The sequence below is a fragment of the Pelophylax lessonae genome (genome assembly GCF_965119305.1).
Source record: "Pelophylax lessonae genome assembly, chromosome: 5".
In the NCBI taxonomy this organism is placed as follows: Eukaryota; Metazoa; Chordata; class Amphibia; order Anura; family Ranidae; genus Pelophylax; species Pelophylax lessonae.
This window is the reverse complement of record NC_138772.1, coordinates 105949530-106021618: the sequence shown is the minus strand read 5'-3', so window position 1 is coordinate 106021618 and position 72089 is coordinate 105949530. Positions and strand designations below refer to the sequence as shown.

Below are 72089 nucleotides of genomic sequence, written 5' to 3'. Positions count from 1 at the left end.
TTGCTTGGGACTCCATTAACAGAAGTCAATGCAAGTCACAATCAAGTCACCCCAAATTAGTGCAGGAATCTTTTTCTAAGTCGCTCTGATTAGAATGGTTCCATTCCAGTTAATGGGGTGTGACTTGTCATGCAACTTTGAACTCTCAAGTCGCATTAAAAGTCGTGGCAGTGTGAACTGAGACTTATACTTGAATATGCTGTGGCTAAGTTGTTCATATTGCACTGATGTCTTATGTTGCATAAAAACATTTAAAAGAGTAAGATTTTTCCCAAATGTGGCGCCACACACAACATCCATAAGCATTAAAGTAAAGCCTTTTTTTAACTTGTACCTATAGGTAAGCCTATAATAAGGCTTACTTGTAGGTATAGTGAATAATTCCTAAACTTGCACAGTCACTGATGGATACGCTCTTAAGGAATGGCATATCTGTGCTGTCCCTTCAGAGCTCTGTTCCGTGGCCGTGACTCCCTCGTGCATGTGTGGGATTGACATCATTGCAGCTTGGCCAATCAGATGCCCAGAGCTTGTGAACCCGGATGGAAGACCGGCTGAGGATAGAAGCCCTGTCAGCAGTGACAGTGCGCCCCTGGATAGCTTAGTTTTGAGGTAGGCATTTCATATTGTGCCAGTATGCAATTCACATTGGCTGTTTGCCCCGTTTGACAAACACATGAATGTGTCAGGGCGTTCAGTGAGTGTTCGCCCTACCGAACACCCTGCAATGCACTGCACACTGCACAGTACAATCTTAGCCCTGATTGAGCAAAGCTTTGCCCAATCAGGGCGCAGTAACAGCTGGTTGTTAGGAGCAGGGCTGGAAAGCCAGCCGTGTCATCCTTAACAACCGATGAGTCATTAGCTGTCAATGGGCTTCCCCGCTGACAGCTGAATTAAAAAAAAATATTTGCTGGTTAGAAAATTGTAAAAAAAAAAATTACATGGGAGGTTCCCCCCCCCCCCCCCCAGGTTTTAAGGTGAACCCCACACCAAAATTTATACCAAAATCGGAGTGGCATCCCCCCCAAAATTTATACCAGACCCTTATCCGAGCATGCAGCCTGGCAGGTCAGGAAAGGAAGAGGATGAGCGAGCGAGACTTCGCTGTTCAGGTTAAAAACTTTTTTCTGTTCGGGAGTTTTTTGTTTTTGCTGCTGTTTTCACCGCTTAAAGGGTTTATTTAGAGTAGTGGCAGGAACTGTCGCTCCTCTGAAAAGTGAATCTCTATTATATTGCTTTTTAGAGGCATTTGACAGGCAGTGAAGAGGAAATACGTCATCTCACTGCTTGTTTTAACCCCCTAAATTCCACACTACCATGCCACAAACTGCACATGGATGTGGGGCGCTGGAAGCATGATGCCATTCACTTGAGCCCTAACTGGCTGAGGCAAAAAAAAGGGAATGACCAATGTAGTCCTAAAATGACTACATCTATTAGCATACACAGCTTTACACACAGTTCAGCCTTTCTAACTAAGTAACTTCATGTCCCACTTCCACCACGAATCCAAAAATATGGTGTCCGTTCCTCATTTTAGAATAGAGTGCTGAGCCATGTAACTTATTCCTTTTTTGTCCCTGGGCCCACTGTCCATCTAGAACCACTGGTTTAAGGACCTTTACTTCATTTTAGGATAGTGACCATGCAAATCATTAATTTAGCACTTCAAACACTAACTGGAGCATTCAAAGGGTTTTGGAATGTGTCTCCAGTTTGAATTCGACACCAGGGCCCTATGACTATTAGGCCCCTTTCACACGTTCAGATCCCCATGTTAGTTTTTCAGGCGGATCTGAACGGATGCCCCATGCATCTCTTTGGGGCAGCGGATGTCAGCGGAGACATGTCCGCTGACATCCAATCTGATCCTGTTGGTCAAATCCGGAAGGATGGAAACCCTATTTTCCATCCATCTGGCAGGTCGGATTCCCATAGAGGACAGCGGGGATCTGACACCTCCGTCTCTGCACACAGAGCGGAGACTGGGCTGTCATCCGCCTGCTCAGAGAGGATCAGCGGATCAATCCCCGCTGAGAAAAACTGAGTCCGTCGGCGGAACGGACATGTGCGAAAGGGGACTTAGGCTGTAGGGCTGGTTTAGCATCTGTGTGAGAGCCCGACTGAGCACTACCAGTGTTATGTACTTCAGATGGCAATCAATGCGAATGGAGTGTAGCTGCTACCCCAGGAGGTACATCGAAGCTTGCACTCTGCATCAATAAGCCCTGCTCTGCTTGCTTTGGAGCTTAAAGGCTGCTAGGCTGCTCCTCTACATAAGCCTCTAGTTCCACTTTTCATCTTCACTCTAATGATATTAGGGAAATAACTAAAGAATACACAATTCCAACTGCACTTTTATACCAGCATCCCATTTAGTAGAGAGAGCATGTGATTTTAAGAGCATTAACCTGACATAAAAAAAACTGATAGCTAGTTCAAGAGATCAGCCCATCTAATGTTTGGCCAACTCAACACATAAATTAAAAAAAAACATGCATAATCTAAGCTAAGATAAGCGTTTACCCCTGAAGCGTTTGCTGCTCTGAAGTTTTCTATTACAGCCTTCCTCAGCCAATTCAACATCACCTGAGCAGACACACCCAGATTGCATGTTATTCACCTCACAGTTGACCTAATATAACCTCGGTGATATTTGTTAAACTCTTCCTTCTGCTGTAGAACAAGATCTAGGATGCCAGGAACGATAGATTTGCAGAAGCCGTTCCCAGAGTGTATTTCTTAGCATGTGAAACCGTATAGGCTTTAGGCTGGGTAACGTGTGCAGTGCAGTCATTTTGAATGGTTTACTTATGCCTCGTACACACGCAACGATTATCGGCCGACCGATCGGCCGACTTGTCCAGTGTTGTTGTGTTGGTTGAAATGTGCTCTAGACTGCACATGAATTTTCTCGGCCAACAAAAACCAACTTCAGAAGTGATGTCATGTGCTGGTTTACTTTCTGTGTGTTTTTTCTTCTCTGAGCATGCCCAGTCTTGCTCATCAGATTTTTGTCTGCCGAAATTTGTACTGACTGACGGAAAATCTGGCCAACAAAAATTTTATAGCATGCACACCAGATTTTATTTGCCCGAAAAGTCGCAGTCGGTTGTCGAAAGCATCATACTAACAAGCTGAAAATCGGCCGATCGGACGTTGGCCGAAAATTCACGGCCAACTATCGATGCATGTGTACGAGGCATAACTCACTTTATCCAGGTAAAAGCCACATCTGACCCTTTCTCCAGACTGCAACCCACTACCATACATTGCCATGTGTTATGGCACTGTATTGTGGATTGCCTTGGTGGACTTCGTTTAGATCAGCAGAGGATCTATCCGCCGATCCCACAAACAGACATTTAAACCTGCTGGTTCACCATGGGGTGAATAGACCATCCAATCAACTCAGCAAGAAAAAACTGACAGGCAAACCTGATCTGACCCTTTGTGGGGAAAAGGCCGTTAATGCATTGGGGTGCACAGCTTTCACAGTTTAGGGCGTAGTGGTTGAAAAGCTCAGACATGAAATATGAAAAAAGCATATCCTTCTATAGTGTGTACTTTTCTCAATCCAGAGCACTAAGTTCATTTCTGTCTGCTGCTCCATTCCTCTGCTATCAGCATGGGTCACTTCTGACAAGTTTTCTAAACACTTATGGGCCATACACACTATACAATTTTCTTTAGATTTTTTCCTTCAGACTTACCAAAACCATATAATATGAGGTCAAACCTAAACACTTTCAATTTGTATGCAATCAGGCAGGCCCTTGCACTACATAGAAAATGTAAATCTAAAGGAAATCTGACAACAAAAGTTGTATAGTGTGTATCCAGCTTAAGAGAAAAATGATGACAGGGAGGGACTTCCAGCTGATTGCCAGCCTCAGCTCTGTTCTTGTGTGTGGAGGGGGTTGTCTGTTCTGTGCTAATCTATGGCAGGCGACCCACCGCGTCTTGTCAGGCGACCAAGTTGCCTGACACGTCGCGCTAGTGTGAATGGTACAACATTTTTATTTATTTTTTTCACAATAGATCTTTATTAAAAGTAAGTAAAAGTATTACATTGTATATGGTAATATGTAACTTGTACAGCAAAAGTGTATACAATTGCAAATAATAATAATAACGTATATAAGCACAAGATATTTGTGATAGTGATGGTTAGAGTGCATGAGTTTTGATCGTGGACAGGGGAAAAAAAAAAAGGAAAAAAAATGTATGTAAAAAACGTAGGGTAAAATACATAAATAAAATCCAAACGAAATCAAATAAAATCAAAAATCATAAATGGCCTCATTTTTATGAGTTATAAATGACACATAGGTAAGGGACAATTTAATGTTGATAATATGATAATATCAATATATAAGGGAAATATGCTACTGGTGTTGGAGGCAGGGCCGGTGCTAGACTGTTTTACGCCCTAGGCAAGATCAGCTACTTGCGCCCCCCCCCCCCCCCCAAAAAAAATAAATAAAAAGGGAAGGGGTTAAAAACTGCTCTATGTCATATCCAGTGACCCTGATCTGATGGTTCCTCCATGTAATGCTGTCATACCCAGTGATCCCAATGTTCCTCTATGTCACATCAGGGGTCCCTGATGTTCCTCCATGTCATACCCGGAGAGCCTGATGTTTTTCTATGTCACACCTGGGGACCCTGATGTTCCTCCATGTCACACCTGAAGACCCTGATGTTCCTCCATGTCACACCTGGGGACCTCAATCCCCCATGGCACACCCAGGTTTTCCAATTTCTCATGGCACACCAGGTGACCCCCAAACCCCTGTTACACTTGTGACCCCTCTCCCCCATGTCACATCTGGTGACTCCGATTCGCCATGGCATACCTGGTGATCGCAATTCTCTTTCACACCAGGGATACTCCATGTCACACCCAGGGACCCTGATTCCCTGTTCTGGGGACACTTACTGGGCAGTATGAAGAGAGTGGCCTGCACTCTGCCCTCCTTCACCATGATCCTGCTTATTCCTTCTCCCAGGACGCTCCTCTACTGGACCACAGTGCTCACCACAGCTCCAACCGGCTCCTGGTGGAGGGAGAAGCAGCAGTCAGAGAGCTCCGCACCTCCTTCATCACCAACATCCTCAGACCATTCCGTTGCCCCGTCGCTTCTGCTCCAGTAAAGGTTCTGCCCTCCAGTGCCAAGCTCCAGCTCAGGTTCAGCTCTCCTCCACTCCCTGCTTAATACCGACCCAGGGAAATAAATGGCTGCCCACCAGCTCAGATTAGAGAGTCACTTCGCGCCCAGGGATTAGGCCACTCATCTCCAGACGAAGAGGATCATTATGCAGCTAGCACTCCGGTGGGCTCCTTTCCTGCCCCTTGGGGCTCCCCTAACAATGGTGGAAAGCCAGGGCCTGGTAGTTCTGCCACTGCCCCAGACACCTGGCATCTTCTTCTGTCCCTTCTTCCTCCAATACTGCCACCCCTTTCCTCAGCTCACAAGGATCATTCATGATGGAGCGTGAGTGCTGACTCGTGGCTGCGCCCCTAGGTGGCAATGCGCCCTAGGCGGCTGCCTAGTTTGCCTAGTGGAAGCACCGGCCCTGGTTGGAGGTATATGTTCTCTGTATACAAGTTCCTAAATGAGTGAGTCATCAATCCAAGAGAGGTGTAATGTGGAGAAGTGCGAGTGATGATACTCTAATGAGCCATGCAGCTCCTATTTTTTTATAGTTTCATATTTTTCAGACAAGGTGAACAAAACCAATCAATCCATATTTTGTGAAATCTGGTGGTTGACTCTTTTTGCATGGCAAAGATAAACAGTATATATTATATGGAAGAAACCCTGGCTATACAACATTTAGCAACTCAAATGGTTAAGGATTGAAAAGAGGCACATCATCTAAGTAAGCAGGCATCCGGGGTAAAGCTGTCCACATAGACCACCGTCAGTCTGCAGTTGTGATCGGGAAGACTACCCTGCAGTAGAATGATCTGAAAGCGACACTTGAAGCGTTCGTGGAGCGCAGTGTGGAAGGGATGACGTCAGTGGCCGTGCGGAGAATAGTCTATGTGGACAGATTTACCCCAGATGCCTGCAAACTTAGATGTGCCTCTTTTAATCATCAACCATGTGAGTTGCTAAATGTTGTACCTTCAATTAATGTAACCACATTGCTACACTTAGAGGCAACTGAAAGGAGAACACAGGCACCACTCTAAGTGCAGTATCTTGAGATTTATAAAATGAATCAAATGAAAAGGTACTCACAAAGACAAATGTAAGAAAAGCATCTCTTAACTTCTCTTCCCCGTTGTGCGCAAGTTTTTTAACACTACACTTAGAAGCACTTCTCTTCTCTTTTATACTCAGTTGTGACAAGACGCTACTTGTATATCAAGACATCGCTTGTTTATCAAGTCAAAATTTATAAAAAAAAAATGTTGCTCGTCTTGCAAAACGCTCTTAAACCAAGTTACTCTCAATCCAAGGATTTACTGTTTTGCTCTTGTAAGAGCTGGATCAATTTTCTCCTGATTTCCAGGTGTCATTTATCTAAAAATGAAGGGATTGTGTATTTTTGGGAGGCCGTGGTTACTTGAAGATGCTGCTGGTGAGGAAACACTGTGATGATCCAGAAGCAGCAGAAAGAGTGTTTCTGGAATGAGAACCCTGGAGGGAAAAGCTCCTTGCACTTTACAAACTCTAGATGTTGGTCTCACCCCTCATGCACCATACCAGGCCACATTCCTTCAACATGGAGGGGGGGGGTGCTGGCATGTTGATGGGGACAAGGGCCTCTTCCCGACAACCCTGGGCAGTGACTGTGGGGGTCTGCAGGCAGGGGGTTTACCAGAATCTGGAAGCCCCCTTTAAGAAAGGGGGCCCCTGACTCCCCCCAATGTGAATGAGTATGGTGTACACTGTACCCCTACCCATTCACCCAAAAAAGGCAATGTAGTGTTACAAAAAACAAGAGATGGATTTTGATAAGTCCTTTATTAAAACGGAAGAATGTAGCTCCAACATGTCTTCTTTCTCCAGTACCACCACCAATGTTTTCTGCCTCTGGTTCCACCACCAATGTCTTCTTCCTCTGGTCCTCTCCCTCCGGTGATGTCTTCTTCCTCTGGTCTTCTCCCTCCACTAATGTCTTCTTCCTCCAGTCTTCTCCATCCCATTACCTAATGTCTTCTTCCTCCGCCAACTGACTAAAAATAAAAAAATCGTCCTCCTCCAACACCGGCTCCCGCCGTTGTCAGCTCTGGTGTCTGCCAGTTCTTATAAAGCCATGGGACGTGACCATCTGGTGACGTCACCCAGAGGCCCTGCCCCTTGTGACGTCACGTGATCCTAATAGCACAAGTCAGATCAGTTAAGAGGTTGATCCGACTTGGATGCAACTTACATTCAAATCAATGGGCTAAAATCTTGACAAGGTCAGACCAAGGTAGTGTAGGAATCTTTTTCAAAGTCGCACTGACCCATGTCAGACCAGTTAAGACGTCTCTCATAGATTATTATAGATAGATTATTATAGATAAAACTATTGATTTTGACATGTCATGCGACTTGTGCTCTCGAAGTCGGAGTGCATGTCAGACCAGTGTGAATCAGCCCACACTGACCAGACTTTAGGTAAACATTATTCTGTGAAGGTGGAGAACATTAATAGGAATCATTTAAAGATTAAAAAAAGATTCAAATTACCTGAACTGTATTTCAGGATTTGCTTGTATTCAGCTGAGAGAACTTGCAATCATTTAGGACTTTACATAAAGTCTCAGAAATGTTTTATTAAGGTCTTCATGGTATATAGTTTGAATACCGTCATAGATATATTATTTATCATTGTAAAATAATATATTCCACACTTCTTTTTTTCAAATTTCTCTGGGAAAAAATGACTTTAAAAAAATAAAAATAAAAAACACGGGGAAAAAAATGTTTCCCCAATTTTTCCAGGCCTTCCCATCTCTACTCCTCACCACTGCAATCTGTGTGCTGGGCCTTAAATAACATGCTTCTAGCCACTATACTCTGTGTGATGGGTTTTATACAACATGCTCCTGACATCTGCACCCTGTACACTGGGCTGTATATGACATGCTCCTGACCACTGCACCCTGGGGCTCTATATGACATACTCCTGACTACTGAACCCTGTACATTAGGCTGTATATGACATACTCCTATCCACTTCACCCTGTCCACTAGGCTGTAGATGACATACTTCTGACCACTGCAAATCAAAATAAACAAACAGTAATTCCCAGTGCTGCCATAGCTTGTCTGGTAAGAAGTTACCAAACGGAATGTCCAGGATAGTAAAAAATAAAATAAGATAAAAAGTAGAAAATGAAGGTATGCACAAACATGCATCTATATATGAAACCATGTCTCTTATGTACTCCGTCTGGATAGGAAAATAATGAGAAATCATGGTGAAGTGTCTGCGGTGTCCATTGAAAACAGGCAGCCTATTCTGAGGTTAGGGAACCCACACTGAAACAGAAGAGGGGAAGGAGAGAAAGGTGCCAAGCGACCAATAGTGTAAAACCGTTTAATGAGTAAACATAAAAAACAAAATAACAGGTTCAACTCACAGAATTAACATGGAAGACTGTCAGTGCCAGGGTGGGCTATGTGTAGGATCCAGAACGGGATTGTGGGATGGTTCTTGCTGCTTCGGCGGCCCCATGGAGACAGGAGAGAGACGCTGAAGCCACGAGCTGCAGGGACCCGGATGACAACTGTCAAAACTCTGAGTGGAACTGAGCAATCGGTACGCGTTTCAGAGTCTAATCACAGCCCACCCTGGCACTGACAGTCTTCCATGTTAATGTTGTGAGTTGAACCTGTTATTTTGTTTTTTATGTTTACTCAATAAACGGTCCCCTCTCCTGACCACTGCACCCTGGGCTGTATATGACATACTCCTGACCACTGCACCCTGAGCTGTATATGACATGCTCCTGACCACTGCACCCTGGGCTGTATATGACCTGCTCCTAACCACTGCACCCTGGGCTGTATAGGACATACTCCTGAACACTGCACCCTGGGCTGTATATGACATGCTCCTGACCACTGCACCCTGGGCTGTATATGACATGCTCCTGACCACTGCACCCTGGGCTGTATATGACATGCTCCTGACCACTGCACCCTGGGCTGTATAGGACATACTCCTGAACACTGCATTCTGTACACTGTGCGGTATATGACATACTCCTGACCACTGCACCCTGGGCTGTATATAAAAAATGCTCCTTACCCTTGCAGTCTGTTTAGGGCTGCATATGACATACACTGAAGATCAAAATTAGAGAACAACCTACAATTTCCTAAACTTTACGGTCACTGCTTAGTCCTATTTGAAATGATCTAAAGAGGAGTAAAAGAGCAGTTTTTTTAAGAATATTTCATGAGTTGCATATATTTTGAAGCAGAGAATGAAAAACTTCAATGAGATAAGAAAAACTACATTGATCAAAATTAGAGAACACTTTCAGATACCTCCCCTTTTCTGGCACCTTGTGCTAATTTCTTTATTTATCTGACAAGCCCTATTTACCTGGCAGCCCAACTTTCCAGTTTTCACTGACTTTGCAAGATGGTGATCTATTCTTAAGCGACTGAAACCCTCTGGCAACAGGTTGTCCAGATGAAGGCCAAAGGGGTGTCCCTTTCAGCCATACCAAAAGAAGTTTGTCATTCCAAATCTGTGATTTCTAGAATATTACATCTTTACAATGTCACTAACTCTGTCAAGTCCCCCAAGAAGGCTGTTTGTCCACGAAAGACAAACGCAAGAAAGGACAGGATAATGTGGAGAATCTCAATGGGCAACTGGTTCAACACTGCAGCTGTGATTGCTCGCCAGTTCTTCGCTGAACAGAGTAAAGCCTCGTACACACGCACCTATTGTTGGCCGTAAATTTTCGGCCAACGTCCGATCGGCCGATTGTCGGCTTGTTAGTAGGATGCTTCTGACAACCGACTGCGACTTTTCGGCCGAACAAAATCTGGTGTGCATGCTATAAAATTTTTGTTGGCCGTCAACAGAACGGCCGATTGTTCGTCAGTCAGTACAGATTTCGGCCAACAAAAATCAGATGAGCAAGACTGGGCATGCTCAGAGAAGAAAAAACACACGGAAAGTAAACCATCACATGACATCACTTCTGAAGTTGGTTGTTGTTGGCCGAAAAAATTAGTGTGCAGTCTAGAGCACATTTCAACCAACACTGGACAAAAGTCGGCCGATCGGTGCGTGTGTACGAGGCTTAAGGATCTGTCTTGGTGTCTCGTCGTTTAAGAGAACTTGGACTAAAGCCTCGTACACACGCACCGATTGTTGGCCGACCGATCGGCCGACTTTTGTCCAGTGTTGTTGTGTTGGTTGAAATGTGCTCTAGACTGCACACAAATTTTTTCGGCCAACAACAACCAACTTCAGAAGTGATGTCACGTGATGGTTTACTTTCCGTGTGTTTTTTCTTCTCTGAGCATGCCCAGTCTTGCTCATCTGATTTTTGTCGGCCGAAATCTGTACTGACTGACGAACAATCGGCCGTTCTGTTGACGGCCAACAAAAATTTTATAGCATGCACACCAGATTTTGTTCGGCCGAAAAGTCGCAGTCGGTTGTCTGAAGCATCATACTAACAAGCCGACAATCGGCCGATCGGACGTTGGCCGAAAATTTACAGCCAACAATCGGTGCGTGTGTACGAAGGTCCACTCTGCAGTGACCAAACCTCTCATTAGCACAAGGATTAAAAAGGCTAGACCAGGGATCCTCAAACTACGGCCCTCCAACTGTTGTGGAACTACACATCCCATGAGGCATTGTAGAACTCTGACATTCACAGACATGACTAGGCATGATGGGAATTGTAGTTCCTGAACAACTGGAGGGCCATAGTTTGAAGACCCCTGGGCTAGACTAACCTTTGCTGAGGAACATGTGTGGACAGAGGAGAACTGGTGCAAAGTTCACTTTAGTGATGAAAGCAAGTTTCATTTATTTAGGTCTGATGGGAAACATTATGTTCATCGTCAAACTGGGGAAAGACTGAACCCAAAGTGTGTAAAGAAGTCAGTGAAAGGTGGAGGGGGAAGTGTCATGGTTTGGGAGATGTTTTCTGCAGCAGGAGTTGGGCCTCTTATACAGCTATATGGCAGAGTGAATGCAAATGTTTATCAGAGCCTTCCCTGCATTCATCACCCAATCAGCCAGCAGTTTTCATGCACGACAATGCCCCCTGTAACACAGCAAAAACAGTAAAGCAGTTCCCTAAAGCTGAAAACATTGAAAAAATTAAATGGCCAGCCCAGAGTCTTAAAGTAAACCCAATAAAAAAACCTTAGGAAAATCCTTGGTTATGGCCAAGAATCCCACTACAGTCACTGAACTGTGGAAAAGACTGGAGGAAGAGTGGAACAAAATCCCACCATTGCAGTGTTAGAGACTAAAGATGTCCTGTGGCCACAGATGTGCTAAAGTCATTCAAAGCAAGAGCCTGAACACTTCCTAATTGTTGATTGTTGTAACCTTCAGAAATATTAGTTGTAATCTTTCTCCATGCTACAGTCATTGCTGTTCTCTAATTCTGATCATTCTGTTTTCTACAAAATAAAGTTTTTAAGGTTGAAGTGCTCTTTTTATTTAAAAAAATCACTGTTCTATTAGCATGGTATAACCACAACAAAAATTCTATCATATGTTGGGCACTGAAGAACACATTCTTTCTGAAAAAATCAAGTGTGCATAAATTGTTCTCTAATTTTCATCTCCAGTGTACTCCTGGTCACTGCACTGTGTACACTGTGCTGTATATAATACACTCCTGACCCCTGCACTCTAAGTGAACTTTTGACCATTGCATAACATGAACTAGTGATCGGCCGATATCGTTTTTTCATTACCGATACCGATATTTTGGTCATCGCGTATCGGTATCGTACATTTTTTTTTTTTTTTTTTACTTTACAGGTACTCTTGTGGAGGGATATGGGGGTCTAAAAGACCCCAACCCCCTCCTCTGCACTTAAAAGCATTCAAAACGCCAAGTTTGGCTGTTTTGAATGCTGTCTTTTTTTTTAATCTTGCGCCAGTACCTGGAACTTCCGGAAGTGATGTCATGACATCACTTCTGGGTTTTTGCATAGAAACCCGATCAGAGCTGAATGCGGCTTTGATCAGGTCTTCGGGGGCCATGCAGGCTGGTTGCCCAGGTCTCCCCGGCGAGAGGGGGGGGGGGGAACGTCCCCTCTGGCTCTTTGTAATGACAGCCGAGTGGCTTCTCAGCTGCATCAGTTGTAATTACAAGACAGCCGACCGTCGGCTATGGACGCCGGTACCGGGGTGATGCCTCTAGTTGCAGGCATCACTCAGGTACAAGCACTTTCCCGAAATATCGGTAACCTCCGGGGCCAATTCCGATATATCGGGGAAAGCGCATATTGGCCCTCAATATATATCAGCATTGCCGATAATTGGTCGATCCCTAACATGAACTGAGCTGTATATTATTTACTCTTGTCCACTGCACCCTTGACTGTGAACACAGTCCTCACCACTGCACCCTGTACACTGGGCTGTATATAACATATCCCTAACCAGTGCAATGTGTGTACAAAAAAAATACATTCCCTACCACTATTCCTAAACTGGTCTTAAAAAAAAACCCTCCTGACCACTGCACAATGAGCAATATATGATATACTCCTGACCACATGGCTGTTTATAACATATCCCTATAACTTGTGCTTATAAAACACATTCCTGACCACTGCACCCTGGGCTGTATATGACATACTCCTGACCTCTGCACCTTATTAACTGGGCTATATATGACATACTCCTGACTACTGCACTCTGTACACTGGCCTGCATATAACATATCCCTAACCTGTGCTTATAAAACACATTCCTAACCACTGCACCCTGTACACTGGGCAGTATATGACATACTCCTGACCAATGCACCCTGTACACTGTGCCGTATATGAGGTACTACTGACCACTGCACCCTGTACACTGGGCAGTATGTGACATACTCCTGACCAATGCACCCTGTACACTGGGCCGTATATGAGGTACTACTGACCACTGCACCCTGGGCCATATAGGACGTACTCCTGACCAATGCACCCTGTGCCGTATATAAGGTACTACTGACCACTGCACCCTGTACACTGGGCAGTATATGACATACTCCTGACTACTGCACTCTGTACACTGGCCTGCATATAACATATCCCTAACCTGTGCTTATAAAACACATTCCTAACCACTGCACCCTGTACACTGGGCAGTATATGACATACTCCTGACCAATGCACCCTGTACACTGTGCTGTATATGAGGTACTACTGACCACTGCACCCTGTACACTGGGCAGTATGTGACATACTCCTGACCAATGCACCCTGTACACTGGGCCGTATATGAGGTACTACTGACCACTGCACCCTGGGCCATATAGGACGTACTCCTGACCAATGCACCCTGTGCCGTATATAAGGTACTACTGACCACTGCACCCTGTACACTGGGCAGTATATGACATACTCCTGACCACTGCACCCTGTAAACTGGGCAGTATATGACATACTCCCGACCACTGCACCCTGGGCAGTATATGACATACTCCTGACCACTGCACCCTGGGCTGTACAGTGGGGATCGAAAGTTTGGGCACCCCAGGTAAAAATTTGTATTAATGTGCATAAAGAAGCCAAGGAAAAATGGAAAAATCTCCAAAAGGCATCAAATTACAGATTAGACATTCTTATAATATGTCAACAAAAGTTTGATTTTATTTCCATCATTTACACTTTCAAAATAACAGAAAACCAAAAAAATGGCGTCTGCAAAAGTTTGGGCACCCTGCAGAGTTAATATCTTGTACTGCCCCCTTTGGCAAGTATCACAGCTTGTAAACGCTTTTTGTATCCAGCCAAGAGTCTTTCAATTCTTGTTTGAGGCATCTTTGCCCATTCTTCCTTACAAAAGTCTTCCAGTTCTTTGAGAATTCTGGGCTGTCTGTCACGCAATGCTCTTTTAAGGTCTATCCATAGATTTTCAATTATGTTGAGGTCAGGAGATTGTGAAGGCCATGGCAAAACCTTCAGTCTACGCCTCTTGATGTAATCCTCTGTGGATTTCGAGGGGTGTTTAGGATCATTATCCATTTGTAGAAGCCATCCTCTCTTTAACTTCAGCTTTTTCACAGATGGCATCAAGTTACCATCCAAAATTTGCTGAAATTTTATAGAATTCATTTTTCCTTCTACTCGTGAGATGTTCCCTGTGCCACTGGCTGCAATACAACCCCAAAGCACGATTGATCCACCCCCATGCTTAACAGTTGGACAGAGGTTCTTTTCATTAAATTCTGTGCCCCTTCTTCTCCAAACGTACCTTTGCTCATTGCGGCCAAAAAATTAAATTTTAACCTCATCGGTCCACAGAACTTGTTTCCAAAATGCATCAGGCTTGTCTATATGTTCATTTGCAAAGTTCAATCGCTGATTTTTGTGGTGAGGACGTAGAAGAGGTTTTCTTCTGATGACTCTTCTATGAAGACCATATTTGTACAAGTATCTCTTTATAGTGGAATAGTGTACCACAACTCCAGTGTCTGCCAGATCTTCCTGGAGGGATCGTGCAGTCAAACGTGGGTTTTGAATTGTTTTTCTCACAATCATGCGAGCTGTTCTGTCTGATATTTTTCTTGGTCTTCCAGATCTTGCTTTAACTTCCACTGTTCCTGATGACTGCCATTTCTTAATTACATTCCGAGCAGAGGATATTGACATCTGAAAACGCTTTTCTATCTTCTTATAGCCTTTTCCAGCTTTGTGAGCGTCAACTATTTTCAGTTTCAGTTTTCTAGACTACTGCTTAGAAGATCCCATGGTGCTGATTGTTGGGGCAAGGTCAGATGAGTCTGGGCATTTAAAACCTTTAAGATTGACATCACCTGGTCTTCCCAGATGATGATTGAGAACAATCCATGACATTGGCAGGTCTCAGCCTTGCAAAGGGGGCAGTGCATGCTATAAATTCTGCAGGGTGCCCAAACTTTTGCAGACGCCATTGTTTTGTTTTCTGTTATTTTGAAAGTGTAAATGATGGAAATAAAATCTAACTTTTGTTGACATATTATAAGAATGTCTAATCTGTAATTTGATGCCTTTTGGAGATTTTTCCATCTTTCCTTGGCTTCTTTATGCACATTAATACACATTTTTACCTGGGGTGCCCAAACTTTCGATCCCCACTGTATATGCAGACTACCAACCACTGCACCCTGTACATTGGGCTGTATATGACATACTCCTGACCACTGCACCCTGTACACTGGGCCGTATATGAGGTACTACTGATCACTACACCCCGTACACTGGGCCGTATATGAGGAACTACTGACCACTGCACCCTGGGCAGTATATGACGCACCCCCGACCACTGTACCCTGGGCTGTATATGACATACTCCTGACCACTGCACCCTGGGCAGTATATGACATACTCCTGACCACTGCACCCTGGGCTGTATATGACGTACCCCCGACCACTGTACCCTGGGCTGTATATGACGTACCCCCGACCACTGTACCCTGGGCTGTATATGACATACTCCTGACCACTGCACCCTGGGCTGTATAGGACATACTCCTGACCACTGCACCCTGGGCAGTATATGACATACTCCTGACCACTGCACCCTGGGCTGTATAGGACATACTCCTGACCACTGCACCACGTTACCATATACACAGCCCGGTGTCTGGTGTTTAAAGCCCCTCCCACTGTAAACCCAATCTGCCCAAGCTTGAACCCCCCCCCCCCCCAGCACTGATTGGAGACCAGGAAAGAAGTAGGGTTACCACCTCATCCCTTTAATCCAGGACACACAGTAATTACACAGCAGGATCTGTGGCTGATGAAGGTGATATATAATAAACTCACTCAGTGCCTGATGTGTATTATATTATCCTCACATCCTGTGTAATCATTATGTGTCCTGGATTAAAGGGGGCAACCCTACCTAGATGTCAGGTGTCCACCCCCCCATTGTAAACCTGCACAACCCCCCACTACTCCGCGCTGACTATACAGCCTATGATAGGGCTCCGGTGAGGCCCCTGTGGCCGGAATGACTGCTGTCTGGGGTCACTGCCCTACAGGGAAAAGCTCCCAGGATATGGCGGGAAACCCCTCATCCTCCAGCTGTTCCTCACGCTGCGCGCCCCCGACACACCCCGCGCGCCGCCGCCTCTTGTTTTGATTTTTTTTTTCTTCCCAGAGAAGGAAGGTGTGTGGTGTGTCTTCTACGTCATATGGGCAGCCCGCCGCTGATTGGCTGCTGGCGCCTCACCAGACACGCATGTTGTTTTGGGTCGGGGCCGGTGCGGCTCCCCCTCCTCCTCTGTCTGATTCACTGGGGGGGGAGGGAACGGGGCAGAGGAGGACACAGCGCACAGATCTACCTGGGGGCGGGAGGAGCCGCACTTCACCCCACTGGACCCATATTTATAGAAGAGCTCACAGGAGACACCGGAGGAGCTACGTGTACTACTCACCGCCTGGACACCGACCCACCTGTGCTGACCGGTGAGACATACTGTCATAGATGTGTATTAGTGTGCTGCCATAGGCATTGTACTGCTGTACATGGTGGGGTGCTGGGATGGTGGCTCTGTGTTGCCATGTGTCTGGTTGGTGATCTATCTGGGGGGGTGTACAGTCCTGTATCGGTGTCCTAGTTTGGGGGGGGGGTCATGTTACTGTTATGTTGGAATCTCATGCTGGGGGGGGGGGGGACATTTTACTGCTGTACATGGTGGGGTGCCATAGGGATGGAATGGGCACTGTACTGCTGTACATGGTGGGGTGCCATAGGGATGGAATGGGCACTGTACTGCTGTACATGGTGGGGTGCCATAGGGATGGAATGGGCATTGTACTGCTGTATATGGTGGGGTGCCATAGGGATGGAATGGGCACTGTACTGCTGTATATGGTGGTGTGACTGCTGGAATGGGCACTGTGCTGCCATATGTCTGTATAGTCATCTATCTGGAAAGGGGGGGGGGGTACTGATTTAACTGTTTGAGGCTATGAGGGGTCTCCTGCCCCATTGCTATCTATGGTGGGGTGCATTGCTTGGAATGGGCACTGTGCTGCCAAATGTTTACACTGTGATGTATCTGGAAAGAAGGTTTAGTGTCATAGCTGTACTGTTGCTATAGTGTAAGGGGTGGCATACTAGGCCCCAGTACTGGGTATGGTGGGGTGCAGTGCATTGCCATGTTGGGATGCTGCCATACGGCTGAGGGAATGTTCTATTTGGAAGGTGGTTGTTCTGTTATATAGCTGTAATTTTTTTTTTTTGGGGGGGGGGGGGGGGAGGGTTGCTGCCACATTGGAATGGTGGGGTACAGTATATTTGGCAGGGGGAGGGGGTGCTGCCACATTGGAATGGTGGGGTACAGTGCATTTGGCAGGGATGGGGGGGGGGGGGAGTTGTACTGTCGTATAACTGTACTGTAGGGGGGAGGGGTCATGTTAGTGTTGTGTTGGAACAATAACAATGTTGGGGGGCTTTGTACTGCCAGGTTGGCCTGGTGGCATTGCTGGTATGGGCTGTATGCTGCCATATGTGTGGAGGGTGATCCATTTGGCAGGGATTTTGGGGGGGGGGGGGGTTGGGGATTGTACTGTCGTATAACTGTACTGGTACTATGGGGGGGTCATGTTAGTGTTTTGTTGGAATAATGACAATGTGGGGGGCTTTGTACTGCCAGGTTGGCCTGGTGGCATTGCTGGTATGGGCTCTATGCTGCCATATGTGTGGAGGGTGATCCATTTGGCAGGGATTTTGGGGGGGGGGGGGTTGGGGATTGTACTGTCGTATAACTGTACTGGTACTATGGGGGGGTCATGTTAGTGTTGTGTTGGAATAATGACAATGTGGGGGGCTTTGTACTGCCAGGTTGGCCTGGTGGCATTGCTGGTATGGGCTCTATGCTGCCATATGTGTGGAGGGTGATCCATTTGGCAGGGATTTTGGGGGGGGGGGGGTTGGGGATTGTACTGTCGTATAACGGTACTGGTACTATACTGGGGGGGGAGTCATGTTAGTGTTGTGTTGTAATAATGACAAGGTGGGGGGCATTGTACTGCCAGGTTGGGCTGGTGGCATTGTTGGTATGGGCTCTATGCTGCCATATGGCTAGTCGGTGATATCACTGGGAATGATTGTATGGGACATTGTTGGACAAGTACAATACAGCTGGGCTGCTGCTATAGCCTGGGGGTAAGGGGTTGTTGTACCGCCATACTGTTGTATTATATACACTGCCATGCTGAGATCTGTACTTTTCATACACATATCAGAACCTGTAGAAGCCAATGATCTTTGTTGGCCCTGGCCTCCCCATTAGATGGGGGACTACAACTATCAGCCTTCCCTGACATCATCTGAGCAGTGATAGTTGCCTGACAGCGGGGGTCATTCTCTGGTCCATGGCCTACTTACCCCAAACTGAGATTAGCTGAGACCTAATTGGCTGCCCTGTGTGGCACACATCACTGCTTCAATAAGAAGTCACTCCCATGGTGGTTGATATGGCTGAAGGTAAAGCCGGCACTAAGTGGCTTATAGGCGGATGAGGGCAAAGCTTCATTCAGAACCGGCTTTGGGTCATGATTTATGACAAATCTGCAGCCAGTGAGGTCTACAACTGGCTGGCAGGTACAGGCATGTACCAGATAGAGGTTTCCCCTGATATCATTTGGGTTTACCCTGATTGGCGTAAAAAGGGACGCTGGAGCAAAAAGCTTACTATCAGTAATCCGGTGCTCAGTCTTTTCCTCCAGCATGTAGCGGGTGGATAATATACACTGCACTTTGCTTGATTTAAAGGAGACTGAGGAGGCGGAAAACCTCCATGGAACTCTATGCTTCCAGCAGGACAGTGTTAAGGTTTGGAGGGGGCTGGGTAAGGAATGACACATACCCCAGGACACAGTGTACAGCAGACTACAGGACTCCTTTGTTCCATGCCATAGAGACACAATACAGTCATTGCTGTACATACAGGGGGGGGGTTATTGTATAGTCACGGCCTGCACATATCAGAGTTTATAAAGCAATGATTTGAGTCCAGTGTCTGGGGAGAACAGTCAGCACACGGCTTCTTTAATCCTCCATTGATAGCAATGAATGGAGTTTGCTGTCACAGTGCAGAGATCCCAGTAATGGAAGCTATTGATTATCCAGTCTTCCGGAGATTCATATCACTGAATGACTTCACAAACTATGACGCGGGGGGAGGGGGGAGTTTGGTCATTCATGAATAGTCCGATGAAGACGTGGATATGACGAGCTATCCCAGGTTTGCTAAACATTTACCTTTTATAAGCATTTAGTCAGATCCTCATTAACCTTGACTAACCCATGTAATATAATCATAACAATTCTAGGCTAATAAACATAGAGGCCTGCTCTAATAATATTCGTTTGTAAAAGTTTGGGGTCCTCCAGAAGAAGTGGTGGAGTTGAAGGTCGTTTCCCGCACACACAGCACAGCGCTTGTCCTGTCTAGGTATCAAACCGAAATAAAAATGGCAGATACCTCTGTTCAAGTAATACTAAAGTCTCAGAAATGTTTATTACAGATGCATACCTGTTAATTATTGTTTATAACAAGACCAGCAAACACTCACATTTAATTCATTTAACTGACACAACTTCCAGCTTCCTCTGTGCTGCTTCCCTGAACTTCCAGTTGGGGAGCACACACTCTAAATGAAAAATGAGTCTTCTGATTCCCTCCCTCATGACTATATTATAAAGGGTTTGTGTAGCACCAGCCATTTGCATAATGCTTTACAGAATAGATTGAGACAATACAGTTCAATACAAGAGGAATCAGAGGGCCCTGCTCCTTAGAGTTTACTATCCAAAAGGAACGGTCAAGTGACTACATGTCCCATCATCCAGAGCACCATTGTGCATGTGTCCTTGTTTCTAATCCTCTGGGCTGCCTGCGTGTATCCAGCACAGATGGCAGCTGCAATATTCTCCATAGGACCCTACAGGCCAAGGAGCCATCCTACAACAAAAATTGGCACCAGCGATTGGGGGATCAGGTGATAAGAGAGAGTATCAAGTAACCATTTCAGATGAATCAGACATATTGTAAAGCCTCGTACACACGTACTGATCGTCGGCCGAACGATCGGCCGTCTTTTGTCCAGGGCTGTCGTGTCTGTTGAAAACTGCAAAAGACTGCACGTGAATTTTGTTGGCCAACAACAGCCGACTGCAGAAGTGATGTCATGTGATGGTTAACTTTCCGTGTCTTTTTTCTTCTCTGAGCATGCCCAGTCTTGCAAATCTGCTGTCTGTCGGCCGAAATCTGTACTGACTGGCGAACAATCGGCCGTTCTGGTGTTGGCCAAAAAAAATTTTAATGCCTGCACGACAGATTCTGTTCGGCCGAAAATGCGCTGTCGGCTGTCGGAAGCATCATACTAACAAGCCTACAATCGGCCGATCGATTACGGCCGACAATCGGTACGTGTGTACGGGGCATAAGGCCTATCTTCAACACCTTATCCTCTTTCTGTTCATGTAAGACGTGTGTGTGTGTGTAGAGGGGGGCCCTTAGGGTCCACATGCTGCACATATGCGTTCATGGGGTGGCTGAGGTTTCTGTGCTGCCAGCACTGACTGAGCTGTCAGATAACTCCTGGTTTCAGTTTGTGATCTGAAGCTGGTGGGACACACTCCTGATCATGTGACAACCAATAACAGATCAGGTGATCAGAAAGTTCTCCCTGCCTTCTTGCAATAAGATCTAGTTGATGGGCCAATGGGAGGGGCTGGGAAGAGGGTAAAGTGGTTGTAAACCCTCACCATTACCACCCCTGACACTACACCAGTAGTTGGGGTGGTAAAAACATGTCTCAAATATGGTGTTTACCGCCGCCTAAAGTGCAAATATAAATGAGCCCTTACTGTACCGAGGCCCCTATAAAGTTTCCATCCTGTGAGTTAAGGCCCGTACACGCGTACCGATTGTCGGCCGTAAATATTCGGCCAATGTCCGATCGGCCGATTGTCGGCTTGTTAGTATGATGCTTCTGACAGCCGACTGCGACTTTTCGGCCGAACAAAATCTGGTGTGCATGCTATAAAATTTTTGTAGGCCAACAAAGAACGGCCAATTGTTCGTCAGTCAGTACAGATTTCGGCCGACAAAAAGCAGATGAGCAAGACTGGGCATGCTCAGAGAAGAAAAAACACACGGAAAGTAGACCAGAACATGACATCACTTCTGAAGTTGGTTATTGTTGGCCGACAAAATTAGTGTGCAGTCTAGAGCACGTTTCAACCAACACGACAGCACTGGACAAAAGACGGCCAATCGTTCGGCCGACAATCTGTGCGTGTGTACGGGCATTAGCTGCACTTTGCCATACACTTTCTGAAAGCACACCAAATCTCCTGCATTCAGAAGTTTTGGTGCGCTTTCAGATAGCACACCAAACCCGAAGAGTAAAATAGAAGTGCGCATTCCTGGTTTGAGGTTGAGCGGCACAGGTAGAGCACCCCTGTGCTAGGGTTTCACTGCTGTCTGTGAGGACCACAGGATGTTGTTGGTGGAAGGAGGAATTTCTTTTTTGATTCTTGTTCTAATAAAACACCCCCAATGTTAAGGGAAATCGCTCAGAAAAGTTCCACTTTAACTTTATTTTAGGTGATCTAGAGCGTACATTTATATATTTTATTTTGCTTATATATTGTTTTTCTTTCTTCTTTCCAACAGCTACCTCTTAAACAAATGCCAAGACTCGAGGAGCACTGCTGGAGTTGCTCTTGCGCCAGAGGGAGAGACAAGAACGGCCCAAAGATAAGCATTTGGCTTGCCCGTAGAATTGGAGAAGTCATGTCCTCCCTAAACTCCCTTATTACTTTGGCCTACAGCACCTTAGCCAGCAACGAAGGGCGCAGTTTGATCCGGAGAAGTGTGGTCCTCTTTACTGTTGGCGTTTTTCTTGCCTTGGTGCTTAATCTCCTCCAGGTCCAGAGGAATGTGACACTATTTCCTGAAGAGGTCATCGCCACAATATTTTCCTCTGCATGGTGGGTGCCTCCTTGCTGTGGCACTGCAGCTGGTAAGTATTACATCAAAGTCACAGCTGGAGAGGCTGTAGTGTATTACTGGTGATACGATTGGTAGATAAAATTGTTTGTGTTCAGTGTTGGAGATCTTCCTACTAGGTTCTACAGGAGTAAGGGTCCTTTCGCACGGGCAGTCCGTATGTCTGTTTTTCATCCCATTTTTTTTTTTTTTTTTGCGGATGAAAAACTGACATAATGCATGTCAATGGGATTGCGGATGTCAGTGGATGACCATCCGCGGACATCCGATTTGCGTCCTTTCCTATCAGTTCCATTTTTTTTTTTTAACTGAAGAGAACCCTATTTTTCTTCCGTTTTAAAAAACGGAACAGATGCAAAAACGGATGTCAGCGGTGTCAACCGCTGACATCCGCAATCCCATTGACATACATTATCTCCGTTTATCGTCCGCAAACGGTTGGGATGATAAACGGACATTACGGACCGGTCGTCCATGTCCGTAAAAAAAAAAAAAAAAAAAAAAGTGCCGGAATAGATCAAAAAAACGGTCCGCCCCGTGTGAAAGTACCCTTAGAGCAACTCGCCAGGTAAATTGAGCTTGCTTGATAATAAAAATTGACTACACATTTACATGTAGAATTTTTTTTTTTTTTCGTCCTTATGTTTATTGACTTTTGACGCAAGGTGATTCTTCTGCAGTTCTGCAAGGAACGGGATTCTGTCCAATAGTATCTGAAAGCATTTTTAACCTAAGATCGGATTGTATGATGCTAGACTTGATTTATAAAGGCACGGAGACAGGAGAGCGGAGGTCCTGCCCATAGAAGCTAGATTTCAGCTGTCACTTTTCTAAGTTAAAGCAGAAGTAAACCCATCAATTTAACAGTTGTAACAGCAGTAACATTCCTGGAACATGCTGGGAATATAACTGTCACATTTACTTGTGTCCGTATTCCGTAACTAAACTGTCAAACCATCCAATGGCTGGTATCCTAGCTGATCACATGTGCAGCATTTATGACAGTTAAAGACTAAACAGAGGCCAAGATGGCAGCTCCCTTGGCTGAAAACAATAGGAGGGTTTACTTCCACTTCAAAGCAGTTCTTAGAAAACAAAAATAAATTAAAAGTTAGCAGCCACAAATACGGTAGCTGCTGGCTTAAAAAAAAAAAAAAGACACTTATCTTTCGAAGGATTCAATACTTTATTGTCCTCACCTGGGCCAGTTCTTTGCCAGTCTTCAAATCCCTGCTATGTTTACTAAGGGAAGCCGGCTGTGACTCCTTGCTCCTTGTGGCTTCACAGCAGGCTTCCTGCTATGCAAGCGCACGGTGTGCTTTGCAAAAGGGCCCCCAACCTTCTGATGTGTGGTGCATCCCAGAAGATTGCAAGGGGGCGATAGCCTCCACTCTGATCACCTAGGCAGTCAAAGCGGAAGTGGGTACCTGCTAAAACCAGGTACTCGCTCCCTAAAAAAGGGGGAAAAAAAAACTCAAAGTGCGAAAGGAGAGGGAGGGAGGAGATGACGCAGAACTTCCCTTTTTAGGGTGAGGTTCTGCTTTAAAAAGATTATATACAGCCCGATGGCAACACCAAATGCTCTGGATTTTGGGCATCTCTTGCAATGGTTTTACTGTTTCTGACTTCTTTATACTAGTGTAAAGAGAGAATTTTTTTCAACTTATTAGAAGATCTTTGTGCCAGTTGGGCTGATCAATAGAGAAAAGTACCAGAGGTGTGCTGCTACTGCAGGGCAAGAACCATGACAGGCTCTCTTGTCAAACTCTTGGTGGCTTGTCTAATGTTAGTCATACACAAGTAGATTTTCTCTCATTTAGCCCATAGCCTGAATAAGACAATCATTTGATGTTTTACAGCATGGACGGAGAAATCCCCACTGCCGTCTCTTGAATTCAGACAGTTGTGATGTATGTCAAACAGCAACTGCATGGCCAATCATTTTGCACCTGGCGAAGATTGATTTGCAGTCACTGTTTGGCTGAAAATTTTCCACCTGGCTCCTTCAATTTTTTTTTAAGTTTGTTTAGCTAGGTGGTGCCAGCATGGCCAACCCACTGCTCGAACTTTGCCCATTTTAGGGATCAACTGTACACCCACATCAGTCCCAGCCCTGAATGAGCTTACTGTCTAAAGTCCCTATCTCACCTGCATACATACAGTACATACACACACATACTAGGGCCAGTTTGGGGAAAAAAGCCAATTAACATTTCAGCATGTTTATGTAGTGTAAGAGGAAACCCACACAAGCACGGGAAGGATATGCAAACTACATAAGGATAGTGTCCTGACTGGGATTTTAACCGGGAACCCCAGTGTTGCAAGGCTACTGTGAGCCACTGTGTGCTGCCCCTGTTTTTAATGCAGTTTTGCCCTGTGTGCATCAGCCATGCTGTATGCATGTATAATGCCATTCCAAAATATACATCACTGATTGGTCCTAGAGTCAGCTATGTGGCTGTCCCTGGGATCATTGATCCCCCCTTTGAATAACACTGCATTCCATTCACATGCTCTGCACTAATAAGTGCCAAGTGAAAACATAATGAATACATTGTTTTCTCTGAAATTCTGGTGTGTATCAGATGCAAGTGGTCTCTGTAAGATCTGCATTGCTCAGTTTATGGACCGCTAACCTGCATTGTTGGTAACATGATTTTGTTACTTTGTACAGTCAGTGTAGTCTCAGTCATATATGTGTTTTTTTTATTAATAACAACTTGGTATGAAGCACCTGCATGAGAATCCTCAGATAGAAGCTGACATTTTCTTAACTTCCAGAATTCATGCTTGTAGTAGAACAGCCAAGTGTATTTTTTTTTTTTTTTAGGATATCACTACTATAAAGCAGCAGGTTTTTGCTTTAGGGCCCTTTCACACGGGCGGTCCGTATGTCCGTTTTTGCGGATGAAAAATGGACATAATGCATGTCAATGGGATTGCGGATGACCATCCGCTGACATCCGATTTGCGTCATTTCCTATCAGTTCGGTTTTTTGGAATGGAAGAGAACCCTATTTTTCTTCCGTTTTAAAAAAAAGGAACGAACGCAAAAACGGATGTCAGCGGTACCATCCGCTGACATTCACAATCCCATTGACTTACATTATCTCCGTTTTATCATCCGCAAATGGATGGGATGATAAACGGACATACGGACCAGATGACACAAGTGTCATCCGTGTCCATAAAAAAAAAAAAAGTGCCGGATCGGATCAAAAAACGGTCCGCCCCGTGTAAAGGACCCTTAGGAGTCTGAGGCTGCCAGATTCTGAGGCTCCTCACACAGAAATGTTGTCTTGTGACAGGTGCCCTTTATAATTGAGTCAGATTATATATTAGAGTGAGCAGGCCCTCTATAAAGCAGCTGTATCTGTACTAGTATGGTATTGCTCATTCACACCAGCCTGCGTAGAACATGTGTGCCGGTGTACGTTGTGAAGGGGTGCAATATTTATACTTTAAGTGTCACACACGGACAGATCTGTGCAGGTCGGCATAGATCAACAGACGCGGTGTCAACGAACCCGGATTAAATTTTTACAATTATAGCTTGTTGTCTCCAGTGATGACTTGTCATATTTGATTATTACAGTAACATTTTATTCCTTATATAATAATACATATCAATTGCTAAATCAAGAGTGATTCATTAAACATCCTTTTACCTTTTTTAATCTGTATTCAGCTTGCACCCTAGGGCAGTAATCAGGCTGAAACTCAATATAAGGATTAGAGCTGCTGCTCCTCTTGACTGCAGACGTCTGCTTGGCATACTTTAGATAGCACAGGAAATGTTGTAAGCTCTGAGCGCTGTGATTGGCCGTCCCCTGAACTGGTGAGCTGCATGCCTCAGACCTCATTGGCTTTTGCGTTTAACATGCCACTACTGGGAAAGTGAAAATAAGGAAGTGATCATAGAAGGAGAATTATTTGCCTGCCAGCACTGCCATAAATATCTCTAGAGACACCGAAAGTGAAAAATAAGATGTCTGAAAACTTTTTTTTTTTTTTTTTTCTATTTGCTTGCTTCATGTTTTAATGTGTTAAATAGAGTAAATAAAAGTATAGTATTAAAGTACATAAAACTATGAGTCTTATGAAAATTAGTTTCATATTGATTCATCTGTTTTATATGTAGATTCCATATTGAGGACAGAGATAATTAAATTTTAATTTAAACCTCTAAAATGTGAGGCTGAGGAAAGCATATGGCATGCAGATCAGCAGTTTAAATAAAATAACAGTCACTCTGAGGTTGGTTGCATTCAGATTTGTTTGTACTGGTCTCAATAAAGTAAAGCTGTCATCCAAAAAAAAAACAAAAAAAACTTTGAGGCGTGCCTGCCTGTCAATCATTCAAATGAGGCCATGTACCAGGCCAACCTCCTTTGTAGATGGAGGATATTATGATGCAGATTTTCTCAGTCACTTTCCGTGTAAAATATTATTGAGAGTGACAAAGAGATCCTATAAAGAGAATCTAGTTTGTTTTTTAAAAAAGTGCAATTTTGCTGCCTGTGGATATGAAGTGTGGGCAGCTGTAGGGGAGAAGGTAGAAGGGGGCATGCTCTCTCACAGCAAGGAGTTGCTTGAGTTTTACTAGAGCAAACTTTTTGGCGGCATTTGGGGAAGCAAGAATCCATTAAGGCTTAGTTTCCACTATTGGGACTTGTTGTGCGACTTGACACATGTCAAGTCGCACAGTAAGTCAAAAGGCATTCATTTCAATTTGGCCCGTTTTCACTGCCGCGACTTGAGTTCTTGCACTACTTTTGGGCCGACTTCAGTGCGACCTCCTTCTATAATGAGGGACAAGTCTCACTGAAAGCCGCAAACAACTTTCACTACGAAGTCGCACTAGAAGTAGCACGACTTCGTAGCCGCGATAGTGTAAACGGAGCCTAAACCAGCTACAGTTATGTGCACTCGCCTCTGAAATCTTTAATAGCAATCTCTTTTCTATAAAAGTAAACCCAGTCACTAAAAATGTTAATTCATTTTTTTTTAAAGTCCTTTTCAATCTTTTAAAATCTGCAACTTTTATTAAAATATTATCTGATGATTCTTCCATGAAGGTCCTCGTTCAGGTACATTTGCTCTCCCTCTTTGTCACCGTCACATGTTTCTCTGTTGTCACTGAGCAATGGCATCTAGCTACTACTGGAGTAAATGTACATAGACAGAAACCAGCTGCAGGAGATCATCAGCAATGAGATATGAATAAAATATGAAAAGTCCCATAAAAACAATTATATTTGGGGAATTCATCTTTTTTTTCTGAAACATATGTACATAAAAACATGTACATTTTGGACCCTAAAGACTTTTCTTAATTGTGTGTCTTCATGCCATTAACAGAAGTGATAATTAGAAAGTTCTGGAGCATATATTTAAGGTTTATTTTTTTCTTTTCCAGCTGTTGTTGGCCTTCTCTATCCTTGCATCGACAGCCGTCTTGGAGAACCACACAAGTTCAAGAGAGAATGGGCCAGCGTCATGAGATGTATAGCAGTCTTTGTCGGCATTAATCATGCTAGTGCAGTATCCTTTTACCTACGTTGAAAGTATGAACATTAAGCATGGTTTAAATGTTGGGAAGAGCTGGTTTGTATGTCTACATTTTATACACTCATGTTACAACATGGATGCATAGATTAGGACACTTATCAGGTTTTATGGTTACATAATTTGTGTTTGAAAAAAAAGTCCTTTTTATTCAACAAAAGGGGGGGGGGGGAGAATACATTGAAAACCTCCTATATACAGAACCCAACACCAACAGTTGATCCAGAGGCAGGCTTAAAAACTCTTTTATAATGTAAGGTCAAATTTGCTTCAACAGGGGGAAAGAAATCCTTCCTGATCCCCTAAATCAGGGGTGTCAAACTCCACTTCATCACGGGCTGCATCAGCAATATCGTTGTCCTCAAAGGGCTGGTTGTATTTGAAAAACTAAATGTCCAGTGCACCCCCCCCCCCCCACATAAGATGCCAAACCTCCCTTGCCCCCCACTTACCTGCTGCCTGTAAGAAGCTGGAGTAGGAGCTGGGAAGCAGGAGCAGGGCCTGGAGGAGAACCAGAGGGGGACGGGAGACCGCTGCCTGATTCTGCTGAATGCTGAGACCAGGGGAAGCAGAGACGAGAGGGTGCGGTGGCTGCACAAAGAGGCGCAAGATCTGTAGGAAGAGTTCTGTCCTCCTCTGCTTCCGATTGCTGAGACAAGGTGGGGGAGGACATGAAGGGGTTGCCCCAGCTGCAGGAGAAGTGCAAGTGCCACGTTCAGCACCTTTTTTATTTTAAATTTAGAATTCATAACTTTTATAAGTGTTCCTTCCCTAAATTGCACTAATATGGCCCAGTGATTAATCAGATTTCTATGGGTGCAATGCAATCCCTGTAGGCTCTTGGTGGAAGACCTAATAGCCCAGTATGAGTTTTTCTGCAGCAAGCATGCTCAGGTTAGACAATAGAAGCTTGATGTTTCTTGATCTGTCATCTGTTCGCTAAATATAGGAAATATTTTTGGTGTGGTTTTGTGATATTATTTATTTTTTAAATATGAAACAAAATGTGTCTAGAATTAATGTATAGTAATCTGATAGTGAGTCCTTTCCTTAACACTCTACTCCACCAGAAACTCGATTTTGCTAATAACGTTCAGCTGTCACTAACACTAGCAGCCTTGTCTCTGGGCCTTTGGTGGACCTTTGACCGCTCACGCAGTGGTCTTGGACTTGGAATCACAATAGCCTTTCTTGCAACACTCATAACACAGTTTCTTGTATACAACGGAGTGTACCAGTAAGTATCCTCTATATTGCAACTTTTATATCATTTTGGTGTGTTAAATCATGTTGGCACTGTTTTGCAATGGTGTGCATCTGTTCCAAAAAGAAAAAAAAGAAAAATCTCAGAGTATCCCAAACATAAAAGCACCCTTATACTGAATCTACCCTCTCATCCTGACGCTGTTTCTCATCAACCTCTGAAATCAGCCCTTAATTTTTAACAACCCAAACTACAATCCTGTGTTTATTGTTAATGGTGCAAATAAGGTAGCAGTAAAATGTTTGCTTTATTACAGCCCAGGCCTGCGTATTGTCGAATCCTGTGCAATTTGACTTTACTTACTTACAACATTTTCCTTGTGTGTTTTCAGGTATACCTCGCCAGACTTTCTGTACATCCGTTCCTGGCTACCTTGCATATTCTTCTCTGGAGGCGTGACTGTTGGAAATATAGGACGACAACTAGCAATGGTAAATACCATTTTTTTTTTTTTTTTTTTTCTTTAGTTCTTGCAAGTTTTGTAAAAGAAAAGAAAAGGTATGGCCAGAGCTCTTTTGGCCATACTTCTTCTGAGTCACGAGTACCCCCCTTTTTTTTCTGATGACCCAGATTCAGCCAACAATGGGCTAAAGTTTGCTGTAGGCTGACATTACAGTGTCGTTCCAGGCTCTACAGAGATCCTGAGCCAGATACCTGACCAACAGCTGACTCAGCCTCTCAGTATTCTGCTGAGACCCTGAGCCAACTGCTCCCGTCCCCTCCACAGCCCAGCGCTCCAGTAAGTACTGGAGCGGCAGAGCAAAGAGCAGTGACAAAGTCCTCGTTCAGAGGGGACCCAGGAACTGAGTAAAGGTCTTTGACCACTCATTTCTCAATGTAGATCCAGTGGGGGACAGCTGCAGCATCAATCCCATCTAGGTAAATACAGTATGTGTTTATTTTCTCTTCATTCATTGAAGGAAACACAGCTCCTGATCTTCTTAATCATTACGTTATACTGCCCCCTACAGGAGTAGAACACTTGGCAGAAAAGGTCTGGCTATGCCTATGGGCAGTCCCAGGGGGTGCTCAGTTTTATTTATTATTTTTTTTGTTCTGCCTAGTCTGGAATAAGGACCTAGTTTCCTGCTGTGATCTCTGGTCCTGGCAATTTTTTTCCTATTTAGATAGATTTTTTTTATGTTGTTTTTTTTTTTTCCCTGTGAGATCTACAATCAAATGGCATACTGGGCGACGGGCTGGGTATTCTAAATTCAGTGGTCACTCCAGTCTGGCCAGCAGGCGCGCGCGCGCAGGTCTGCCGCGACATAGCTCTACCAGATGGGGGCTGGCCTGCGAGTTGAACGCCTCGTGAGGTCGCATACGTCCAGGTCTCGAATCGCAACGTTCCTCCTGGCCAACAGCCCCCCCCCCATTTCGATGGAGAGGAGGTTCTCTCTGGAGTGGTGCCCACCTGGTTTCTGGTATGGTAAGTACCTGCCCCTCTCCCCCTGGAGGGTTTTGGGGTGGATGTGGGCCCCTCCTTCCCGTTAGGCACCACCCACCTCATCGGTCTGGTGGTCCCTGTGCACCATCTTGCCCCCCAACCCCCCCCTCCTTTACTTGCGCTGGAGCTGTGGGGTGACCTGGTCCACCTTCTGGGGTGGGGGCCAGGTGCTGTGCTGGCGATGGGGGTGGGGGGGTGCCCCTTAGCAGTGTTTTACACCTTTTTTTTGTGTGGTCCCCTTATTGACTCATGGAGCCTTTGGAGCACATTACCCCGCCTCATTCCCTCAGAGGCTGCGGGGCCCTCCGAGTCCCACCCATCCATTGATGCACTGACTGTAGTCCTGGAGTCCTTTGTGTCTCGGGTGGAGGTGTTTTTTTTTTTTTAGGCGACAGGCTAACAAAAAGCACCCCTGCCATCCCCTGCATCATCGGTTTCCTCAGATACTGAATCTAATTCGGCCGTGAGGATGATTCCTCCACTCCTGTAGCCGCTCACGAAAAGGCGCAGGTGGATTCACTGATTGTATTTGTGCATGAGACCTTGAAAATGGAGGATGCAGCTGAAGCTGCGATGGAGGCGTTGGTACCCTTTGGCACTCACAAGCTCACCAGAGCGGCAAAGGGGCTTCTTTTTCCTGCCTATATCTAAAGTGTGGGAACAGCCAAAACGTCCCCTTGTGGTCCCTTAGCAATTTGCTATGCAGTACCCCTATTAGGAATCCCTTTTAAATAAAGTGGACTGTTCCACCGGTGGTGGACCCTCCGGTCTCCAGACTGACCAAGGCAACCATGATTCCGGTTGAGGAGTCCCCAGCTTTTAAGGACTCGGCTGACAGGAAGGCAGAGGCTTTGGCCCGCAATATCTACATTGTGGCTATTTCGGCACTGAGGGCGGTATTCACCATTGCCCTGGTGTCGCAAACTCTGACCGAGTGGGCTAAACTTTTACATCGTGACCTGGCAGGGGGAGTAGCTCCCCCCTGCCTTTGCTGAGCTGACAAATTAGTTGGTTCAGGGGCTGCAGTTTATCTGTGATGCCTCTTTGGATGCGGCCTGGTCGCTAGGCTCTCTGTTTTAGCAGTGGTCCTTCTGCGTATTTTTTGGCTCAAATGCTGGTCTGCAGACCAGACTTCTAAAAGGGCATTGACTGATCTTCCCTTTCAAGGAGATCGGCTGTTTTTGGAATATCTTTTAAGGGTCTCGCGGAGGGGGGAGAGAGTACCTTTCTTTCGCAGGCTAGTAAGGGCAAGAATCCTCGTCGTAGACGTGGGCCATCTTTCTCGGCTCCTAAGAAGTTTTTTTTTCTTCCCTCAGGAGCGACTGACAAGGGATCAAAGCCTTTCAGGGCCTCCTCTGGATCCAAGCTAACTTGGACTGGCCAGTCGAGAGCAGGCTTCTCCAGACCTGCGGACAAGGCTCATTTAGTATGAAGGTGCGCCCTCACCCGTAATGGGGGTTGGGGGGAGTCTTCTCTGGATTAGAGACCTGTGGATTTCCCTGGTACAAGACGGGTAGGTCCGTGAAGTCATACGGTCCAGCTACAAGAGTTTCGCTCTTACACCCCGGCAAGGTTCTTTCTTTCCAACTTGCGCCTGTCCGCCCAGGGTCTGTTTGGGGCGGTGCAAGACCTGTTCCTTTAAGGGATGATTGTCCCGGTTCCGACATCGGAACATTTTTAAGGTTTTTACTCAAACCTGTTTACAGTTTCCAGGAAGAAAGGCAAGGTGCGCCCAATTCTGGACCGTAAGGCATTGACCTGCTTTGTGCGGGTGTAGACGTTCGAAATGGAGTCCATTTGCACGGTGGTGGCATCCCTGCATCAGGGGGATTTTCTTGCCTCTATCGACATCAAGGATGCTTACCTTCGCATTCCTATGTAGGCTGATCACCAGCGCTTCCTCCACTTTGCCAAGGGAGAGGAGCATTATCCGTTTGTGACGTTACCCTTCGGTCTCGCCTCTGCTCCTCCAGGTCTTCACAAAAGTGTTAGCCCTGGTGCTAGCATTGTTATTCCAACAGGGGATCGTGGTACTGGGCTACTTGGACTACCTCCTTTTGCAAGCGAAGTCTCCTACTGCTCTGGTGGAAAACCTGGAGCCGTAGGTTCCCGTGGCTCGGTCATGGGATCCATACGAACTCTGAGGGAGTTTGGCTGATTTCTGAATTTTTAGAAGTCTGCTATGATTCTGTCCACAAAGCTGGTCTATCTGGGTCTGACTCTGGACTCAGCCTTAGCCAAATTGCTCCTTCCTGTGGACAAACTGCAGGCTGCAATTCGTCTCCTACTATCCAGCAAATGGTCATCCCTCTGGACTTGCATGCGGCTGCTGGCCCTGATGGTGTCTACCTTCGAGGCAGTTCCGTTTACACAGTTCCATACGAGGTCCCTTCAAAGGGAGATTCTGGCCAAATGGGGCAGGAATCCATAGTCTCTGGACAATCAGATCCAGCTAAGCCAGGGAACGAAAGTCTCTGATATGGTGGCTTTGGTTGGGTAAATCCTTCTTCCCCTTGTATTGGACAGTGGTCACCATGGATGCCAGCCTGTCTGGCTGGGGAGGTGTCCTCGGCATAATTCTGCTTAGGGGATCTTGACGCTGGAAGAGTCCAGATTACCGATCAATGTCTTGGAGTGATCAGGCTGTGCCTGGAACATTGGACATCGTCTTCAGTGATGTCAAGTATGCATTCAATCGGACAATGCCATGGCCAGGGGTTTATTTGAATCACCAGGGGGGCACAAGAAGTGTCCTGGCGGTTCCGGAGGTAGCCGGCATTCTAAACTGGACAGTAAGGTTCATTCCAGCCCTCTCCGCTGTTTACATTTCCAAGGTGGAAACGGACAGGCGGATTACCTCAGTCGGCAGGCATTGAACCAAGGGAAGTTGTCCTTTCATCCAGAGGTGTTTTATCAGTTGTGTTTCCAGTAGGGCATCCCCGAGGTGGATCTGTTGGCGTCACAGAAAGGTGCAGAGGTTTGTGGCTCGGTCACAGGATCCTCTGGCGGACGCCCCAGATGCGCTGGTGGCCCCGTGGGGTCAGTATCATCTGATTTATGCTTTTCCCTGCTCTCAAGCTTCTGCCCAGACTTCTACACAGGATCGAGACAGAAGGGATTCTGGTCATCTTAAGGGCCCTGGACTCTCCCTGCCGGGCTCGGTACGCCGATCTGGTGTGGCTGGTCACCAACGTTCCTTGGAAGCTTCCTCTCAGGATGGATCTGCTGTCCCAAGGACCAATCTTCCATCCTGCTTTACAGTCACTGGCTTTGACAGCTTGGCTGTTGAATGCCAGGTGCTGATGGATAGAGGTTTGTCTAAGTCGGTGATTCCAACGCTGTTAAAAGCTAGGAAATCTATTTCTAGGAAGGTCTACCATTGTATGTGGAAGACGGATATTGCATGGTGTGATTCTCGAGTGTGAGCTCTTTTTTTCGGTGGCTCTGATCTTGACCTTCCTTCAAGGTGGGGGGGTTGAGCAAAAACGGCTTCGGTACTATCAAAAGTCAGGTGTCGGGCCTTAGCCGTCTTCTTTTAACAGCCCTTGGCAAAATACTCCTTGGTGCGTACTTTTCTTCAGGAAGTTAGGCACTTGATCCCCTCCAGTGCAGTCTCTGATGCCACCTTGAGATCTCACTTTGGTGGTCTCAGTCCTCCAGAAGCCTCCTTTTGAGAATCTTCAGGAGATTCCCCTTCTTGCGCTGTCCCAGTAGGTGGCCTTTTTGGGGGCTTTCACCTCTGAATCAGTCTTGATATCAGGTTTGGTGGGGTCCTGGACCAGGCTGTTAGGTCTAGCTGCAGGGAGGTTCAGGATCTGGCTATACTTTTATCTGGGATACCTGGATCTGAAGTCTTAATAGAAATGCATATTCATTAGCAAGTGAAACTATTTTTCCGTGCGTAGATTTTAGCTGTGTATTTAGCAGTTTGCTTGGAGTTTAGCTTTACGTAAATTGTTCTTACCTGTAGCAATGAGATCCAGCCTTTTTTAAAGAATATTTTATCATTTTAAAGCTATGTGCCACACCTAGCAATTTTTTCTCTTTAGGAAAGGTTCTAAAAAAAAAGCATAGATGCTGCCATTTTTACCTATTGTGGAAATGCTGTCATTGGGAATGAACATGCAGATATGTAGTTCAAACTTAATTTCCTGCCCACTTTTTCCAGGTCATCGAGTAAGATAACTCGAAGGCTGAGTTCACAACATATGTGAATTGGATGCAGGTTTCCCCGCATCTAATTCGCATGACAGGAGACTGTCATGTCACTGACTCAATGGAGCCGGTTCACAGAGCTCCAAGGCGGCCGTGGTCCGCACTTGAAAAGGGCCCTGTGTGTCTTTGGCTCCATTTCAGGTCCGAATTCAGGCAAAAAGTCAGACCTGGTTCGCACCTGAAACAGGAATGTACTGGACCCCCTGCTGCGAGCTGGGGCCGCAGCTAGTGTGAACCTGGCCTTAGACCGCAGGTTCAGAAAGATGACAACATGTGTATCACTTGGTGCAAATTTTCTTTACCTAAAAAGCAGCCTATTAACTAAATTGTTTTTTCATTGCAGGGCCCCACAGAAAAAGCACATGCCGATTAGCTGCATCTAAGAAAAGGCCATATTGTAGAAGAATCATGCTGATGTAAAAGCTTGCACTCTGTTACTGAGTAACAACCTGCGAACTTTCCACGTGCAAACACGTTTAAAAATGTGAAGCCTATTTTCTTCATCGTTTGATTACTACATTTTATGGTATGCAGGACTTTTTATTATTGCTCCATGGATTCTTACACCAGACCAGGACTTTGTTGGTGGAGCCAAAATGAGGAAAAAAGACTTCAGCGATGCATCTGCTCTTCCATGATTGATGCAGGTTTTGTTAATCTGTCACTTTAGAGGTAGATTTTCAAAGTGTTCTTTTGCATGGTGTAATAAGCTGTTTGCCAGCTTCAAGTACAACGTACCAGTATTATGAATTCATTCTAAGGTGATGAAATAGGACATGCCTATTACAAAGCTTTGCAACAACGTGTCCCATGAAAGCCTCACAAGTGCAAGGTGCTTAAATGGGAGAAGAAGATGAAGTGTAACTAAGTAGGAGTGTATTATTTATCTAAATGGTAAATAAGGCTGTGGGCAAAAAGTCAGAGATGCATCTAATGCCAGCCAGCCTCTGGGTCAACCTTAACTTAGCCAGGGATTGAAAAACTTTTTGTTCAAATTTTAAGATTGGCTAATGACAAACTATCCAAAATAAGAAGTATCCGACTTTGCCCTATAGCAAATAATTCAGATAACCTGATTATTCTCATCTTTTAAGCTGGTCTTGCAACCTTTTGGCTCTGTAGCTGCAGTGGACCTGCAAAACACAACATGCCTTCAATCCAAGGCCTTTTAGCAAAGTATCCGGAGTCTGTGTTAACTGTAGCAACCAATCAGATCCTTTCTTTCTCTGACAACAATTTATTTTGGGATGGAGGCTTTGAGAGTGATAGAAGGGCTGTAATGCAATTCCAGGAGAAAATGCTGCTCTGAGTGCTGATCACGTCTGAAGGCCTTGTTCAGATTACCAAGAATGAGCCTGTCTGAAAAGTTCTTAAGGCAGACTGTAGAAGCATTTTCTCCAGTATACATAAGTATTTTAGACCATTTATTTTACCTTTTTTTTTTTTTTTTTTTTTTTTTTTTTTTAAGCTAGTTTACTGGTCTTGTCTAGGTGAATAAGCAGGATCTGTTTGGATGTTGTATGATGCATAGACATACCCTCAGATACTATCTAAATGCCTGCTGATCGACTTCTAAGGCCCAGACACAAACCATTGTTTTGGAGCTGAATAGTTCAGTATCCATGAGGGCTCAATGAAGCACGCACTTTGCTGTGCCTCGCTAAAATGAACACTGGCTGCAGTTTCTGTTGATGATACTGTAACCCTTGTTCTTCCTTTTCAAATAGAACTGATGGTGTGTATGAAATGTAGTAGATGTTTCCAGGCCCTATACTTCTCCATGCCACATATGCACACCACTTTCTGTTGGCAGCAAAGATCGTTACAGAGAGAAGAGAAGACCCCCCTCTGACTTTTGTCTCACAGCCTTATTAATATTTGCAGTCTGTGATTGCCTTGTAAAGAGAAAAGTGCATTTGCCACTTCATTAAACATTTTTTGTTGTTTTGGATGTTCTATAGTATTTGTGAGCACAAGTTTTTTTTTTGCAATTATTTAATTTCATGCAGTTCAATTTCCGTACAATTATTAGCAAACCTTTTAACAATTCTAAGTGCAATGTGTTTTAAAATAACTTCAAGGGAATCTGTAGCCTGTTTTTTTTCTCATTATTATTTAAGGGACATTAATATACTACATTTGCTTTTGCATAGCTTTCCATACCTGGATCAAATCTGACTAGAAGGATGAGAAACCATCTGTGCCAACACAATAAATAGGGTTCCAGGTTACAACCAATTGTTTCTACTGTGTATTAAAATCAATGTCTGTGTCCCTTCTTTATGAGATGATCTTGATGAAAATCCTAGTTAAACATGAGGGGGGGGGGGGGGTTGCGGGTTACGGAACTAACAAACCTTTATGTCGGTGCAGGAAACTGGTCCCTTGTTTCAGGTCTAACTGAGTGAAACTGAAGCTGCTGATGGTTCCCTGCCTAATTAACAAAGGGGTGGCTGCAGTTTTCTCCCAAGAAAACTTTTTTGCAGATCTTCACCAGATTGGACCTGGTGTACGGAATGTGAAAAATCTGCTGTCCACTCACTTGTCTCTCTCTGCCCTTTCAGTGACAACACTGCAGAGGCTGCATATAGACAGGAAAGCTCATTTTTCTGCCTATGTGCCTGAATGTTAACTCTGACAAATGCAGAGATCACAGCCGTCATCCTCACTCTCAGCTGACCGGTAGGAGCAGGCAAAGGGAGCCAAAGCAAGCGGCTCCTGCTCCAGCATAGAAAATCGAGCAGCTTGCTCTTAATTAACAAGGATGCATGTGCTGCCCCCTTTGTTTAATTAGGAGCATTTTAGCTGACCACAGATGGTTCAAGATTCAAACCATATATGGACAAGCTGAATGTACTCAAGTTTAATAGATCAATCAACTTTTTTACAACCAACCTGCCAGATTTTACATTTGATTATTGCTAGTGGCTGTTATAGCCGCTGCAATCATCACTTATGTTCTCCTGGCGGGGATGGCTTCCCCTGCCTTCCCCCAACCCGTGGTTGCAGGAAAGATATTCACTCCATCTATGGCCGGTCTTTGTTAATTTCCCCCCTATGGTATGTGGTGGCCCAGAAATATCAAATCACAAAGCATTAGATTACAGTTGGGGTTGACAATGTGAGTTAACTTAAATTCTGAAGCTTTCAGACCGTAGGAGGAACATGATGGCTTTCTTATGTTCTATTTCACCCTTTAAAGCTTCATATTGGATAAAGTAGCATTATTTTCTGTTTTGCAAGAATACGGAAGTGTTTATTTTGAAGAGTACCAGTCTCCGATCCAAAAAAGGGGGGGGGGGCAATACATTTGTAAGCCTAGCCTGTATATGTAACCCTGCAGGCTGTCAGTTTCCTAAGAAGATCATTTCATCATGAACCCATGTCCCTATTTTCTAAGGATATGATGGAGTGAGAACCTTGTATCAGAAAATTGCTGTTTCTGGTGACAAGTACACTTCTTTTTTATTATCATAAACCTGTCTGTTGGGTGTATATCCTGCCTCTGCTAAAGAAAATAGAATTTTAATTGCAAGCAGATATGCACCTATTTGGACAATTGGTCCATCCCGAGCTGATATTTCAGCTACAGGTAGATGTTGATGCATTAATTCACCCACTTGGCTCTTACAACTCTTTGGGACTCCAGAAGCAATATCATTCCCGTGCATTACCCTACACCAGGGGACTTCAAACTATGGCCCTCCAGTTGTTTTGGAACTACAATTTCCATCATGCCTAGTTTTACAATGCTTCATGGGATGTGTAGTTCCGCAACAGCTGTAGGGCCGTAGTTTGAGGATTCCCTGCCCTACACCATAGATGGTTTACCCTCCCTGCAGGAAGTGGCAGCGGCTAAACCTTACCACTTCATTATTTTTTTTGTACCATAACTAAAAAAATAGAGGTGCTAAGACCACTTTGAAATAGATAAACTAGGTGTGTTCAGGTGGGAATTCACATGTAAGGACTGTCACAAGGGCCATACAGGTACAAGTAGCCAGTGCATGACCGAACACACTAGCGTCCACCTGTACCTGAAATCTAGGATTTTTGGTACTTTTGCCATTGATATTACTTGCATTCTAGTACCCAAGGTGGCCTGTAAAATAAATTAAAAAAATAAAAAAAAAAAAAAAGCACCATTCATTTTTTTTTTCAGCAAATAAGATTGCCTACATTTCATATGTGCTTGCAGTTAAAGATTACTAAGAAAATAGAAATGGCATTTAATTAGGGATTCTCCTTGTTAGGCCTGATTTCCACAGGCACAAAGTGAACAATGGAACCGTCATCTTGCCGTTATTTGCAGTATTTGGCATACTGGAGTCCAACCAGTAAAATAGAAATTCTCCGTCCAGAATTTTTGTGGTCAAACTGCAATACCAGACTTCACCAGAAGATGATGCTGCCAAAGGCCCCTGTAATTGCAGTGTTCCTCAGTCCTGAGGGAACTTGGAGGAAGCCTTTTGTGTATTTGCACAGGGTGTCCTGATCCAATGTGCTTTTCACATTTCTATAAGATTCCACATTAAAACCTCAAGCAGCTTTTTTGATTGACAGGCTTACAGTTCTACATGTCAGCAATAACTTCATTAGCTGTAATACTATTTTATGTCTTTCTGTAATGTTAAAGTTCAGTGTAAAGTACTCCATTTATTGTTTGTATATGTATTTTATTTTCTTTGTGAAGTTGCCTTTACCTATTTTACTTATGCAAGAAAATTCTTGCTTTTGGTTTCCATTCTTGCTGCAAGAGTGATGCAAAACTATTTACTCAACTTGCCAACAATTTTTTTATTTATTTTTTTTGAGCTTTTGATAAAAGGAAAAAAAACACATATCTATATATTAGTATTGTATCATTCACTTAGTACCTACAAGCACACAACTTGAAATAAACAACCGGAGTCTTAAAATGGCAACCAATGCCTTAAAGCTACAAAGAAATACACTATTAAGTTATTATAATATTTTAATACACCTAAAATTTTACAATGCAAGGTCATAAAAGTAAAGCATTAACTGTGACTCTACAAATCCTTACATTTTATAGTGTGTGCGTGTGTGTGCTGATAAGTTCAGTCTTGTTTTGTGACATATTTGAGACTCTTAACGCTTGATTTTCTAGAATATTTTTACCTAGCCCATCTTCCCTGCCCAGTGGGGTCCAACGGAAACATTTTTTTTTTCTCCCTCCCATTATGTTTTAAACCCAATTCCAGATTTGAAGCAGAAAAGAGATCAGGAAAGACATAACTGTTCTGATGGTGTCACATGTTTATTGTTTATACAACGTCTCACTACCACCCAGTGGAGATATTTGGTATTGCATGTAGACACCGAACTAAAATGGCCAAGTATTAGGATTCATACAGTAGCTGAAGAAGACTGGGCTACCCTACTGTGTGTTGCTGTCATGTTTATGATTTTCTTCTACACTTTTTTCCCTGATTCAGAAATATAGAGCCAAATAGTGTATATGGAGTTCAGATTTTATGTTGCCAACACTTGTAGCAAGTTTGTGAACCAAAGTCAGCCAAGTTGAAAAAGGTAATAAAAATATTGCACTATGCTGGATTTACAAAAATAAATATATATATTTTGATTCAGTTATGAGTTCCTCATGTGTAGGATTTCTGTGGTATGCTTTATAGATGTATATAACTTTTTTTTTCTTTTTTATTAAAGGTTGTGGATCATTTGACTTTTGCCTGTCTCTTTAATTGGATGGTTGCGTTGTTCTTAAATGTACTGTATTTTGTCAATAGATTTGTGTGTAGAGGTCTATTCTGTTACCTCACTTCCTCTTTCTCTTGTCCTTTAGCAAAGTACCGTATCTCATTCATCTGATGCCTTGCTATGGCGGAGGGAACAGGGTGTGAGGTAGTGACCACTGAGACTGTGGGACCCTGCTCCAGGGCCAATATTAGTACCTGGGGGATGGTGGGGGTGCTTTTTGTGTTTTCCCCCACTTTAACTCTTAGTTGATCAGAGGTCTTGATGCCCAGGTGAGAAGACCATAACTAATCCTCAGCACAAGGGGAACATTCTGAGAACCAATAATACGTAGTGAAAGCCAGTGCCAGTTGTTTAGTGTGGTTGGAGGTTTGCTCTGAGATTAATGAAGCAGTTTAGATTTTCTTGATGCCTTTTAATGCTAAATATTCAAAATTCTGTGCGTGTACACTATATGGCAAAAAGTTTGTGGGTGACTAACCATGAGCTTGTTGGGCATTCCATTGCAAAACGACTATGTGCATAAGCGGATGTCATTCCCCTCCTTTGAGACTATAATGGCCTCCCACCCTTCTGAGCTTTCAACCATATGTTGGAGCATGTATGTGAAAATGTGTAGAATCCAAACAGGGAAGACCGCTCTAGGTGAGGCTGGAATCAGGTGCTGGTTGGATCCGCAATCCAGGATGGCTTCAAACAAAAGGAATGACCGCACTTCCGATAAATTTCAAAGAAAGGAGTTTCTTTATTCCACATCAATTGGCAAATACAGATACACACTGTGAGTGCAGGACAATCGGTGGACGCGTTTCACGACTGGATGTGTCGCTTATTCATCACTTATTCTTGTTCATGAAAATGTGTGCCCATTCAGCCAAAAGTGAATTTGTGATGTCAGATATTGATGTTGGACAAGAAGACCTGGCTGCTCCAAATTATCCCTAAAGCCCCGTACACACGTACCGATTGTCGGCCGAACGATCAGCCATCTTTTGTCCAGTGTTGTTGTGTTGGTTGAAAAGTGCTCTAGACTGCACACAAATTTTGTCGGCCAACAACAACCAACTGCAGAAGTGATGTCATGTGATGGTTGACTTTCCGTGTGTTTTTTCTTCTCTGAGCATGCCCAGTCTTGCTCATCTGGCTTTTGTCGGCCGAAATCTGTACTGACTGACGAACAATCGGGCGTTCTGGTGTTGGCCAACAAAAAAATTTATAGCATGCAGACCAGATTCAGTTTGGCCGAAAAGTCGCAGACGGTTGTCGGAAGCATCATACTAACAAGCCGACAATCGGCCGATCGGACATTGGCCGAATATTTACGGCCGACAATCGGTACGTGTGTACGGGCCTTAAGGTGTTCCGTAGAGGTCAGGGCTCTGTGCAGGCCATTTGAGTTCACGCACCAGACTTCAAATCAAGTGTTTATGGACTTGTCTTCCCGCAGAGGATTGTATTCATGCAAGAACAGAAAAGGGTCTTTCACAAAGGTTTGAAGCGCACAGTTGTATAAAATGTACCGTGTGCTGCAAAACAGGTACCCTTCAATGGAAACATCTGAACTCGGTCATTTGGAGTAGTGGTGCACCTAAATGAAAATTCCGGTGCCAAAACCAAAAATTCAGGATGCACTTGGCCGAAAACCGAAACAGACAAGGGTTTTTTTTTTTTTTTTTTTTAATTTAATGTGGCTGGCGTTTTTGCAGTGGAGTCAATGGAACGCAATTTTACATTGAAGTAAAAGGGACACAGCCTGCCATTATCGGCACTTTTTATTTATTTTATTTTTTATCAGCAAAATGCAGATAACCCTATTTTCAGACGATAATTTTTGGCGGGCAATATATCGAATTTGGAGGAGTATCCACCTACTTGTGGCCACTATTTAACCAGTTCCCGACTGCCTTTTTACTGTGGCAGGGTGGCTCGTACAGGCAAAACTATGTAGACCTACGTCGCTCGTCTGAGATGAACTGGGGGGCGAGCACGCACCGCCAGCGGCGCTCTCCCGCCCCCGATTGTCAGCGGAGAATCCGATGCGTGTGTCGGGCCGCTCCGATTGCCACCTGAAACTCTCTAATGTTCCCCGCTGAGAAAGGAACTCACTTGGATGATTGCAGAGCTTATGTGATCCTGCTATATAGGATCACAGGTCTCTATGGTCACGCCCCCCCCCCCCCCACAGTTAGAATCACTCCCCTAAGGTCACATTTAACCCCTTGATCACCTATACTGTTAACCCCTTCCCTGCCAGTGTCATTATTACAGTAACCATGCATATTTTTAGCACTGATTACTGTAGTAATGTCACTGGTCCCCCCAAAAGTGTCAAAAATGTCAGCGGTCCGATCTGTCTGAGCAAAAAATCGCAGATCGCAAAATATGGCCTGGTCATTGAGGGGGCAAATCCTTCCGGTCCAGAAGTGGTTAAAAGAGAATTCTAGCTCAGTAAGATATTAAATAACTTTATTACCTAAGTTAATCCTTCAAAACTATTTCACAAATGAAAGAATAAAAAATGAAGAATCTTTGACTGGCAATTAACCTAGGAAGGGCAAGACTGGGTTAATATTAACCAAAGCTTTAGTTATGAAACAAAAATTGCAAAGTGCGCTGACAAAAGCTGGCCATACACTATATGAAAAATCATTCAAACTCATTTTCGAAAAACGAACACTCGGCCGTGAGGGCAAACGATCGTGCCATCATGTAATGACCAATAAATCATTCAATGGACATAAATTAATCAGTTTTTTCTTTGTTTTTTTCACATATTCCTAGTGCAAACAGTTTGGACAAGAAACACATTAACCTTTCAATTTATCGTTCGTTCTGCAGAAAATTTCCAAACTCATCCTTTGTTTTTTCAGCTCAAAAACGTCACAACCGATTCCTGATTCATGCCCATTAACTGGCCGAAAAACTAAAGAACTGTCCAAATGACCGAAATTCGGCCGATTTTTCGTATAGTGTATGGCCATGGCCAGCATAAGTATAGTGCGTGTGTTTTAAGGAAGACCATCTATGCTTATGGTTCTCAAAAAGATTCCCAGCTTGGGAGGACACCAAGGAAACTGTCACAATGGACACACTGTATATGGTCTGGATGCTACCTGCAATAGGCTATTACAGGTGCTATCTAGACCATACCCAAAGGCTATTTCAGGTGCCATCCAGACCATATACAGCTTATTACTATTATTATTATTATACAGGATTTATATAGCGCCGACAGTTTACACAGCACTTATAAGGGCAGACAGTACAATTTCAATACAGTTTAATACAGTAGCAATCGGAGAGCCCTGCTTGTTAGAGCTTACAATCTAAGAGGGAGGATCTAGAGCAGTGGTTCTCAATTCCGGTCCTCTGGACCCACTAACAGGCCAGATTTTAAGTATTACCTTGGGGGATGCAGACTAGAATACTGCAATCACTGAGCAGCAAATGAGATCACCTGTGATGTAATTTAGTTATCTTGCAAACCTGGCCTGTTGGTGGGTCCCGAGGACCGGAGTTGAGAACCACTGATCTAGAGATACAAAAGGTAATAACTGTGGGGATGGGCTGATAAAGAATATAAATGTACAGTTGTCAGGTGAGGGCCAGATAGGCCTCTCTGAAGAGCTGAGTTTTCAGGGATGGTCTGAAAGTAAAGTAGGATATAGTCAGACAGATTTGGGTAGGGAGTTCCACAGGATGGGTGCGGCTCTGGAGAAGTCCTAAAGGTGAGCATGGGATGAGGTGACAAGGGAGCTAGAGAACAGGAGGTCTTGGGAGGACCGAAGAGAACAGTTTGGTATTTTGAAACTAGATTAGTGATGTAGCTGGGGGAGTTGTGGATGGCTTTGTAAGTTGTTAGTATTTTGAATAAAATTTGTTGGGTGAGCGGAAGCCAGTGGAGGGATTGGCAGAGAAGGATCGCAGACACTGAGCAGTTTTTAAGGTGGATGAGCCTGGCAGCAGCATTCATGACAGACTGAGGGGGGATAGCCTATGTAAGGGTAAGCCAATGAGGAGGGAGTTGAAATAGCAGAGGCAGAAAATGAAAAGCGAGGGAGTTAGGAGCTTTGTGGTGTCATTGGTTATGAAGGGATCATATCTTGGAGATGTTGCGGAGGTTGAGGCGGCAAGCTTTGGACCATGAAGAACCTTTGGCATGCGTGGACAGGTTGATAGTGGTGGCGGAAATATGAGCTCGGTTTTGAATAGATTGAGTTTGGATAGTTTTTTTTTTTGGATAGTTGAGGAAGTGGTGTGACATCAAGGCTGATATGTCTGTTAAATTAGTGATACATGAGGAGACTGAGTGGGTTGAGAGGTAGAGAGTGTCATCAGCATAGAAATGGTATTGGAAGCTATGGGAGGCAATCAACTGACCCAGGGAGGAGGTGTAGATTTGAGAATAGGAGAGGTCCAAGAACAGAACCTTGGACAATCCAGATATAGAAAGTAAGAGAAGGGAGAGTAGAATTGTAACCATTGTGAACGTTTTCATGGTGTCCTCCCCATCTGGGAATCTTTTTAAGAATCATGATAAGCATAATTCCTCTTACTTTGAGAGTTGTTAATTATCTTCCTTCAACCACTTCTGGGCTGGAAGATTTTCCCCCTTAATGACCAGGCCATTTTTTGCAATTCGGCACTGCATTACTTTAACGGACAGTTGCGCGGTCGTGGAACGCTGTACCTAAATAAATAAAATTGATATCTTTTTTTTCCCCCCCCCCACAAATAGAGCTTGCTTTTGGCGGTAGTTAATCAACTCTGCGATTTTTATTTTTTGCGCTATAAACAAAAATTATGGTGTAGGGTTGGGGGGATTATGGTGTAGGGTTGGTTTTCAGGGGTTGGGCTTGGTCCCTTAGTTCCAATGAAGGGAACCAAGGCATCAGCATACCAAGATATTTTGGAGAATTTCATGCTCCCAACTTTGTGGGAACAGTTTGTGGATGGCCCCTTCCTGTTCCAATATGACTGCGCACCAGTGCACAAATCAAGATCCATAAAGACATGGATGAGCGAGTTTGGGGTTGAGGAACTTGACTGGCTGACTAAGAGTCCTGACCTAAACCCGATAGAACACCTTTGGGTTGAATTCGAGCGGAGACTGGGAGCCAGGCCTTCTCGACCAACATCAGTGCCTGACCTCATAAATGCGCTTCTAGAAGAATGGTCAAAAATTCTCATAGACACACTCCCTAAACCTTGTGGAAAGCCTTCCCAGAAGAGTTGAAGTTGTTATAGCTGCAAAGGGTGGGCCAACTGAATAGTGAACCCTACGGACTAAGCCTGGGATGCCAATAAAATTCATGTGCGTGTAAATGCAGGCATGTCAATACTTTTGACAATGTTGTGTATGTGAACAGTGCCTTTATCTGATGGTATGCTAGTGCTGTTCCGCCAACAATTGTATGCATTGCTCCTTCCATTTTTCAACCAAGAAACATTGGGTCGGAGGGGGACAACCGGCCTTGACCTATTGAGCAAATTTCATCAGGAAATGGCTGCAATTCACTTGGTAGACACTGCTAGACTAAACCATGCGCCAACCTTTTTTTTTGTTTGTTGAAATTCCAGTGTGTGATTTTTCTCCTGCTGCTTTCTCTGTAATAAAGTTTTCACACTCTGGTGATCTTTTATGGTGATCACTTGCAGATCTTGTGAAACCTTAATCCTAGTTTGAAAAATAATTACAGTCCAGCAATCTGCAGATGTGCAAAGTGAGAGTATAATACAGGCCAGGGGAAGACTTGGCTGCAAGGCAGGGGGCCTTTGCCAATAATATATGTTGCACTGGTGGCCCTAATTGAACTTTACTATTTAGACATTGGTCAGAGCCAGACCTGTAATCAATGACATGTGGAAACAAGGTGCACTTTTGTCCCGGAGGATATTTTGATTCTTTGCAGAAGGCCAACACAGTGTTTTTCTCTTATCCCAATTCTGTATGCAGTAAGGACAGGCGAGTGGAAGTGTACTATGAGAGGAGGACCGGGGAGAGAAATCCTAGTGAATCACTGATTCAGATTCAGAATACTTTATTAATCCCAAAGGGATATTATTATGATACCGTTACATTCAACAAAGTATTTACCTTCTTTTTTCTTCAGATTTATTTATAGGAGTACATATTTCATGTAACTGGTATTTCATGAAGTAATAGAAGTGCATATAGCCTAGTCATTGTAACAGTCCAGGAGACCAACGTATGTATAATTCAAACGTAGTGCTCAGCATAAATAAGTACACTCCTTTTAAAAAGTATGATTTTAACCACTTTACCACCGGAGGATTTTGCTGTCTTACATCCCGGCCACTTTTTGCGATTCGGCACTGTGCGACTTTAACTGACAATTGCACGGTCATGCAACGCCGTACCCAAACGAAATTTACATCCTTTTTTCCCACAAACAGAGCTTTCTTTTGGTGGTATTTGATCACCTCTGCGCTTTTTTATTTTTTGCGATATTAATAAAAAAATGCGAAAATTTTGAAAAAATAACAATATTTTTCTACTTTGACAGTTTAAAAAATATCCAATATATTCAATTTTTGTCATATATTTAGGCCAAAATGTATTTAGCTACATGTCTTTGACAAAAAAAATTCTCAATGAGCGTATTTTTAACCGCTTTATGACCGGAAGGTTTTACCCCATTCCTGACCAGGCCATATTTTGTGATTCGGCACTGCGTTAATTTAACGGACAATTGCGTGGTCGTGCAACGCTGTATCCAAATGAAATGTATGTCCCCACAAATAGAGCTTTCTTTTGGTGGTATTTGATCACCTGTGCGATTTTTACTTTTTGCGCTATAAACAAAAAAAGAGCGACAATTTTGAAAAAATACCAATATTTTTCACATTTTTTTATATGAAATTCCCCCCCAAAAAAATTAAAAAATCAAAATTTTTTAACATATTGGGCCAATTTGTTTTCTGCTACATATTTTTGGTAAAAAAAATCGCAATAAGCGTATTTTGATTGGTTTGCGCAAAAGTTATTGCGTTTACTAACTAAGGGAAAGATTTCTGTCATTTTTATTGTTTTTTTTTTTTTTTAACGAGTAATGGCGGCAATCTGCGATTTTTTTTTTTTGCGGGACTGCGACATTGCGGCGGACAGATTGGACCCTTGACTGACATTTTTGACACTTTTGGGGGTACCAGTGACATTACTACAGTAATCAGTGCTATACATATGCACTGTAACTGTAAAAATGACACTGGCAGGGAAGGGGTTAATTTTTATTGGGGAGGGAGGGGTTAATATATGCCTGGTGCTTACTGACGTGTGTGGGGGGAGGTGACTGAGTGACACAGGGACAGATCGCAGGTTCAGCTATGCTGAACCCTGCAATCTGACCCTGCCTGTCACTTAGGAGATCCGCCCGCTTTGTTTACACAAGCGGGCGGATTTCCACACTAGATCCTCGACGATCGGGGAAGAGCAGCGGTGATCACCCTCATGCCCGACTCCTGCTGTAACTGAATACAGCGGGAGCGAGCCTCCGGCGACACGCGCGCCGCCGAGAGAGGGGATTGTCTGGTGACGTAGGTCTACGTCGCCAGACGATAACGAACCACTTTGCCGCAGTACAGTCAACGTGACTGGTCGGCAAGTGGTTAATCAATAGCTCAATGAACACAAGAACAATTTACAAAATTTTGACAAAACTCAGAGTTTTATAAAACATTTGTTTCGCTCATTACATGAACGTAAGGTTAACTTAGATTCGTTTTGCTCAAAATAGTTGCAAAATTTGATGCAACAATGAATACTCCCCGCAACAAAAACTACTACATCTAGTATTTTGTATGACCTCCAGGATTTGTAAGAACAGCACCAGGTATTCTAGGCAATTGCAACATCTGTCTTTTTCCATTCTTCGGGAACGACCTCTTTTATAGCTGGGATGCTGGATGGAGAGTGATGCACAACTTGTCTCTTCAGAATTCCTCATAGGTGTTCGATCAGGAGACATACTTGGCCACTGAATCACTTTCACCTTGTTCTTCTTCAGAAATGCAACAGTGGCCTTAGATGTGTGTTTTTGACCATTGTCATGTTGGAAAAGTGCATGATGAACAAGAGCACGGAGTGAGCCTCTATGCTGCTGCAAACAAGGCGAACACAGATCATACAGATCCTGGTTTCACAGACACCCTCTTTTGGGATCCTTCCTTATTTACCCTCAACAAACAGCAGCAGCCCTGATGAAGGGGGAGTCTTTTTCCCTGAAACGCATTGGATTGGTCACTTGTTGCAACGTTCAAAAAACATCTACATATCCACCTCTCGACTTGCATTCTATTGTATATTGGGCGCTCCCTCTCTTTCTACCTCTACAAGTTTGCAGATCAGTAGTTGATACTTGTTCCAGGTCAGTGACTCAAAGTGCTGGAGTCTTATATAGTCTTTATATTTTTGATTTACAGGTTTACTTTAAAGTGGTACTATGAGCAAAATAAAAAAATTTACAATAGGTTTCAATCTGTGAGTTTTGTTTTTCTGAGTCTCCCTCGTAACAAAGTTCTAATACCTGTTGCCCGTAGATATTTTATTTTTACACTTCCTTTAAACGGGGACAGCGCAGTTTGTTCTTCATTTATATAGCACAGTAGCGTTGTCACCCTGCGGACAGGGCAGTTTTAGACTGAAATGTACTTTAGTTTCAAATAGATTTAAACTCCGCTAACACTTTTTAAGTAACTGTGTTAATTCTTTTAGACAGTAAAATGCATCATATATTTAATTTATCTTATTTTTTTTTCCCTGCATGTTCTGCAGCTTCTCTGCAGTTTACTTTTAATTCATAAGGCCCCATCCACACTTGGGTGATTAGGAATCGTGGACAGAATTGGCAAGAAAACATGCAACATGCGTTTGGGTGCCATTCTTCTTGATTGACGGCCCAAATGTGGTGATTTTGCCGTGTGACAAAATGCATGAGAATCGCGGCAAACTTGCTTGTAAAATCACACCTGGCTCAAGGCAAAAATATGGTCCATAACCTTCTGTGCTATGACAAATGCACACAGGACAGCCCATTCAAGAGAATGGGATGCCCTATGTGCAACACATGGAATCATGAATGGGAATGCAAGTTCCTGCTATGCACAGTGTGAACAGGACCTTATGACTACATATCCCATGGTACTATGCTGCCTGTAAGCAGTGATTTCCTGTACTGACTCCACCTCCTGAAACTCCTCCTCTCAGCACCTCTGTAGTTTAGAAGGAAATGAGTCAGATAGCAGTGCCTACTCACAGGAGAGTGAGGGGATCTTCACAAACTACTGTCAGTTTACAAACTTCAAGATTGTTCAAATTAATAGGAGTAGCCTACAAATAATTAAATTATCATGTGGATATGAATATATGCTTTTACATTTGACAATAGTCACAGGTTAAATGGTGTATCTTTGATGGGCTCTTCATCTAGCCCCTCCACATCTATACGTTTCAAAAATTCTAGGAAAATTTTTTTTAGGAAGACGGGATTTTTAAGGGTGTTGAGCCTTCTATCAAGATCAGCCATAACATTATGATCACTGACAGGTAAAGGTAATAACTTGTTACAATGGCATCTAAAAATTGGTTGGATATATTAGGCAGCAAATGAACATGTTGACCATGAAGTTGATGTGGTGAAAGCATAAAAAATGGGCATCGCAGTTTGTTGTGTATGGGGCTGGGAAGCCTATGGTGACCCATGTCCACAGCCAAAAGCTTCTACAATGGTCATATGAACATCAGAACTAGACTACAGAGCAATGGAAGAATGTGGCCTGGTCTAATGAATCAAATTTTCTTTTACATCATTTGGATGGCCGAGTGTGTGTGCACCACTTACCTGGGGAAGAGACGGCCCCAGGATGTGGTATAAAAAGGCAAGTGGGCAGAGGCAGTGTGATGGCTTGGATAATTTTCTGCTGGGAAGCCTTGGGTCCTGCCATTCATGTGGATGTTACTTTGGTGTCTATGCCTCAATGGGCCAGGGGGGTTTTAGCAAAAGGGGGCTATTCCTAATATTAGGTGGGTAGTCATAATATTATGGCTGATCGGTATATGTCAAGAAAAGGAGGGGTGCCTCATCCCAATGCGTTTCGCTCTTGTAAGCTTCCTCAGGGGCTCAAGGGGTGCAGCTGAGTATGGTTGAAAGAATATCAATAACAATAGATAATATCCATCCCTAAGGGATCAGTTCAACAAACAATAATGGTCTCTCCCAACATGGTTAGAAATGCGAATGGTGCCAAATGGAAAACAGTGTAGGAGCGGATCCTCAGGCAGAACCAAACCCCCCAAGGGATTCCCAACAGCGCCCAAAAAGGGGAGGAAAATAACATTAATTCCTGCCAATTCAAGAGCCTTAAATGTATACCGATTGTAGTGCACACATAAGTTACGCAGAGCAGACCAACCCAGATGACACCACTTAGAATAGAGGGTTGTCTTTATTTGCAAATGCATAAATGTTTCACAAGCACAAAAATCCCCCTGCTGCTCTCTCCGTGACCCTTCACCTGACATTTATATCTATGTTTCTAGGATCTGAGCTCAGACCTGTTATATTTTGCTGGTCATTTTTTATTTGTTCTCCTCCAACTGCTCCAGATGTTCACATTTTTTTTCCTATGTATATACTGTATTTGAGTGTGTAACAGAGCAGACACAATTCTACTGCTAGATAAAACTGCATTGATCCTTACTTCTGATGTACAGATTTCTAAACATGTGCTCCATCTAGTGGACAGCATTTTGGTGTTTTTACTTAAAAGTCCTGAGGAATATTTACTGCTGTCAAAACCCCTTTCGGAAGACATAGAAACAAAAGTTGATCATATTAGTAAATTGCATGCCTGACAATTGTAGGGAACAAGGGGGAGTTCATGACTTTTGGGCCTGGAAAATTTTCAATAAAACTGTTTATCTACAGGGCTTATTCATTAAGGGGGTTACCTCTGATTACTCAAACATCTCGCAACAATGACCACATGCCTCCAACCCTTGCCTGGGTTATTAGGTGTTGAGCATGGAAGCATTTACGGTTTCAATTAAAAATCAGTTTGATAGGAGCCTCTAATTGTGGTTCTGTCTAGGGTAAGCAAGTGAAAAGCCCCCAAAACATCTATGCACTGGCTTGAAAACACCATCCATTCTGTCTCCATAGTGTACCATTTACCTATATCATAGCTGCCGGGACAGATGGACAGAGCAATGGTAAATACAGTGCTTCGAAAAAGTATTCCCCATCTGAGCTGTGGATCTCTGCAGCTCCTCCAGAGTTACCATGGGCCTCTTGGCTGCTTCTTTAAAAAATGCTCCCCTTGCCCGGCCTGTCAGTTTAGGTGGACGGCCGGGAATTGGTGGGTTTGCGGTTGTGCCATACTCTTTCCATTTTGGGATGATGGATTAAACAGTGCTCCGTGAGATGTTGAAAGCTTGGGAAATTTTTTTATAACCTAACCCTGTTTTAAACTTCTCCACAACTTTATCCCTGACCGGTCTGGTATGTTCCTTGGACTTCATGATGCTGTTTGTTCGCAAAGGTTCTCTAACAAGCCTCAAAGGGCTTCACAGAACAGCTGTATTTATAAATTACACACAGGTGGATTCTATTAACTAATTAGGGGAATTCTGAAGGCAATTGGTTCCACTAGATTTTAGTTAAGGGTATCAGAGTAAAAGGCGCAGAATACAAATGGACGCCACACTTTTCAGATATTTCTTTGTAAAAAAAAATTTGAAACCCATTTATCATTTTCCTTCTACTTCACATTTATGGCCACTTTGTGTTGATTCATCACATAAATTCCCAATAAAATACATTTAGGTTTTTGGTTGCAACATGACAAAATATGGAATACTTCAAGGTGTATGAATACTTTTTTAACCATTTCAGCTGCCTTTAAGTGGTTGTACCGGGGTGATGCCTCTAGGCATCATCCCAGTATCCTTTTTTAGAGCCGGCGGTCGGCTCTAAAAGTATCCTTTTTTAGAGCCGGCGGTCAGCTTTCCGGCGGTAATGACTGATGCACCTCAGGAGCCGCGCAATCATTACCGTAGCGAGCGGGAGACCCGAGCAACCAGCCAGCGGACACGGCTTCGATCGGGTCTCCGATGACGTAACCCGGAGGCGCCGTCCATGATGTCACGTCCGGTTACTCAGCTGCTAAAGGCGCCAAATTTAAAAAGTGAGTGTATTCAAAAATGCCATTTTCGGCGTTTTGAATACATGGAAGTATAGTGGAGGGGTCTAGGGTCTTTTAGAGTACCTGTCACTGCATATTGTTGTCACAAGGGATGTTTACATTGCTTGTGACAGCAATAAAAGTGAATAGATTTTTTGTTTCCAAAACCTGTGGTGAAATAAAAAAAAAAAATAAAATAAATAGGAAAAAAATCTTTAGCCGCCCGTCGCCGTGAGCTTGCGCACGGAAAAAATGTATACTGAAGTCGCTCCCCGCAAATTAAATCGCTGTTCAAACCACACATGTGAGGTATCGCCGCGATCACCAGAGCGTGAGCAATAATTTTAAAAAAAAGAGCTACTCTCTAAACTGGTAACTGTTAAAAATTTTAAAACGTTGCCTATGGAGATTTTTATTGACCGTAGTTTGTCGCCATTCAGCGGGTGTGCGCAATTTTAACTGTAACATGTTAGGCATCTATTTACTCAACGTGACATCAGCTTTCGCAATATACAAAAAAATGGGCTAAGTTTACTGTTTCGTTTTTCTAAATGCAGTGAAATGTAATTTTTTGTAATTTTTTTTTTTGCATTTGAAAGACCGCTGCACAAATACTGTGTGACAAAAAATATTGTAATGACCGCCATTTTATTCTCCAGAGTCTTTGCTAAAAATATATATATATATATAATGTTTGAGGGTTCTAAGTAGTTTTCTTGCAAAAAAATACTGATTTAACTTGTGCACAAAATGTGTCAAAAATAGGCTCGGCCCTTAAGTGGTTAAGGCACTGTTTTTATGATGATGGAGGTAATCCCAGCAGAGGGGATATGTGGAGATATACAAAACAAAATTAGGGGATGTGGAGATTTACAGTAAAGTTGCAAAATTAAGATATACTGTATAGGTCTGCATGAAGGCGATGTGGGCATAACAAAGGGATATGTAGACCTGCCTAGGAGAAGGATAGGGATCTACTGTACAAGTCTACAGAAGGCATATGGAATATATAGTATCTACATGTTCTTCTACATCTACTGAATGTTCTTTATGTTGTTTTTCCAATCTAGAAACTATTTTTCACGCAGTACAAAAGAGAAGGATTGCATCATATCAAAGGCATCCAATAATATCAAAAACATGTCTTCCATCTAAGAGAACAAACTTAGCCATTTCAAATACAAAATATGTAGGATTTATATTAATCACAGATAGTCCTAACTCACATAGAACTTATAACAAGCACTGCACAATCATTGATGTATATTGACTATGAATACATATTATACAGTAGTAGCCGAGCCTGGCTAAGCTCTTTAACACAAGTTAAAAGCTAGAGAGGGGCAACCACCACTTCTGGCTGGAAGAATGATCACAGCTGTCACTCAAACACCCATAGCATTCCAGAGTAGGTCATCATTTCTGCATTGTCCTCATGTCTCTACATTCCAGGAAATGATTGCTAATCTACAGCTAATAGCAATCATACTGTCTGGGGCAGAGGTTGAATAAATGCTGTAACTAAGGCATATTCTTTGTGGCCTTGTAGTGTTACAGCTGCAGTGAAGCATTGAGAAAGATTATGGCTTCCTACTGCAGAGATTAGAATGGTTTACTGTGAATGTGGTAAACATTCTATAAATGTACTATATTGTGAAACACTAAAATATTGGTCAGTAAGGTCAGAGGTTGGCAAATCCAACAGACGTTGATGTGCAACTAGTTCAGGGCAGATGTGACATTCCAGCTATTCTATTGAAATCCACAACTCTGCCCTAAATTACATTACCAGTCTCATCTCAAAATATCATCCAAACTGTCCTCCTTGTTCTCCCAAGACCTCCTGCTCTTTAGCTCCCTCGTCACCTCCTCCCATGCTCTTAGATTTCTCCCGAACCTCTTCCTTCCACTGGAACACCCTACCTCAATCCATCCGACCATCTTCTCCCTGTCTGCCATTAGGTGATCCCTGAAATTTTTTCTCCCAAATACAGTAGAAGCCTACCTCACCTCTACCTAACAATTGAGAATTTTATTTTCTCCATCAACTTTTTACCCCAGAGTCATTACCTTTTGTATCACTTGCCTATCAATTTAGATCAGGCATTTCCAACCTGCGGCCCGAGGGCCGCATGCGGCCCAGAAACCTGATCAGGGGGTGTCCTGCTGCCATACCTCAACTCCTACAGGGCCCCACCTGCTGCTGTAGTGTAAATTAGTAGTCTAAGTAGTGTAAATTAGGGGTGCGCTGATAACTTAAAGCTACTACCTGAACTATACCTAGTGAATTAAATGATGAAAAATAAGGTGCGCTAAAAAATGATCAAAGTGACAAATTGCACAATGTGAATTCGAAATATGTATAACAAACATATAATGATAAACGTGATGGTGATCCAGTGATGCTCAAATGAGTAAACGACCAATAAAAGTCCACAATTCAAAGGAATTTCACCAAGTGTCACAAGGTGATAAACTTTAAATGATGCTGCAAAAAAAAAAAAAAAAACTCAAACGTGCAATGACTAATGTGAAACCACAAAGTCCAAAAAAGTCTTCACCAGATGTTATAAAATAGTGGAAAAAGCTGAAAGTTGTATTTCCAGTGCTATGTGAATGAAGATCCCGCCACCAACAAGCTATCCTCCTTACCAAATGGATTAGGATGGAACGCAGAGAAAACTCTGATCGCTAGGTTGGGAAGGAGGAGATTTCACTAAATAACCACCCTGTGGTATGGTGCAGTAATAGCCTCTTACCAAATGGTAGATGAACCAAGCGCAGGAAATATTCAATGGATGATGCTTTTTCAATGGATCAAATACCAGTGGCTGTATTCCGCTCTCACTATGAGTCCGTGCTTCTAATGGTTCTCTAAGGTGAGCATGTGTGAAACAAAGAATAAACGGACCATAGTGTATTATCCCCGAGGTATATTTATTAGGTAAGATATTGCACTTACATTGGTAGATGGGAATGACAGCGACAGTAACGGTGAATCCGCCTAGCCCGGCTGCAGACCGAGCTGTGCGTGACGTCTGTGGCGGCGAGACACGCCTCCTCTCTGACGCGTTTCCTCTGACAAGGTTTCTGCTGAGATAGGAGGGACCTCAGCTTTTTCCACTATTTTATAACATCTGGTGAAGACTTTTTTGGACTTTGTGGTTTCACATTAGTCATTGCACGTTTGAGTTTTTTTTTTTTTTTTTGCATCATTTAAAGTTTATCACCTTGTGACACTTGGTGAAATTCCTTTGAATTGTGGACTTTTATTGGTCGTTTACTCATTTGAGCATCACTGGATCACCATCACGTTTATCATTATATGTTTGATTATACATATTTCGAATTCACATTGTGCAATTTGTCACTTTGATCATTTTTTAGCGCACCTTATTTTTCATCATTTAATTCAGCAAGATGAACTGCCAGGGTGACTAGAGAAGGACACAAAGGAGAAATATGGAAAACCTAGCCACTCTTGACCTTCATTTAACAGGTTGTGTCTTGGTTTGGGACGTCCTCGTGAGGATGAAACACCCTAAATGTGAACCGCCTGTGGAAGAGTTTGTAACACCTGGGAAGATGGCTACATTATTTCTGTAACTGAATTGAGTGTTTTGCATGAGAGACTACTGTCAGTAGGTCATGATAATGTGATGTACTGATGAATGTGCCAGAGTTGTGTAACTGGACTGGACAGTCTTTTAATTACGTCCTGTGGCTGGGAATATGCAGGAGGTGGGCCTCTGGCCAGTGGAAGGAGTAACACAATATGGTATTTTAAGCATGACTCTGAGATCACAGAGCTCCCGCCAAGGCGAGATAGGTGAGGGCTTGGAAAACCAAATAAGGGGACTTTAGCGGTACCAGTTAAACATTAAATATGCACAAAGAGATAAAAAATATTAAAGCTTTATTCATTGTACATATAAAAAAAGCATAAGCTGAATGAAGAAAACAGAAAATGCAAAAAACAAAAAACAGAAAACAAACGTGATTGGTAGGATAAATCACATAGGTAGATGTAGGCAGGCTGCTAGTGAACCAGACATAGAGGGCTTATACAGCCCAGGACTGTATTGTCCATATTATTGAAATACATGCATGTTTCCCTTTCCTGCCTGGAGTCTACCTTAGACTGAGGAGAGGTCAGTTGTGTCGCCACCAAGGACCCTTAAGCTGGGGAAAAATACACACCATATCTTTGAACCACAGAAAGAAAGGTGCTGCCTGTCCTATTCAAGCTATGTAATACAATACTAGATGTATTATATCTAGGAGCGAATATATATATAAGGGCGAATATATCAGGGAGAGGACCTTCACCCTGTGAGTCGGGACCCACCCCCCATAAACCTACAGTGGGGATAGCCATAGAAGCCCTGCCCCTGGTGACACAATCTGGGACTGAATACATTGGATCCTATATAAATATATTTTTGATGTCTGTTACGATAAATACGGAAGTAATATTGTTCCAAGCAGCATTAGTATCGCTACAACTTTGTCGCCTAGTACAAGTCACTATCAAGAAGGAAAACATCGGTCTGTTATGGTCTCTCAGGCCCTGAGGAAGCCTTGAGCGAAACGCGTCGGCTTGCTGGGGACCTACCGTGACCGAATCCAGCTTGAGACCCATTTCCACCCTATACAGGCTCTGCTTTTTGGTTACAATCCCTCTTGGGGACATGTTTCTCTACTATTAGTGACGTTAATTGTTTGATTTTATTACTGTATGTCATGTCAGTCTTTTGTTATCACATATGCATGGTAGACCATGCTTGGTTTTATTGTTCTTTATACAAATAAAATGTAATTTTGGTTTTACAACCGGTTCCTTGTCTGATCCTTCTACTCCCACTGGCCCGCAAAGCCCCATCTTTTTCTATCCCTATTGTTTTGTTAATCTCTCACAGGGGTAAGGGCCTATACTACACGGTAATTTGTTATATAGTCCACATAGGTAGATATAGCAGTGTTAACAAGACATACATAGATTATATACAAGTGGCTACTCCGGTGAATAATCCGGTTCTAGTCCACAGAACAGCGCCCAACATGTTTCGCCGGAGGCTTCTTCAGGGAAGTTAATATGTTAAACCCATTGTTCGGGATACTACATCAAAATATGAGAAAAAAAAAACAGATGTTACATAAAATTAACACTGACAAAGCATTGATTCAGTAAACAGAGTGCCATGCAGATCCAAAGAGGGAGACCACACCAATTGGACAGATTGCCCAAGAGTCCAAGAAAAAGCCATAGGGTGACACGCATGCATGGAGTAGTGGGAAACGCATAGAACAGCTGGGGGGAGGGACGAGTGCGGGAGCCGATATTGGGTAACTCTAATTAATAATGTAACAGAATAGTTGAAAAAAGATATACTGTTATAGTGCATGCTACATGCATAGATAGTTCTATAAATATTAAAATGTACCTTGATAAACACCTAGTTAGATTTATCATTCATATGCAGTATATCCTGATACTATTTAAAAATCTTGAATAGAGATCATGGGGATGTGAGCGGGGACACATCAAAAGGTTAACCCTGGCGATTAGATAGATTGCCACACTGCAAAGAAATAGGTATATATGTGTGTTAGGAAGAAGTCTTTTCTCTAACAATAGATGATACATGAATATATACATTTCATGTACATCCAAGAGAGAGAGATCAAGTTATGTACCTGAAATGATGCTTTCAACCAAAATGACTAGGTTAATCTTAAGAGGTAGCATACACAAAAAGAGACTCACATGCCAGTGAGTGTTGCCTAAGCATAGTCATTGGTAGAGGATGAAGATCGTACTGCAGAAATGTAAAAAGATAGGCAGTATATTAGGTACTTCCGCTTATATTGGATATCTAGCACCATAAGCATCTCGGGGATTAGCAATAGAGGAGATTATTATTAGCTAGGTCGCAGTACTCGCCTGTATGTGTGATCCCGCGTCGAGTCCCCATTAACTGACAACGCCATCGGCGGTGCCGGTTTAAATAGTGGCTCCAACCCGACCGCGTACTTCCGGGAATTGACGACAGCCGGGTCCGGTCTCGAACTGCGCATGCGCCAGAATACGGCGCATGCGCAGTGCTAAAAAAGGGAAACAGGGGATGCCCGAGTTCCTACAGCCATAGGGCAGCTCGGGATGCCGAAGGGATTACCCGCTGGCCTATGAGGAGACCGCACACTCGTACCCACACCAGGTAGCGCTCCCAGACCCAGCATGTGTGTCCCCACGGACAGATTCTGGAACGGTGACACCCTGAATGAATCTGCATGGCATCCGCACATTGCATGTATTCGGTTTATACAAACCTTAGAAATACAACAGCACAATCTGTATGAATAAGCCCAATCAAGGACATAGTTAATATGAACATATATATAACCACAAATTATTGTAACTTTATTATCAAAAACATTTAAATAAAAAACAATTGAACATATACAAAATGAAAAATTATAATAAGTTATACTTATGTTTATACGTTGGAACCTTAAACGATTCCAATAATCTCTGTGTTTCACCAAACATACATACATAGACATGGGGGCGTGTCGATTATCCGAACCTTGGGGACGTTGGTACTGTTGTGCTAAATTTCCGATTTTTCAAAAAAAAGTTATCTTCAGACACACCTTAATCTATTTACAATATGGTATTTCCTAAAGCAACAGGGTTGGTCTGAAATCAACTTGATAAGAACCCCCAACACAGTGCCAATCAGTAAAAAAAGTTATTACTTATATTTATCCATTATAAAAATATGTTCTCTAAACCAAAGTTTCCCAAACAGAAAGAGAAAACATTCACGTTAAGCTGGCCCTGAACAGCTCAAATTTTGGATGATTCCCAAGAAATTCAAGCTGGATGAGCCTGCCGACAACACCTGGGTTGACAAACTTTCGTTGACAAAAACAAAGAAGCAACGTAGAAAAGAAATGGCCAGGCAGTGACTTCTGCTGATTAGCTGCAGTCACTGTTTGAGTTATCTGACAGCTACAGGTGCTGGCTACCAGAATAAAATAGCCAGTGGCGGGAGATTGCTCCTTCCACACAGGCTATTGTATGTATGGATTTCTCTCATTCAGCCCAGTGGGCTTTACACTTATGGCCAGCTTTGGTTATATCCTTTCTGTTAGAGAAAGGGTATATTACTTAAATAAGGGGATGTATTGTGATCCTTCTCTGCTCCCTTTTAATCTAATATAGGCAATAGATCTTTCGGCATGGGTTAGCGGAACAGCTTAACCACTTCAGCCCCAGAAGGTTTTACACCCTTAATGACCAGGTCATTTTTTGCGATTCGGCACTGCGTTACTTTAACGGAAAATTGTCGTGCGACACTGTACCCAAATACAATTGATGTCCTTTTTTTCCCACAAATAGAGCTTTCTTTTGGTGGTATTTGATCACCTCTGCGGTTTTTAGATTTTGCGATATAAACAAAAAATGGGCGACAATTTTGAAAAAATAAAACGCCACATTCTTTACTTTCTGCTATAAAACATTCCTAATAAAAAAATGTAAAAAATTTAATTTTTTATCAGTTTAGGCCAATTTGTATTCTGCTACATATTTTTGGTAAAAAAAAAGTGTATTTTAAGTGCACAAATGCGCAAAAGTTATAGCATTTACAAACTGCGGGATAGATTTTTGAACTTTTTATTTATTTATTTATTTATGTTGTTTATTAGTAATGGCAGCAATCTGTGATTTTTAGTGGGACTGCGACATTGCGGCGGACAGATCGGGCCTCTAACTGATATTTTTGACACTTTTTGGGGACCAGTGACACTAATACAGTAATCAGTGCTAAATAATATGCACTGTTACTAGATAAATGACACTGGCAGGGAAGAGGTTAATACTGGGTGTGATCAAAGGGGTTAAATGTATGCCTGTATGCTAACTGACTGTGTGTGTGTGTGTGGGGGGGGGGGGGGGGGGGTTCTGTGACAGGCACAGAGATATCGCAGTTTCAGCTTAGCTGAAACTGCTGATCTGTTCCTGCCTGTCTGACAGAAGATCCGCCTGCTTTGTTTACATAAGCAGGCGGGTCTTCTCTCGGTTTCTCGGACAATCGCGGGAGGGCAGCGGCAATCGCCGCCGCTCCTCCCGTGGCCTGCCTCCCGCTGTGTCTAAACCACATGCACTCCAGTCACATAGTACTACGTGACTGGATGCAGCCGAGCCGCCCTGCCGCAGTAAAAAGGCGACGGGCGGTCGGCAAGTGGTTAAAGAAAGGAAGACAAATCTCCTCCACATAGCATAAAGCTGGTGATACACAGAAAACATTTATGCTGGTTCATCAGGTATTGACTGAAATTTCCTTCCATTGAAGAATCTAAGGAGCCAGGCAAAAAAAAAAAAAAGCTAAACAGGGGCTGCATCCAATCAGATGCAGGCACTGTTCAGATATTTTGACAGTCAGCGGAGCTGCCTGTCAGAATAAAATAGCCACAATGGGAGATTTGTCCATTCGCACTGTTTAGCACGGATAGAAGAGTCCATGAGATATAGATACATAGTAGTTATATCTCACATAGCTAGTCAGGTTGAAAAAGACAGTCCATCTAGTTTAACCAATAAAAGTAAGCTCTAACGAGCAGGGCCCTATAGTTCCTCCTGTTTTGAATTGTATTGTAACTGTATTGTCTTCCCTCACATTGTAAAGCGCTGCGCAAACTGTTGGCACTATATAAATCCTGTATAATAATAATAATTAAAGGGGTGGGGGGGGGGATCATACAGTCCCATGTACACAACCTGATTGATCCAGTTGATCCAGAGGAAGGCAAAAAAAACCCAGTAAAGCTTGGTCCAATTTGCTTCAGCAGGGGAAAAAAAATCCTTCCTGATCCACTGAGAGGCAATCCGATATTCCCTGGATCAGCTTTATCAATAAATGTTAGTATCCAGTTACAGCATATTATGTACATTTAGGATCCAGTTCAATCTGGAGAAAGCACAAAAAAAATCTGTGTATGTGTGGCCAGCTTAATATTTCCCTTCAACAAACACATACACCACTTATACGGAGAGAGCGCTTCACAGTACTAGCAATATCAGGCTTAACAGACAGTGTTAATTATTTGTCTTCTTTGCTTCACAAAAGCGAGCTTCTTCACACTCCAGGATCTCGGACAGACGCGTTTCGTCAATCAAGACTTTGTCAAAGGCACTAACACATAATAAAAATACCAAAATTGACATATTTGTTGTTATACAGTCTGACCATATAACTATAATAAAAAACATTACCTAAACTGGGCTTTAGGCAAAAGAAAAACAAATGAACATTACAAAAGATCCTATGTAAGTGTACCAGATCAATATTTCATTCATTATTTAATTTATTCATTCATACAATGAATATATATTTTATGGGTTTTTGGTAGTCATTGTGAAACATTTCTTTACAGCCTTTTCAAGGTTCCACAGTCATTTCAATGTTTTCACAGTGTGCATGTTTATGTTTTTGTTTTTTTTTTGTTAGTCACCTTTAATGAAATTAGTAAAAACTTAATGAGTTCCACCCTGGGAATAATTTTTTAATAAAAATACCCCCGAGACAGTCAGGGCTAGTACATTCCACAATGGCTAGCCTCTGATCTGTCCCGGGTTGCACTTACCTTTTAGGAGAAATACTTACCTTGAAAAAGTATTGTCCAGTGCTGCCATCTCAGGTGTGGGCAGCTTGAAGCCAGCGCGATCCTGTTCTGCGTCCTCTTCCGTCTTCTTCGGTCCCACGATGCACTGCACCAGCCCCGCCGTCACTTCCGGTGCGCGCTCGTCAGTCATCCCTCCACAGCTTCTTGGCATGCCCAGAAGCTGTTTAGAAGGGAATGACGCGCGTGCCACAGAACTGACGTCGGGGCCGGTGCAGGCACAATGATTCCTGGGAGTGATGACGTTCAGCTCCCAGGAATCATTGCAAAGCCAGGAAGTGACGAAGGGTCGTGGCCGCCGAGGAGAGGAAGAAGGAAGTAAGGTAAGTATATTTTCTTCTATATGAGGTAAGTAAAAAAAAAAAAAAAAAAATGTGATCATCCATTTGTTTTTCAGGTGACCCGGAGCGAGAAGATGGAGGTAAGTATAAATTTAGGGTGGAACTCCACTTTAATGCGGTTTTGTTCCTAGAGATGTGCATGTAAAATCACAAACATTGGTTGGATAGGGCATTATCAAACCAGAAAAGGCGCCGCTCACTAATCAATGCTTTAGTATGTAGATGAATGGGGCCTCAGTCAGCGCCACTTCAGCCACGCCCCCGAGGGGCACTGGGTTTGTGAGCTGCTCCTTTTCTTCTCTTTGATAATGCTCTTACACCTCTGACTGGTTCATTGACGCCAGCACTGCAAATTACGTTAGAGCAGCACTGCAAATTAGATTTGGATCATTGATTAGAAAGACTCAAAAGCATTAAAGAAAAACAAATGTTTTGCCACACCCCTCTCTACAGTAAATGGCATGTGTTTGGAAACTCCATAACAAAGCACATTCACTGTACGTTTTCTGCAACGTGAGGGTGAATATTTGCACACATCACAGGCACAAATTGTGAGAATACAATTTGTTTGTTCATACACAATTGTTGTGCTGGCGACAATTGTGCATCTCATGTATAATGGGAAAATAAAATGTTGCCGATGACGATATAGGAAAAAGAATGATCCAAACAAGAAGAAAATATTCTTGAATGTTTTTGGCGTTTATTGTCGCTGATAGGGGGCTATAGCCAGCCCTGCCATACTGGACCCAGACCCCATCAGGTCAGCAGGGGGGCCCGGGCGAGATTTGCATATGAATTAGATTTGCATGACTTTGCCACAACTTATTTATACATTATTATGCATTTTTTACCACTAATAGGCCCTGTTGGAAGAGGTAGTGAGAGTGAGTCAGCCTGAATGTACTGCAACACTGATTTTAGTATGGGGCTTCATGTGTACCTGTGTGGGATCAAAGGAAGAATCATTTGTCGACCCTGTGCAGTGTAGTGTATGGTTATCTTTGTGAGTATATTTGTTTTTGACACTATGGTGTCCTTTTATGAAATGGAGATGAGCAGTGATCCTGCTGATCACAGCTCATTTCCGATCATTCTCAGTTTATGAAACAGAAATGATCGGGGGAGAACATGTTCTTCGTTGATCATCTCTTCACACAGGAATCTGTCATTGACTGACACAGAAACAGCCAGGTCATGAAGCTGCGATCTCCTCACTTCACTGGCGATCTGGGCCAGAATTCACACTCCCGGGTTCACCAGCCTGGAGCTTGTGAAGCGGGAGTGAAGACAGAATCGGGGGAGAACTGAGGGGGAAGAAGGAAGATTATTGACTTCCTTCTTCCTCGTTCAGACCCCCCAACACAGTAATCATGTCCCCCTGCCATATTGATGTATATATATACATGTATATATATACACACATACATGTAGATATATATTTAATGTGTATATATATATATATATATATATATATAATCTATGCATGTGTGTATTCAGTGTATATATATATATATATATATTTATGTAAGGGGACTATTATTTATTAACATTAGTGGGGATCGTGTACTCAGCAGTGATAATTTATTTTCATACTACTGTAATCTTGCTTTGTCTCACGAGATTACAGGCGCTCCCATTCACTTCTACAAGATCTCTGAGAAAACAGTTCTCCTCTGATCACCCCGGGAGAACTGAAGTTCTCCGCTTCATAAAAAGGGTGCCAGAGGTGATCATTTTCCCCGGAGAACTGCAGAGAAGCCAACAGAGAAAAAAATTCACCCGTTCATAAAAGTACACCTAAGGCTGGGGGTTATTACTGCACCCGCTGACACTAATGTTGGGGGGTCATTATTTGCGCTCACTGACACCAATGCAGGGGTTTATTAGTGTACCATTGACATTGAGGTTTCCTCTGAGGAGGACTCATTTGTGGGCCCTCTGCAGTGTAGTGTATGATTACCTTTGATCTTTGTGAGTATAATGGTTTTCACACTAAGGCTGGGAGTTTTTACTGCACCCACTGGCACCAATGCTGGCGTTCATAAATGCACTCAGTGACATCAATGCTGGGGGTTATTATTGCACCCACTGACACTGATACTGGGGGTTATTACAGATGCCAGTACAAGTATTTCTGTAGACAAGAGTAAGAAAGGGACACTGATCTCAGCCAGGTACTGTGTACTTTTAGTGAAGGAAACACTTTCTACTGTTTTAGTGTCATAGCTAGTTAGATGTTAGGTGTAGTGAATGGCATCATCTCTACAATAGAATATTTATTTAATTCCCACTGAAAGACATGCAATTATCCGAAACAGTTAAAGGCTTATGTTTATTATTCATTTTAAATAGGGGGCCCCTGGGAGCTGGGAGTGGGGCATGATTAAAGCGGAGTTCCATCCTGTGGGGAAAAAAATTAAAAGTCAGCAGCTACAAATACTGTAGCTGCTGACGTTTAATATGAGGAAACTTACCTGTCCAGGGAGCCCGCGATGTCGGCACCTAGAGCTGACCCATTCATTGGCTCCGGGTGCAGGCGCCGGCATCCTTACTAAGGGAAACAGGAAGTGAAGCTTCCTACTGCACATGTGCGAGTCACGCTGCGCTTTCTCAGTGGTCCCACTGTCTTCTGGGACCTGTGTATGTGTGTCTCCCAGAAGGCAGTGCGGGGAGGGAGGGAGAAGGGGCTGCAAATGACAAAGGTCACCGCGTTGCCCTTAACCGGTAGTGGGAGCTGGTACCTGTTTTTGAAAGCTGCGGAGCTTCCCTATTTGGGTGGAACTCAGCTTTAAGATCCTGTCAGGTACGCTGGATGGTTTCTAATCATCCAAGGGCAAAAATGAAAAACATTGCAGTTCATCTGTCTTTAGATGTGGTTGCTGCAGATCCACTCAAGTATGACCTACTGTTCATCGTCCTATTTATCTGCAGGTATCCTAGCTCCATTGTACACTCTACCTAACAAATAATGAGCTCTGATCATACAGTGTGTTTACTTTGGCCTATCAGGGAGTTTCTACATATAAAAACTGATTGTTGTCAAAATTATAGGAAGCACGTTATTTGTATACTAGTTCACAGAAACTTTATATGGCATTCTAGTGATGTATGTCAGGCAACAAACAAGGGGTATTAGTCAACTGTCACCATGTGCATTATAAAGCTAGGTACACATAATTGCCAACTGTCCTGTTTTTGCCGGAACAGTCCCGGCAAATAGGAGCCTGTCCCGGTTAATTTACATTGTCCCTGCAATGTACTTATTTACATTTTGCACTTTACACTTACTTAATGTACTTATTTACACCATGCACAGGGAATTGTGATAAGAATTTTGAACTTTAGGCAGAAGTAGTGCAGCTGAATGGGAGAATTATTCCAACTCTGCTACTTTGGCCTCAAGTGTAAAATTCCCTTTTCAATTTCCTGTAATTCTCTCTATATTGAGTAGACCCTATAATCTGATGACAAGTAGGCGGAGATTAGTTGTGGTAAGTAATTGATAGCTGTGCTCCAAAGTGTCCCTGGAAATTGTTTCCAAATGTTGGCAAATATGGGTACATACGATCCGAATATCAGCCGTTTCAGCAGGATCTGGCGGACATTCAGGCCATGTGTACAGCTGACTGTATGACAGATGCCCGTCTCACGATTGGATTCTGTTGAAGGGACATGCTGGAAAAATAGCATCCAATCAGCGCTTGCAGCCAAGGCAGCAATCGCTGATCAGTTTGTTCTTGTTCTTGCGGGGGGGGGGGCAACCCCCAGTTTCAGAACACAGTAGCCCAGCAGGGGAGATCGTCGCACTATCATCACCTGTGTTAGTGCGGTGATCTGCCAGGTCTTTTTAGTTCAGCCCGCTGGGTTGAACTAAAAAAAAAAAAAATGAGTGTGTGTACCGGTCAAGCTATTTTAGTTGCTGGTAAATCTGATATTTTTAAAGGCTTAGCCCAATCAGCAGTAATATTTACGTTTCACGTAGGAGCTGGGGATCTCAGCCTCTTTTTTTTTAATGTCTTGGATACCCCATCAGTGAGATCTCCCTGCTATAATTCTAAGCTCTGCACCTGTACAGCTTGAAGGGCAGCCCCTCGGCACAGGACCCGGAAGCTGGCAGTGATCATTGTTGTAGCAGTGTCTACTACAGTGATTTTCAGCTTCCATGGGGATCCCCCAGGTATGAAACAAACATACTTACATTGTTCCATGCTGTTCCAATGCAGCTATGTAAAAATTGCCATATCTGAACTTCAGCTTTAACCACTTTACCACCGGAGGATTTTCCTGCTAAAAGACCAGGGGTTTTTTTGCGATTTTTTACTGCGTGACTTTAACGGACAATTGCGCGGTCGTGCGACGCTGTACCTAAACGAATTTCACGTCCTTTTTTTCCCACAAACAGAGCTTTCTTTTGGTGGTATTTGATCACCTGTGCGATTTTTTTGATCACGCGCTATAAACAAAAAAAGAGCGTAATTTTTGCAAAAACAACAATATTTTTCACTTTTTTTTATATGAAATTCCCCCAAAAAAAATGTAAAAATCAAAATTTTTTAACATTTTCGGCCAATTTGTTTTACGCTACCTATGTTTGGTAAAAAAAATCGCAAAAAGCGTATTTTGATTGGTTTGCGCAAAAGTTATCGCGTTTACTAACAAAGGTAAAGATTTTTGGTGTTTTTTTTTTTTTTAACGAGTAATGGCGGCGATCTGCGATTTTTTTTGCGGTACTGCGACATTGCGGCGGACAGATCGGACCCTTGACTGACATTTTTGACACTTTTGGGGGTACCAGTGACATTACTGCAGTAATCAGTGCTATATATATATGCACTGTTACTGCAAAAATGACACTGGCAGGGAAGGGGTTAACAGTATTGGACAGGGAGGGGTTAAGTGTGTCCTAGGGGCGTGATTCTAACTGTGCAGGGACAGGTCTACTAGTGTAAAAACAAAGATCAACAGTTCTACATAGTAGAACTGTCTGATCTTCACTTTTACACAGGGAGAACTGACAGGCGGCTTGTTTACATAAGCCGCTCTGTCTTTCTCCCGCTGTACCGGCGATCGTAGTGTGACCGGCGGACATCGGGTCCGCCAGTCACACTCCCGCACTCCTCCGTGAACGAGCCTCAGCGGGCGCGCGCCTCAGCGGGCGCGCGCCCGCCCGCTATTGGCTCTAGAAGGAGTGACAGGCGAGCGACGTAGACCTACGTCACTCTGCCTGGCCGGGGCCGACTGCCGCAGTAAATATACTGTGCGCAGTCGGCAACCGGTTAAGCAGCTTAAACTATTGGGGGTAACTATATGTGCTCCCGGGTGCACTCCTTACACTCCATTCGGAAGCCTAAGCAGGTTTCCGCCTGCTACTTTAACCACCTGCTGACCACCCACAGTAAATATACTGCAAGCGGCAGCAGGTACAGGCTTGGCAATACATAGCTCCCAATTGTCCCTATTTTTGAGGTACTGTCCCTGATTTGGAGCAAAGTCCCTCTGTCCCTCTTTCCTTCTCATATGTCCCTCATTTTGGTCTGATCTACATAGATGCATTTAAAATGCAATATTTACCTTTCAAAAAGTGTTTTCCGGTGCTAAACCTTTCATCCAATTTCTAAATTGATGCATTTGTAATTTTCAAAGGCTAGTAAAAAGAAATAGTAGTGGTAAAAAAGCACTTGTGGGTTTAACTAATATTTTTTTTTTGCATATTTCTGCTCTGAGGGGATGTGGCAGGGGGTGTGACCTACACCTACATACTTTTGCTAATAGGTGTCCCTCGTTCCCATCTCAAAAAGTTGGGAGGTATGAATGTATGTTGAAATCTTACTTCTGGGTTTGAGGTGGGCATGCGTGCACACTCTGCTGACCCATGCTGTGATTGGACACAGCACAAGTCTGGGAGAAGATTTCAGCCAATGATTTCAGCTAAAACCTGCTGATAGGCTGTGTCCAATCACAGCACAAAGTTCCGTGTTTACAAACACACAGAACTCTGTGTACAGGGAACAGTTTCTTGATTGCCCCTTGATGTTAACCCCATCCCTAGCCAGTGTCATTAGTACAGTAAAATTATCACTGATCACTGTATTAGTGCCACCAGCAATGTCGGTGTCGGTTAGACAGGTTAGTGACCCTCCCAGCCAGTGTCTGTTGGCGCCAGATTTCCCACCACACTATCACAGTCGCACTATAAGTCGTGGATGACCGCCATTACAAGTGTAGCATCTATAGCTGCATAAATTCCAGTATAGATACTGTACTTGTGGATGTTATAACTTTCACACAAACCAATTAACATACACTTTTGAAAAAAAACATATAAATACTCGTGCTTGGTGTGTGTGATTCCAAAATATCTGCACCTGCTGTCCACCCAGTGCTAAATACACATCAAAAAATACAATTATAATAATACAGCGCTTGCAAATCAGAATCAAAAAATCATAAAACATTATGTGCTCAAAAAATATAAATATAAAAAACATATACAAAGTCTTTCAAAAATTCTCAAATAAAGTGCTCGGTGCTCCAAAATCCCAAAAAGTGCTGAAGTGCTTCATGTAAACATGCTGTGCAGTGTGCCACACTCCCCTCTTGTATCCCCACTCACCAGAGCGAATTGACCCACAGCTTTTCAGTCTGGGGTTCAACCAAGCTTGTATCTGGTGTTGTGGATACCAGGCCTCTGGGCGTCTAAATTGGGTCTCACCAATAATACTCTTGGGGCGGCTTTAGAGTCCTTTCACAGCGGCAAACCCAGCAGAGCCTCATGGTTGTTTTTTGCCCGTTTTTATCCACAATTTTGTAAGTTGTTTTGCATTTGTGCAAATAAATAGAATTTTACAGTACTTCACTATGAGTACCATTTTGTTTTATTGAACCTGGAGGACACTAAAGACACCCAAAGAGTATTATTGGTGAGACCCAAATGCTAGTTAAAGTGATACTAAATACACACTGTTTAAATTACATTATCCCTTCTATTTCTGGATGTGGATGATGGCATTGTAATTACCGTATTTATCGGCGTATAACACACACCTCAATTTTAGGAGCGAAATTTTAGGAAAAAAGCTTAAATTGGAAATAAAACAGCTTTGAACTTTTTTTTAAAATCAAATGCAGCCTCACCAGTGCCCATAAATGCAGCCTCACCAGTGCCCATAAATGCAGCTTTGCCAGCGCAATGTTCAGCAATGCAGCCTCATCATCGCAGTGTCCAGCAATGCAGCCTTGTCAGTGCAGTGCCCAGCAATGCAGCCTCGCCAGCACAGTGTCCAGCAATGCAGCCTCGCCGGCGCAGTGTCCAGCAATGCAGCCTCGCCAGTGCAATGTCCAGCAATGCAGCCTCGTTAGTGTAGTGCCCAGCAATGCAGCCTCGCCAGCGCAGTATCCAGCAATGCAGCCTCGCCAGCGCAGTGCCCAGCAATGCAGCCTCGCCAGTGCAGTGTTCAGCAATGCAGCCTCGCCAGCGCAGTGCCCAGCAATGCAGCCTCGCCAGCGCAGTATCCAGCAATGCAGCCTCGCCAGTGCAATGTCCAGCAATGCAGCCCCGTTAGCATAGTGCCCAGCAATGCAGCCTCTCCAGCGCAGTGTCCAGCAATGCAGCCTCGCCAGTGCAATGTCCAGCAATGCAGCCCCGTCAGCGCAGTGCCCAGCAATGCAGCCTCGCCAGCGCAGTGTCCAGCAATTCAGCCTCGCCAGCGCAGTGTCCAGCAATGCAGCCTTGCCGGCGCAGTGTCCAGCAATGCAGCCTCGCCAGTGCAATGTCCAGCAATACAGCCTTGTTAGCGCAGTGCCCAGCAATGCAGCCTCGCCAGCGCAGTGTCCAGCAATGCAGCCTCGCCAGCGCAGTGCCCTGTATTTGTTACAGAATTATACTAACATTGAATGCACCTTATATATTTACGTTATTTATTTATTGCATATATTTTGCACATATTTAAATCACATTTGCCTCATATATATTTATAAGCTTTTAAGCACTTCATATTGCGCTGCATTTCCTATATTTATTCGCAGTGTCCTGTATTGCTGCCATTGCACAGAGCGAGGGACAGGCCAGGCCAAGGAGAAGGGAAGACGAGCGGCCGCTGTCATCTGAAGTCCCGGCGCCTATGATAGTCGTCACGCATCCCGGCATTGGGCCACTGTGCTGTCTATCATAGGAGGCGGGACTTCCTATGACAGCGACCGCTTGCCCTTCCTTCTGCTCGGCCCGGCCCGCTCCCCTCTGCCTCTCAGCGCTGCCTGGCCTTTTTTTTTATATATCGGCATATAACACGCACTGGTGTTTTTACCTCCATTTATATAACCGGTAAATACAGTATTTTACTTTAAAAAAAAAAATCGAAGTACCTTTTTTCCTAATTAATATGCAGATGTCACATGGCCCAGCTCTTTCCTAGCCTGTCTGCAGGGAAACATAAGCAGGAGGAGGATAACACATACAGCCTTGGAATACAGAGTATGCGGCCACGCACGCATGACAAGACTGGGACGTCATCATATGACATCGTTCGAAAAGAGAGAACCACCCTGCTGCTGTCATTATACAATACGGCGGGTGGAAAATGGTTAAATGGATAAAACATAGGAAAAGTGTGTGTAATCTACTGTATATGTTTTTTTTTTTAATTTACACTTTAAGGGACCATTGACTCCTATGAGTAGCGTTCCCAGAATGTAAACTTGCCCTTACTGAAGGCACTGAAAAGAGTCAGAAGTGTATCATAAGCCTTCTATGAGACTTAGAAAAGCAGCCGAGCACTGCTACTAGGGCTCTTCAGACTCCTGGCAAAACACATGTAGAAATCTAACAATAAATGTATTTTATTTGTTCCCTTTTGGTCTGTTAAATATACAATTAGAAGCATTTTGCTATAACTATTTGATAAGTACAAAAAAACTGTTGGTCCTCGGATGGCCTCCATATTGGTAGGGTGTGGACCTGGACCCATGCCCCCCTCTTTCAATTCCGCAACCTAGTCCACCCGGTATCCCGCACATTTTTCTCTTTTGAGACGTCGCGGGCCAAATTTGCACTTCCTAAACAAACCTTTTATTTCTATCTACAGGTGCGCAATTTTTTTAGATCTCTATCACCCCCTCTGTCCCTGGAGAGGCCCTCTGCATTTGAATATTTATATGCCCATGGCCCTCACCAGGGACATTTAGTGTCCTCCATCTATAATATTCTCCACAATGCCTTTCTCTTGACCGAGGATTATCACCCTTATATGCAAAAGTGGTCCAAGATTTTGCAGCGTCCCATACCCCTCCCTTTGTGGAGTAAGATATGGACATCCGCCTTTAAGGTATCTAGATGTGTGGTGCAGAGAGAGACTACCTTAAAAAATTATTTTATTTTGGTACAGAATCCCAGCTCGTCTTCACAAGATTGACCCCTCCAGCTCCACCCTGTGTTGGCGGTGCGGGGCT

The 72089-nt window shown here is 43.6% G+C and overlaps 1 protein-coding gene across 1 annotated transcript; it reads left to right on the top strand.

Moving 5' to 3' along the window:
* The first annotated feature begins 16457 nt into the window (after positions 1-16457).
* Positions 16458-35149, top strand: INSIG1 (insulin induced gene 1). Its single transcript, XM_082259280.1, has 6 exons — positions 16458-16616; positions 21842-22190; positions 27600-27724; positions 28819-28985; positions 29344-29443; positions 35018-35149. The coding sequence occupies exons 2-6, from the start codon at positions 21857-21859 to the stop codon at positions 35045-35047; spliced, it is 756 nt and encodes a 251-aa protein (XP_082115406.1). The 5' UTR covers positions 16458-16616; positions 21842-21856; the 3' UTR covers positions 35048-35149.
* The last annotated feature ends 36940 nt before the right edge of the window (positions 35150-72089 follow it).

Excerpts from the sequence above, each read along its gene's own strand:
- INSIG1 (XM_082259280.1), top strand. The coding sequence starts at position 21,857 with ATGCCAAGACTCGAGGAGCACTGCTGGAGTTGCTCTTGCGCCAGAGGG. Across the intron at positions 22,191-27,599 it reads TTGCTGTGGCACTGCAGCTG|CTGTTGTTGGCCTTCTCTAT; the intron begins GTAAGTATTACA and ends TTTCTTTTCCAG. Across the intron at positions 28,986-29,343 it reads GTATACAACGGAGTGTACCA|GTATACCTCGCCAGACTTTC; the intron begins GTAAGTATCCTC and ends GTGTGTTTTCAG.